The 68,544-nt window shown below is 48.0% G+C and overlaps 4 protein-coding genes across 14 annotated transcripts; 2 read left to right on the plus strand and 2 right to left on the minus strand.

Annotated features, from left to right (window-relative positions):
• Positions 1-1,811: 1,811 nt before the first annotated feature.
• On the plus strand, positions 1,812-7,710 carry ARL9 (ADP ribosylation factor like GTPase 9). Of its 3 annotated transcripts, none has more exons than XM_048303051.1 (4): positions 1,812-1,976; positions 2,377-2,545; positions 5,271-5,446; positions 6,526-7,710. In XM_048303051.1, exons 1-4 carry the CDS (start codon positions 1,827-1,829, stop codon positions 6,703-6,705), a joined length of 675 nt encoding a protein of 224 aa, XP_048159008.1. In that variant the 5' UTR covers positions 1,812-1,826; the 3' UTR covers positions 6,706-7,710. The 3 variants fall into 3 exon arrangements, with proteins under 3 accessions (XP_048159008.1, XP_048159009.1, XP_048159010.1); XM_048303052.1 differs by lacking the exon at positions 6,526-7,710 and adding an exon at positions 6,260-6,515; XM_048303053.1 differs by lacking the exon at positions 1,812-1,976 and adding an exon at positions 3,632-3,706 and having other exon boundaries at positions 2,444-2,545.
• Positions 7,711-7,906: 196 nt separating this feature from the next.
• THEGL (theg spermatid protein like) lies at positions 7,907-18,720 on the plus strand. Of its 6 annotated transcripts, XM_048303056.1 has the most exons (9): positions 7,907-7,943; positions 8,627-8,675; positions 10,784-10,834; positions 11,844-11,966; positions 13,548-13,661; positions 13,958-14,078; positions 15,154-15,285; positions 15,805-15,977; positions 16,559-18,720. In XM_048303056.1, exons 1-9 carry the CDS (start codon positions 7,919-7,921, stop codon positions 16,671-16,673), a joined length of 903 nt encoding a protein of 300 aa, XP_048159013.1. In that variant the 5' UTR covers positions 7,907-7,918; the 3' UTR covers positions 16,674-18,720. The 6 variants fall into 6 exon arrangements, with proteins under 6 accessions (XP_048159013.1, XP_048159017.1, XP_048159014.1 ...); XM_048303060.1 differs by lacking the exon at positions 11,844-11,966; XM_048303057.1 differs by lacking the exons at positions 7,907-7,943; positions 8,627-8,675 and adding an exon at positions 8,682-10,587.
• HOPX (HOP homeobox) lies at positions 18,478-26,025 on the minus strand. 3 transcript variants are annotated; one of them, XM_048303063.1, is made up of 3 exons: positions 25,822-26,025; positions 21,212-21,387; positions 18,478-18,905 (listed from the first exon to the last, which is right to left on the minus strand). In XM_048303063.1, exons 2-3 carry the CDS (start codon positions 21,353-21,355, stop codon positions 18,828-18,830), a joined length of 222 nt encoding a protein of 73 aa, XP_048159020.1. In that variant the 5' UTR covers positions 21,356-21,387; positions 25,822-26,025; the 3' UTR covers positions 18,478-18,827. The 3 variants fall into 3 exon arrangements, with proteins under 3 accessions (XP_048159020.1, XP_048159018.1, XP_048159019.1); XM_048303061.1 differs by lacking the exon at positions 25,822-26,025 and adding an exon at positions 21,653-21,753; XM_048303062.1 differs by lacking the exon at positions 25,822-26,025 and adding an exon at positions 21,551-21,649.
• An 11,101-nt stretch (positions 26,026-37,126) lies between these two features.
• Positions 37,127-42,331, minus strand: SPINK2 (serine peptidase inhibitor Kazal type 2). 2 transcript variants are annotated; one of them, XM_048305230.1, is made up of 4 exons: positions 42,224-42,331; positions 41,730-41,767; positions 41,108-41,217; positions 37,127-37,287 (listed from the first exon to the last, which is right to left on the minus strand). In XM_048305230.1, exons 1-4 carry the CDS (start codon positions 42,273-42,275, stop codon positions 37,242-37,244), a joined length of 246 nt encoding a protein of 81 aa, XP_048161187.1. In that variant the 5' UTR covers positions 42,276-42,331; the 3' UTR covers positions 37,127-37,241. The 2 variants fall into 2 exon arrangements, with proteins under 2 accessions (XP_048161187.1, XP_048161186.1); XM_048305229.1 differs by lacking the exon at positions 42,224-42,331 and adding an exon at positions 41,851-41,975.
• Positions 42,332-68,544: the final 26,213 nt, after the last annotated feature.

The raw sequence follows: 68,544 nt of genomic DNA on the forward strand, positions 1-68,544 counted from the left end.
GGTCTTTATGTCAGTCCTTGACCACCAAAGAGCCAAGGCACAAAGCATCTTAGAAAACAACATCAGGGCTTTATTATAACAGGATAAGATAATCTGAAGGGGGATAACAAAGACTGGTAGGAGAAAGCATGGTGAAATATATAGCAGCGGATTCAGTGTCCCATTTTCTGCAAGCCAGCTGCCATATTCTAAAGGGCTTGGCAAAACAAAGGTGAGTGGAATGTGTGTGGTTGTCTCAAGTGCCCTTCCTCCTCCTTTGGCCTTGACCCTGTGTTTCTTAAGTCGTAGGTGTTGGGCTTATAAAAATAAATTAAGAGTGGTACAGCAGGAGGTCGGCTTAAGCTCGGTGACTCTGGAGAGGGACTCGGAACAAAAGAAATCCCCAAGAAATGATACCTTTGGGACTGTAAGTGCCCACCCTACATGTGCCTTGCACGTGCCTCTTGGCCCAATGGTTATTTTGGTCTGGATCTTTAACACCTTATTGAGGTGTTTCGCTGTGTCTGTGCAGGAAGGCTGTTAATGGTTCTTGGGAAGTTGCCGCTTTGCTGATGGTTGCTTCCTTATCTTCTGGTGCACCTGCTCACTGGCAGAGCATGGGAAACGAAAAGAGCCCGAGTTAGGATAAACATACTTACCAATAATGAAAATAGCAGTATGTTATCAGTATTCTTCCTGTACTAAAGACAAAACACAGCAATGCACTAACTACTAGGAAAATCACGAAGCAAACTAATTTCAGATACGGAGGTGTAAGTTCATGGTTTGCAGCCTGCGGCTTCAGCAAATCCAGGTACTCATCCTGAGCAAGTAAAGCTAAGCAAACAGCATACTAAATCATACAGAATTGTAACTCATTCTGCCGAAAACTTACTCATGCTAAACAACTACTATTTCTCAACATGTCTTGAAACTTCTGGTTTGATCTGAATGTAGCCAAAACATTTGTCCAGACATGGACTGTCAGTGGGTAGAAATGGCACCTTGAAAAGAGGGTTGTCAGATGTCAGCCCAAAATGCAAAGGCTTCTGTCTCTGAAAGAATTTAAAGCAAAGGGCTGAAAAGGCAGGGAGCAAGGGACATGTCACTGTGGCTTAAGGAAAAAACAACTCCTGAGTCACCAGGGAGTAAAAATCTAAGCAGAATCAATTTTTTTTTACCTTGACTGTACAGCGGAAGTATCTGGGAAGGGGGCTGAAAGTGTGTTGTCTGAGAGAGAGAAAGGAACAGAGCATAGAGAAAGAAAACAGTTGTATGAATGGCTGGCAGGCACTTGCTGCCGAGTGCTGAACAAAGAGTGTTGTTTTAAATTACTTCCCTGGGTGCTGTGCCTCCGTTTAGGCAGCAGCTGGTGATTACAGGAGAGAGAGCACTGCCCTGCAGCAGTCCAGTGTTAGGACGAGAGATGCTGGAGGAGAACGCAGCTCTGTTCTTCAGGCGTCTTTTCTGGTCAAACCTATCATAATCTCTGGCCTGATGGAAACGCTGACTTGTGGCACTGCTGGAGCCCTGGGCCGGGTACCTGGACAGTGTCCTGACTGCTGCGCCGGAGCTGGGCGCGCAGGCAGAGGCAAGCTGGGAACAAATCCCGCGGGGCTGGGAGCAGGGGAGGGCAGTAGCTGGTGTGCGGAAACCGTGGCCTGCCTCCCTGCACCAGCGAAAAGCCGCCCGTGGCACGGCTTGCTCTCTCTTTCACTGCCACTCGCGTGTTCCCAGCCTGGCCCTGGGAGCCCGGCCGGCGGCGGGAGCCGCGTTCGGGGCTGCGGGGGGCGCTCTCCGTGCGCGGTGCGGGTGCGCGGTGTCCGGTGCCCGCGGCCGGAGCGGCGATGGGCTCCCGCCTGCGGGCCGCCGCGCTCTGGGGGGCGGCGCTGGTCCTGGCGGGCGGCACGGTCGTGGCGCTCCGGGCCTGGGCCCGCCTGCGGAGCCGCGTCGCGCTGCCCGCCCGCTCTGCAGCCGCCGCTGCCGCCGCCGATCAGGTACCGGGGCTTGGTCGGGGCGGCGGGCGAGGCCGCGGGGTCGGGGAACGCCCGGGGCGCCGCCCGGGGCCTCTCGGGCCGCCGTGACCTCGGCCCCGGCTCGCCGGCAGCCTCGGCGGTGCCCTGGGCCGCGGCGGGGCGGGTGGCCGGGCCGGGGCCGCTCTCCCCGCTTTCCTGCCCCGCAGTGCCCGGGGCCGGCTGATGTCCCGGGGATCCCCCATCGCTGCGGCCGTGCGCTTGTGCCGCGGGAGCCCAGCGGGCATCTTCGGCCTCTTCACCGCCAAGTGGCTTTTGCTGTGCCCTCCAGGCCCCTTGTTCAGCCTCCTTCTTTCCCCCAGCCCTGCTAAGCTTTGCTCTTGCCCCGGCTGCCCGGGTAAGTATGCTGCCCCTCGCTTTGCAGGGTAAAGGACACGGTAAGCAGATCCTGGTGCTGGGCCTGGATGGGGCTGGGAAGACTAGCATTCTCCACTCCCTGGCAACTAACCACGTCAAGCGCAGCGTGGCTCCCACCGAGGGCTTCAATGCCATCTGCATCAACACCGAAGAGTCCCAGATGGAGTTTCTGGAGAGTGAGTGAACCTATTTTAGTATTGAACATAAAATAAGTTCCTGTCTTGTGCCCTAGGGATCAGGCACATATTTTAAAAGCTCGGTATCCCCACATGCCAGCTCAATAACATGAAGTTGGGATTATTTTCCCCCTGGGGATTCTGCTTTCCTACCCAGCCTCTTTGAAGGAGAAGACACAATGATGTTCGAGATCAGTTTTCATTCAGCCCTGACATCCTGGGAATTCTGCTCCCAGAGAGAGAAGAGTAATAAGCCTGATTGGGTGAAACCAGCAGACGTTTCCCCAATAAGGCCTGTGTTGTGGTTCATAGCTTTTGTGCTGCTTCTCCTTGGTGCTCATGCCTGGCAAAGGGCAAGAGCTACAGAGGAATAAATAATAAGTGAAAGAAGAGAGGGGGAAGAGAAAACCCTTTCTATTTAAAAGCCTCATAAGTGGTGTTTTCTAGTCTTAAACAGCTTTTGAATGTCCATAGCATTTTGTTAAAACTTTTGTACTGTCCTTAGCTCTTATTTTTGGGTATCGTCCGTGCCTGCAGATGGCATCTCCTGTGATGCCTTTGGGCCATCACAGCTGTTTGAGGTGCAGCTAGCTGATGGGAAAGGTGGAGGCCCTGGGGTCAGGTCAGTCCCTGGTACAGAGAGGCTGACCTGCCTTCTGTGGAGGCAGAAGCTGCCCATTGCTTCCTGCTGTTTCTGCCCTCTGGTGTACCAGTGCTGACTGGCTCAGTTGGCAGCTAGCTAGTAGATGTCTCTGTACCTTTAGCAGGCCTAGAGGAGTTGTGCTGTTCCCAGGTAAGTTTTTGGGGTGTGAGGATGAGGTTGCTTAGGCAGAGTTTCATTCCCAGTCTTATTACCACAGGAGTCTCTGCAGTGCCTTGGGGAAATCATCTTTAGAGAGATGCTTGTAGTCTGTGCCCCTCGCCTGGTAGATAAGAGGGTATTTCCTACTGGGATGTGCTTTGCCTATCTGAGCCCAGAGAAACCCACAGTGTCTCTGCTCCTGCCTGGGGACAGTCTGGGCCCAGCACCACACACACCACAGCAGAACCTGTTGTTTCTGAGTCGTCCTTCCCTCTCTGGTCCAGGTTGGTAGTGACTGAGATGTGATGGCTGCGATCTGACTCATGGGAAATGCAATGTCTCAGGCCAGTTTCAGCCAGGTAAATCTGTGCATGGCTCTAATCTGGTTACTTATCCAGTCTGTACCATCGCCTAGTCCAGGGGTTAGCAGCCTGTGCTGTGATCACATGGCACAAGGTGATCAGCGAACAGCAGGGGTTTTGTTGTGCTGGCTTAGACATGTGGAAAACTGTTCTTTTCTTTGTACCAGCATACAGATAACTGGGTGGTACCTCACCCTCTGCAAAGAGTAGGAGCTCCTGGCTTCTGCTGAGTTCCTACAGGCTGGGAAAAAAGTGTTCTCTGTGAGGTTGCTGACCCCTGGGTTATGCTATGCATGAATACACTTAACAAAGGGAGCAGTACTGAGCCCCTGTGGTATCGCAGTACAGAATCGGGTTTCTGTCCCAAAAATTACATGTCAGTCACAGCCCTTTGTCTCCTTTCCACAGTAGCAGACTTGCAGTTCTGCCTCCAGGTACACTGGGCCACTTGAAGAGGCAGGCATGCTCTAGTGGGAAATGTTACTTCCCTTTCTGTGTTCTTGAAACTACTGAATCCTTTTGACTTAAGTGAAAGCAAAATTGCTTTGAAACAGAACAGTCAAAGAGGGCAATAAAAGATGGCTGTCTAGTAAGACAATTTTGAGAAGAGCTCCTCTGGAAGGCAGGGGAGTTATAGGGAACCCCAGATACATTGCTTTGAGAACATGCTACTTTTGAGAGACTCGCACATGCCTTTTGAGCACCTCAGTACTCTTTGAGCGAGTGTTCCTGCAATGTGCCTGGAGAAGACCTAGAGACCTGAAAACACATCTGAACTACTTAGTATACTGATAGTTACTCCTTCTGCTATTGAACTCAACAAACTACTGAATTCTTTGTCCCCAGATGGGAACAACAATCTCAAACAACTTGCTGTCTGTGGTTTCACCAGAGAATTGTTTTAAGACCTAGTTTTGAAGGTGGACAGCTTTCCTCTGTATCCAGCAGAGAAGAGCTCATGTAGAAATGTATGCTGTGAAAAGATGACTCCTAAGCATTGCCTGAAGAGTCTGCTGGGACTTGATTTTTCGGTCTTCCTTAAGCACCTCTGGTTATTGACAAAACTCTGTGAGTTTTGAGCTAGTTCTTAGTGTCATACAAATATGATGAGAGCCCTCCACACCTCAGAGCTAAATTTCTCCCCTGGAAATTGTAGACCTGCTTTGTCTTACAATGAGGTGGGCACGTGGAGATAGGTTATAAGGGGACATTTGGTGTTTATGGACACTGAACCATTTTCTACTCTCTTTACTTGCTTGAGAGCAAGAACCAACAAGGCAGAAAGCAACCACAAAGATACTGAACCCAAAATCCTCTCAAAATAAGAGCTTAAAATGGACAGATTCTTTGTTTCCTCCCAGAGCATACAGATATGCCTTCATGGGCCTTGACTGGGGAAAATAAAGCTGTTTTCAGTCTCACGTGCAGTAGCTCAAATACTCTGAGTCTCTGGTAACCCAAATACCTTGGGTTTTCAGTTCAGGGAAATGCTGTCTGCACCTCTGGGAGCAGTGCTGCTTGAACTACTTGGTGAATCCTGTGCTGCTGTCTTCTCTTCCAGTCGGGGGCAGTGAATCTCTGCGTTCATACTGGAAGATGTACTTGCCCAAAGTGCTGTTGCTGGTCTATGTCGTGGACTCGGCTGATCATGCCCGACTGCCTATGGCGAAACAGCTGCTTCATCAGCTAATCCAGAACAACTCCACCCTGCCTGTGGTGGTTCTGGCCAACAAGCAGGTAAGAGTTCCCTGCTGCTAGCACAGCTAGGTTTGGCAGCAGCTTTGGAAACAGCAACAAAGCCTTTCAAAAGAGGCTTCATGCCTTTAAGGAAGGCACATGGCTGGGAGTCTTTCTGACACACCTGTTGACCACAAAACAAAATAATCTGAGGTTGTTTTGGATCTGCAAGATGCAGGTCCTGTGCCTGGTGAAGATGCAATCAGAGCTGTGGGTGAAAACTGCTGTACAGTTGCAAGGTTTGGGAGCTTCAAGGGAGACCACAGTTAGATATGAAGTTAGGTTTCTGTTGTGAGTATCTGCCTAGAAGTACCACTTTACCTAGCAGCGGCTAAAAAGTGAAGCACTGTTGTTTGCCTTCAGACTGTCCAGTTGGTTGTTCCAAAGGCTGCTGCTGAAACCTGAGAGAAAGAGCAGTTTTCCTCACAAGGCAGTGCTTCCTCCTAAGATCTTTGTGAAAGTCTCAATGATTGGTGCTGTATCTGAAATAGAATTGGGCCTCTGGTACAATCAGATGACAGAAGAGCCCAAGGGTTTTAATAACAGATTCTCTTTTATCAAGGTTGTGTGCTCAGTTTGCTCTAAGTTGTTACCTCCTAAATTTCTAGTAACTGAGGCCTGTTATTAGTAGTCATTTATGTAACTCTTGAACTCAAGTGCAGGCTTGGGCTTCATCAGACTCAAATGCATCAGAAACACTGGTGGCTAAGAAGGTAGGCAGGGCATGACTGTTGTATTTTTGCCCTATTTTTATAACCCTTTGCTGAGTGCGTAGGGTCTTGGTCCAGCAGTGCTTTTGTCTGCCTTGTACAGGTGGTCTTCCATAGTTATCAGAAACACTGGAAGTGGTGTAGAAATAGGAACAGAACTGTACCCATATTTCTTTGGGAAGAAATCAGGTTAGATTTTTCCCCAACGCATTTTAGGACATGGGAAGTTGACCTCATAGAAGGTACGTAAGAATGGCACCCCAGAGCTTTTGAGACTCTTTCCCTCCCTGGACAAAAGCCGTGGCTCAAAGTAGGAATGGTGCCACCACCTCTTGCAACTAACAGGGTTGTTTTATTTTTGTGTAACAGGACCTCGAAGGTGCATATTGCATCACTGATATTCACGATGCTCTGGCTCTGTCTGATATTGGGGATGAGAGGAAGATGTTCTTGATTGGTACCCATGTGGCAGAAGATGGCTCTGAGATCTCCTCCAGCATGAAGGATGCCAAGGAGCTGATAGGGACGCTGGTTTTGGAAACACAGTGACAGCTCTTTTCTTACAACATGGTGTTTGCAGCTGAGGGAGACCAGGTGTTAGTATATGGTCAGTTTACTGTGTGGCAGCTGAAATGTACAGATATGCTTTCCTGGTGGGCGTGGAATTCCTCTGAAAGTGGTATCTAGTTGGTAAGAAAATCTAATTTATAGTAGTTTGAAAATACATTTGAGAAGTAGTCTATTTTTAGCGTATTTGTAGGAGAAAAATAGTCTGTCTCTCAGGCAGCAGATTTAAGGGGAAATATAGCTCAGATGGGCAAGATAGCTTCATGTCAGGTGGGAATCAAGCACTGATTTCCGTGGAAGAAAGTTGCATCCAGTGAATTCAACATGGCTTGATGTCTCAGGTTAAAGAGAAATATGTTTACTTCACAGATTTTACAGAACCCTTTTAACAGTGGTGTTCTGTTAAAAATGAGACCTCACTTCTTGACGGTGTCAGAAATTTAAAGTGCTGCAACTAGTATTTTTGACAGTGACAATTCTTGTTGCTGTGTTGGACCCAGTTGTTAAGGGAGTGGCAAACCAGTAATCTCTGGAAATTGGGTTGGTTACTGTTTCTTTAGTGGGTAAGGACAAGAAAATGAAAGCAGTAATATATTAAGTGTTTCTTTGCCTACAGGCAAAAAGCCAAAATGGTGTAATTTGAGGTAGCAACTGGATGCATTTAAGTTAAATTGGCAGCAAAGGCGGGAGACTCGTCCATCGGGTTGAGCAGCTTATTTAAGCTTAGTCCAAGATGTCCTTGAGCAATCGGTCTTCCTTGTGAAAACCCTGTTGTTTCTTGCCAGTGGTTTCTGTTAGCACAGCAGGTGAGGAAGGTGACAACCTGCTGAGGAGTGTCACTCTCCCAGTGTCCTCCTAATCATACTCGAAGGACATGACCCCGGAGCAGTCCTGTAAAGGACCTGTTTTGCACCCGCATCTATTGTACGAGGCTTTTATAGTTTTGTCCTTTGTAAGAGATGCATAAAGCAGAAAATTCCACCCTAACCACTGGTCCGGGCTGCTCTCTTCCAGTTGGGGAACAAGATGTTGGGATGCGGGAGGCTCCCGAGGCCTCTCTGGGACAACCACCATGACGGGGGCCGCGTCACCCGTGGGCTGCGGCCGGGGCCCGGCTCGGGCTGCCGCCGGCAGCGCCGTGTGTGTGCCGGGCCGGCGGGGCGGGCGGAGCCGTTGGGCGGGGCCGGGCCGGGCCATGGCGGCGGCCGGGGACATCTACGGTGCGTGGGGCCGGGGCGGCCGGGGCCCAGCGGCGCCGGGGCCCACGGGGGGGAGTGGCTCCTCCGCCGAGCCCCGGCCCCGCACCCGGCCGCGGTGGGCTCTGGCAGGGAGGGCTCCCGGGCACGGTGGGCTGGCTGGCGCCGGCAGGCCTCGGGCACCGCGGCGGGGAGTGCGGGATGCCGGCCCCGTTTTCGTGGCCATCGCTGCCATGGCACCTGGCTGCACGTGTCGCTGGTTTTCCTGTCATCCCGTGTCTCCCACCCCCGCCTTAAAACACGGCAGGTTGTTTTGTGCTGGCGCCGAGTCCCAGTTTAACACGGTTGCTATTCCCCGAGGCTCTGAAAACCTCCCCTGGAAGCTGCTGAAGGCGGTCGTATGGGGTGGCTACACTGAGTCGGGTGGGAGCCCGCAGGCTGGTGACCACTGGTGTTTGTGCCAGGAGGAGGCTGTAGTGCTGGGGCTGCTCTATCCTGAAGCCTTGGGGGCTGCCAGCATCCCCCCGTGAGGAGCAACCACTGGAGAGGAAGGTAGCAGGGAAAAAGAATGCAGACATCTGCTGAGCAACTATCCTAAGGAGATGCACAAACTTCATCTGCCATATGATTATTGCACACTAAAGAGCAGGCAGCCCAGGCTCTGGGTGCTACCAAGCTTTTAAATTCACCTGTTCTTGTTTTTGCAGTTTCATCTTATACATCTTCTTACACATGTGTACACCGCCCACGCAGCAGGTAAGAAGCCCTCTCAGCCTCCTGGCTGGGTGTTCAGGCCATGCTCCATGTCTCTTGAGAGGGCTCAGTCAGGGATTTACACCAAGCAGTGAGTCCGTATATTGGATGATACTGTGATAAATACTTGAGAGGAAATGATGCCCAGTTTTGCCCTTACCTCAGCTTCTAACAAACATCCTGCCTCTTCAAAACGGAAGCTGTGACTGCTTTACAAGGAACTGATCTCAAAAGGAGTTGATCCCCCTTAAGCAATGAGTCTGTGAATGCTCAGACAGTGGAGGGGAGGTGTTTCTATGTCTGGCTGAAGCAAGGCCTCATTTTCCTTGCTGGGAAGCACGAGCAGGTCCAAACAATAAAGGCTCCACCAGGGCTGTCTTGTCAGTGAGGTGGTTTAACTCCTTCAAGTTGCAGAGCTGCTGTGGGTGCATCCTGTGTGAGGATATCTGTCTATCTATCATCTATCTATCTATCTATCTTTTTGCTGTGATAAAACTAATTTTTTGTAATTGGCAAAAAAACCCAAAGATTGTCAAGTGAGTTGAGAGACGTGATCTGAGTGTACGTGGGACTCTTTCCTTGGCCGGATCATGGTGCAAGCTTTGCACAGCAGTGTGGGGCACTAGGGCCATGTGCACGTTGTGCTAGATTTGGCTGTGGCTGTGCGCTGGGCCTGTGCCAGCGGTTGAGGAAAAGCAATGGGCCTGCTTGCAGAGATAGAGCCAGCTCTGCAATAAAGCTAGGCTGGGGGGGACCTCTGTGTGCTAATCCTTCACCCCCTTGCACCTTTGCAAGGAAAACCCTCTGGGGAGCCGCTTGGGAATAAAGAACTGAAACTGGGTTTTGGCTCCTGAAATGACATCTGCCTTCCTGACCGTGTCCTGTCTTGAACTAGTGGCAGGGGGCCAAAGTCCTACAGGCAGTTGCCTCTCTGGGATCTCAGCAGGAGCCGTGTTTGCAGCACTGTGGCCCAAGTGAGGCAGGACAGGCATCTCACAGGGAGCGTGCAGTGAAGGTGCTGTAACAGCAGCCTGCCATTTCAGGGATCTCTGTGGTGCTGGGTGCTCTGACAAGCATTTGCCAGGGCTTGGCATCTTACTAGCAGTATTAGCCCCATCAGAGAAACCACAGGTGTGTCCCCAAAGCACAGATTGTTTTCTGTTGGCAAGTATCACTCTCTGCTGGTGTCCTTGCTCTTCTCTAGGGCTATGCTAGGCATCTTTGCCAGATGATACAGAGCAGGGAAGCAATGCCCCAGGCTTCCACCTTCTCTGCTTTTTCCATGGTGGGGCACTTCCATAGGTGCCTGCACAGTGTGGTTGTTCACCAGCTGGCTGTGGGTAGTCACCTGTTGCCGCAGTGGGTGGGTATGGGCTTGGTCTGTGACATTGAGGAGTTGTGTAATACACTTGTGGCACTGGATCATCTTGTTCTTCTTTCTGTACCGAGGCTCTTAAATTTCAAGCACTTCCCAGTCACTAGGATTTCAGGCCTCAGCAGTGATAGCTGATCTTCCTGAAAGGTTTTGGTCTGTTGTATATTCAGGAAAAACATTTCCAGAGCTGCTCCTAGGGCACAGACCGTGTATGTTCCTGTGTCTCTGTAGCATCTAGGACCTCTGTGCTAAATGGAGTAAAATAAAATGTGCTCCTAAAGCCATGTGGGAACACAGTGCTGTCTCCATGGTGCCTTTTAGTAAACCACAAAGGTGGTGCTAACAGGTGTTTCTTCATCTGGGCTCCCATAGGCTGGGAGAGCATCCCTCTCATACCTGCAGAGATTTCATGGTATGTTATTGACCAGAAAAGTTCCTTCCCGCTCCCCTAGCCATTTCCCAGAGGGACCTTTCAGTGGAGGCAGAATTGCAAATTTGTGTCTCTGCAGTCCAAGAGAAAACACAAAAAATCATGGGCTGGTGAGTTTGCCAGATGAAATGGATGGAAAGTACTTGAAGAGAGAGGTCCTTAAACACACTCTCTCAAGGGAATGGAGGCAAAAGCACAGGGGCTTGAGAGTGTTTATATGGCTTTGAGTACAGCAGTAGCTTCTTCACGCTTTGTTGGTTTAAGTTATGATGATGGCATGTTTGTCCTTTTCTGCAATTTTGACAGGATACATGTACTTGCAGAACCCAAGCAACGATTTTGTGACAGCAGTCCCAGGTAAGTAGGTGCTCAAACAGTGCTTGCTCGAGGGCTGGGGACTGACAGGGCTCAACCAGAGCAGACCCTTGGCCATTGTCTTGCTACTGCTTTCCCCGCTGTCTCCAGAAAAGCAGACTGAGATGTTCCAGACTTTAAGGGCTCCCTCCAATTTTCTCTTTCAAGTTTTCAATCAAAAAACTGGGCTTGACTCAAGCCTTGCCTTTGTTGCCCCATCTGATCTGAGCTGCCCAACTGAGATATTGTGGGGTAGGATGGTGTGTGTGGTGCAAGGTGACCAGACTCACGGGAGCCACAGGCTGCTCTGTCCTGGAGGATACAGTCCAGCTTTAGGAACAGAGCTGCTGTCTGCATGATGTGATCAAACTACAGCTTGACAAGCCAGGGCAACAGTATCTTGATAACATCTCTTCTCCGTTACCTGTGTGGGTCTCGAAAAAGGCTCCACAAACCCATTGCCCTGCTGTTCCCTGTCCTGACTACCCTGGTACCCTCTCCCACCATGGCCTCTCACTGAGGGATGAGCAACTCCAAATTTGCCCTGGGCACAGGAGAGTAACCACTAACCTGCTGTAAAACCTCACCCACTTTCCACGGCACACCCTGACTGTAACATTATTACTATTTTTACTGTCATACCTGTGGTATAGTTAGGTGGTAATAGTGAGGCAAAAGAAATGCAATGATGAAACTCCCCCAGGGGTTTCAGAGAAGTAATGAAATGACCCTTTCTGCACATCCACTGGTAACTAAAACCAGACCTATCACTTTAAAACTCTTTTGTTTTTTAGTTGACAACAACCAGCAGGAGAGTGTTGGGAAATTCAGTGCCACAGAAGGTGAATGCGCAGGGGGTGGTAGTGGCATTTTGCAGGTGTGGGGAGCCATAGGGCGTGTGTATGTGTGTGTGTTCCATCCTAGGCAGGGAAGGATAGCCCCAGCAAACACATTTCATGTTTCATAACTTGTGCATGTTACTAAAATTTCACAATCTTGCTGTTCTTGCTAGGCTTGTGTGGGGAACCCAGCAGATGATATGGACCCCCTCGTGGGGTGCTATGACAGCTCGACCATCTGCAAGAATATTGTCACTGTCCAAGCCCAAGAAAGATTATAGCGAGTACCAGTGCAGGTCAGTGACGTGGTAGCACATCCTGGGGAAGGAGGCAGCTCAGAGCATGTTCTCTAGGGGGGGCATACTGGCTCCCAGGGAAAGGGGAGATGCGATGTCCTCTCCTGAAAAGGCTGCCCCACAGGTAGCTCCATGGCACTGAAACTCACCAGGCTGTTTTGTGCTTGGAACAGGGGCTGGCTGAAGCAGGGAAGAAAGTGCTATGGGAGCATAGTCACCCTGAGTACTTGACTTCCAAAATGGGGAGGAACTGGCGAGTGCTAAATTTTGGTGCCCTTTTATTTCCTCATACCCACTTCTCAGCTGTGAGAAGGACTTCTGCAACACATAGTTGCTGGTCTGATTAGAGCTCTGGGTTCCCATCAGCTGCCATAGGAGCTTGTCTTGATCTCAGTCTCCAAGCACAAGGGAGCATGTTCCTCTGCTGTAACAAAAATACCCATCCAACAGCTCTGCTTTGGTTTGAAGTAGACATCATGTGCATGCATGCATTCCTCGATGGAATGTGTGTGTTGCACCTGCGAGTAGAGAGGAACTGTCCCTAGAATGTTCCCTGTCCTATTGGGGCTGATGCAGCCCAGACAGGCATCTGGACACAGTTAATGATCCCCTGCATCCTCTTGGAGTCTGACCTAAATCTTTAAGATAAGGTTAAGAACAGAGAAGTCTTGCAGTGTTCTGCTGCTGGAAGGAATCCAGGTCTCTTGCCTTGAGTTAAACCTCTGCTGTCACTGCATGGTGAAAAACTAGACCATGCTTTGTAATTGGAATGAAAAATTATGTAAAAAGTATAAATCACAGTGGTGCTAGATGATGCTGCATTACTTGAAGCAAGTCATCTGTAGCTCTGTTGGAGGAGATGAAGCTCTTGTGGAGTCAGGATGGTGGTTGCTCGTCTGTAAGAAGTCCTAGCAATGAGGATGGAGATGGAACTGTGTTGCACTCCTGGCTTTCCTCTGCCTGGAAGGATGTCAAGACATGCATGTCTGTAGTTTTATCCCCTCTGCCAATGTCATCAGTGATGGGCTCTCATCCCTCTGAGAGCTTCTTCCTCTTGCTAAAGGTGTCTATATGACAGCCCTTCCTGCCTTTCTGCTTACCTCTGCTTGCTTCTTCCCTGGTGATGACAGGCATAGTCCAGCAGTTAAGCTTGATTGAAAGCTGGATGAACAAGGCACTAGGGGAGATACCATGATGAAAGGAGCTACAAGGGCACAAGGTGCTGTCAAGCCATTGTAACAAAGAGGTTTCTGAATTGGCAGAGCTGACCAACATAAATGCTGCTGGCTGTTGTGGGGCAGCTTCTTTAAATGGTCCAGGAAAAGCCTAGACTTTAAATGCACTGAGGGTGCTTAAAAGAGGACTCTTCAGATGCAAACAGCATTTAAAGTGAGGAAATCTCAGGTATAAATGCCTATTTGTTCATGGCTTTTCCATGTGCACCAGGGCCAGCTTTTGTACATGCAGCAGGCATAGATGTTTAACCAGACTTAGGTTACCATCTGCTAGGATCATGTTCTCTGTCAGTTGCCTTTTGCTGACTCTTTCGTTCTGTTCCTCAAAATCCTTCCTTCTGTACAGATGCAGACCAGTGATCGGTGGGCGTCCCCCGCTAGCGAAGTTTGGCTACCCTTCTGAACGGCTGCTGAGGTTGGCTGAACCTAAAAAATACCTCCCTGCTTACCTGGAACAAAGGTGAGAGGCTAGAAAGCCTATAGGGTGCTATAGGTAGGGCCTCGGGCCTTGTAGCATCAGTGCGTCTTCAAAGTAATAAATGCAGGAACAGAGGATGGGTAAACAGAGGGCAAAATGCAGAGCAGAGTCTCTGCTGGGATTAGAACTTCTGGATTCTCTCATGGGATGAGTTCTGCACTGAAATGGCCACAAGACAAAACTGCCTTCTACTGCAGCAAATGTGAGGCTTAGACACACCAGCTGCAGGCGGAGTGGGGAATATCTGTGAGTGGCATGCCGTGACTCTCTGCTTCCAGAGCCCGTGAGTCCCCCGAGTGGCCCGTGTCCCCGGCTGCACGGAACTATAATGCCTCCCAGCGGATCCTGGAGCTTGCCCGGCCAAAGCCGCTGCACCCAGACTTCCTGCCGGCCAGAGAGGTGAGGAGGAGGTTGAGTGAGATTTGGAGGGTGCAGGGATGCAGCAAACTGTCCTGAGATTTTAGATGCAGTATGCCACCCCTGGATATGCCACCTCTGGATGTGCCCAGTGTGTGCTCTGGAGGGGAGAAGCTGTCTGGTTCTGCTGGGGTTTATGACACTGAGAGAAAGTGCGTTTTCAGAGAAGAATGTTGTCTTTGCAAATCTCCTGCTGGGAGACAAAAAACAGGCAGGTTGGAGCAGCCTAGTATAGCAGGAGAGCCAAGGGAGGCATCTGGGCTGCATCCTCTGATAAAGCAGCCTGGGAAAGTGGAGAGACCTGTTGGAAATGGCGTGTTTAGCTCTTAGGGAGTAGTCATGTTTGTAGCTGGGCAGCTGTGCTCCTGTCTGAGTACACAGGGGGCATGAGATTGCAATCCCTGTGTATATTTTAACTACAATTTACTAGAAGCCTAATTTAGAGACATATTTCTGAGCTTGTTCCTTTTAGGTGGGTCATTGCTTTGGCAGGGGTGAAAGGGATTGGAGCAATCTCAGATTACACTCATTTCCATGGCAAAGGCTAGGTTTTCTGCATGCAACCTCTGGGGCTGGGAAATGGGAGGCTGGGCTGGAGCAGGACTGGGCAACAGTAACCCTGTGAAAAATAGGGGAAGAAGTCCCCTGCTGGAGAAGTAATCATTTTTTTCTGTAGGAATGCAGTTAACTGTACCAGCAAATTTACCCTGAAATCTGAGTGTCTCTCCTTAGCAGGGAAGTCACTTGATTCAGACAGGAAGATGAATATTAAAAACATGGAAGAAATTCCTCTGCACTTTTACCTGGCTACACAGGGTCTCATTACAGGCACTCCCCTCCTGGCTCTGAGTGGGCAACAGCTGGGGAATCCCTGTAGCACCAAAATTACCGAATAGTTCAGGTGAAAGAAAAATAATAGCTTCTGAAAAAGTAAGTGACCATGTCTGCAGATGAAGGGTGCTGGGCTGCTCATCCTTGTGGAGAGGGAGCGTGTCCCTATGGGCTGCTGTATAAGCTCTGTGTCTGCACATCCCTCCCCCATTCTGGACCCATGCAGGTGCCAACAGAGGTTTCCAAGTTTGCGACCTCGGCCAGTGCATCAGCGCGGATCCAGCAACTGGCAGAGCCCTTGATTAGGGAGATGACGTGCTGCTCTAGGCACACCCATCCTGGTCCTGCCATCTCTGCGGTAAGGCAGCATCACCCAGGACCCTACATGGATGGGACTCTTGGCAGAGGAGAGGGCATGGGAGCTCAGTCACTTGTGGCTCTCTTCATCCAGCCCTCATGCTTCTCTCCATGAGGCTGGCACAGCTGCTTCCTGAGCTGGAAAGCAGGGCTTGTGCTCCATTCAGTGCATGAACTGACTCCCAGCACAAATCCCCAGAGAATGGTGGAGCTGTGCCTAGCCTGCATTTGTGGGGATGGGGAGAGGTGGACAAGTGCCTAACTGGGATCTCTGGTGCTGGGCGTGGGTTGGGCAAAGGGCTGTGGGTAATAGGAGGCTGGAGGGCAGGTTGTGGGACTGGCCAGGCAGTGATTTCTCCTTCTACGGTTTGTCTGGTGCCAAACACAGCTGAGGACAGGATCGTGTCCCATCTGCATGTGGTCAGTGGCTGTGAACCTGGTTACACTGAGTTAGTTGCAGGCTGAGCACCCCTAAATGCCAGAAGCACCTCTAAGGACCTTCTTCCCCATTCTTTCACAGGTTTCCAGGTCTCAGAAGGTAATTGTGAGCCCTCGGACCATTGAGCTGTCGAGGCCAAAACAACTCCACGCAGACTATGCACACCCGCGGGATCCTGAGTGGCCCGTGACAGAGGCTGCCAAGCGCGCAGTGGCTACACCAAGGGTTCTGGAGCTGGCCCAGCCTAGCGCAAGGTAGGTACTGCTTCCCTGTCACGGGGAAATGATCAGCTGCCAGCCCATTTTGTGTGGCTCGTGGCAGCTAGTTCATTTGTGTTTGGCCAGAGAGATTAGGCCAAGATTAGGAAGTGCTCTGCCAACATGCATGGATTTTACATGTCTGGATGTGTTAATGCTACATGGATTGCAGTTTAAAAAGCCCTTTTGAGGTGGAAGGAGAGTCAAAAGAGAAGAAGCAGGAACTTTCTAATTCCAGCAGGAATTACTATTTGGGACTTCTTATTAATTGCAGTTATAAAAATCAACCAGCTGACAAAGGGCAGAGTGTACGATATTCATGTTGCCCAGCACGTTGCAGCTGACCTCAGCCCAGTCTGCAGGATGTGCTGGGGAGGATTCACAGAGGGTGAGGGAATGCCTGGCTGTAGCAGCTGTGAGAGATGTCCCTCTCCTGACAACAACAGTGGAGGTGTGATGCCTTTTGTCCTCCCTTGTCAGGGAAGGGCAGGCATAGGTGAAGGTGTGGGAGCTGGCAGGCAGCTGACAGCTGGCCTTGCTCCAGTCAGGATTGACCATCCCTACCCTCTCTCCTCCAGACCTCGTGTGGGCTTGACTGCATACAACCCAGATGCATTCAGAGTGAAGGAGGCTGCTTTGAAGGCAGCTTGTTCTCAGCGGCTCCAAGAACTAGCTCAACCAATTCTGCGCTAAGCTCCCTCAGAAATGCTCCTGCCAGCTGCCCACATCACCCCTTGAACATCACTCTCTCTGTGCAATGGCTGGAAAATCTACTTGAACAGAGCACAGAGGCAGCACTCAGCAGTAACACTTTCTGGGAATTCAAATAAAATCATCATTCCTTAAGATTAGTCTTCAGGGAAAATTAACAGAATTTGACCAAATGTGGGAAGATTCTCTCCCTAGGATGGGTTATGTCTGAAGTTTCTCTCTTGATTGTTTTGCTGTAATAGTTTAAGATGTAACAAAACAACTGCTGGGGGAAGGAACTGTCCTTTCATGCAGGGAAGTGTGGCAAACCAAACCCAAGAGCATGCAGTAAGCTGATGCAACACAACTCCTGAATTTGGGTTCAAAAATTTTTGCTGAAGTTTAAACATCTCCTGACACCCAGACGTTTTGTGCTTGTGACAGAAGTAGATATACAAAAGGCTACAATGTATGTTGAATTGGCTTGGATTTGGGGCCTGTTTTCTCAAATGCCTGGAGAACAGGCAGACCCAGTTACACAGCTGGGTTAAATCTGTGTGGTTCAGATACTCAGTTGTGTGACCCCAGACAAAATAAGAGAGTTCTGCATTGGGATTTTTGGAGCCTAACTCAAAAAAGCAGATTTCCCCTCAGAGTAAGAGAGAAGGCACATTGCAAGGGCTAAGCAGAAAACAGGTATTGATGCCAGAGTCTGCAGAACAAATTCTGAGCTCCAGCTGGGTCTGTGGGTGAGTCACTTTGGCAGCTGGATTGCAAGGGAACAACACAGCCTGTGTGGGGCATGGCATAAGGGAGAATGCTTTTATCTGTTTCCTACAAGGTCGGTGTGTTTTGCACTGGCTGCCCAACCACTGGCGACAGGCTGGAGATACTGAGGCAAGAGAGATGCTCACCAGGAAGAGAAAAAAGCCACAAATGAAAGCATATGGCAGTTTCAGAGCCAATGTATTTTAATCTTCCCTGTGTTAAGATGGTTCTCCTTCCAAAGGAGTAGAGGGCAGGTGACCACAAACCAGAAGGGGATTAATCAGAGGATCCATTAATTGATTCAATAATCCACTAAGCAGAGGACTTTTGAAGGCTTTTGAACAAGGTAAGGTCACTGGGCAATGGTGCTGGTTATTTTTAGAGCAGGCATTGCCCTATGCCAGGATGGATGAGAGTTTGGACTTTGTGCAAGAGGCCCAGTGCAACTGCATTCCTCAGGCTTGAGAATGGCCAGGAGGAGACTGGGGTCTTCCCCTAAAGCCCCTACCCTGTGGGGGAACCCCAGCACCACCAGCCTCTGCCACCCTGGCAGTTAGGGTATGTGTGGGGCTGTGTGGGCTGCCATGCATGGACCCACAGGTGCCTTAGGAGATGAGGCTGCCCATGGCTGTCCCTGTGGCAAGAGGGGAAACCCACAGTGCCCACTGAGGCTGCCTGGGAGAAATGCTGCCCTTCCAGAGGAAGGAGTCCGCCTCCTGTCGTGGGGGCAGGGAGCACGAGCAGGGACAACACAGCTCCTCTCATCAAAAAACTTATTATTGCACTGGGAAAAATCCCAAAACAAGCCACGAGTTCTTTCCTCTTTAGTGACCTTTAACAGAAAGGTAAAAAAAGGCATTCAAGGGGTGCTTCGCTTGGTCTGATTATGGTCTAGGCACTTGGTTTGCCAGTATCCAGAGCTGATTCAGGCATGTTGAGCCAAACCAGGTCACCTGAACAACATACCTGGTTTTCCAGATGTCCTACTCTCTGGATGATCTGTACCTTAAAGCTAGCACACATACTTTGCTTCTGAGGATTGTAAGGAAAAGGAATCTTTATTTCTTCCTTCTATATTTGAACATACATCATGGCAAATTTCCTGCAAGCCTGGGACAAGGGCATGAAATTGCATTTTCCTGTGCAGCTGCTGTTAATGGGTTGGAATCACTAGACAGGTTATCAGCCATCAAAAGTTGTATACACACATGTATATACATATATATAAAATGGGATTTTTTCTGGTTATGTACATGTTAAATAAAACTTATGTTAAATAGCAGAGTATTTGTATCGCAAAACCTATTGCAACAGAAGAACCCCAAGGAAACCCACTCTGAAGAGCTTCACCATCATTTGTAAGAGGCAAGGGGATTGGAGCAGCATCCTCTAGTCCCTGACAGACCCGCTTTCTGAGGGCAGCCCTTCAGACTTCCTCCACTCTGCCAGGCGCTGCTTGAACCATTTCTGGAGAGAAAGAACAAAACAGAGGTTGAGTGCACTGGGCTGAGTGAAGCCTCCGAATAACTTTGCTCAAGGTGCAGATGTGGTCAGCACGTGGGACCACGTGAGGGGAACTCCTGGTGCTGCTGCCTTGTAGCAAGGTGCTGTTCCCGGCCAGTACAGGCAGCAGGACAGCCGCTCCTGACCGAACGGTCTTTTAACCTATGTCTGCACCTCTTTCCAATTCATTTCTCTTGCTCACTTCAGACCTTGACAAGCATGGGTAAGTCCTTATTGCTGTGAGTCCAGGTTTTTCTTGCAAACAGAGTAACAGACTGGCTAAGGAGCTGGATGGTGTCTGTTTAAATGACTGGAGCAGTGAAACAATCACTTGCCGGTCCAAAACTGACAGGAATCAAAAGCTCACCTGTTTCAGAAAGCATGAGAGGTGGCACTCAACAAATTTAAGAACAAATATATTTTTTAAATTGTTTAAAAATTGTCTTGGTCTTCAGGCAATATGCATGTCTATGTTAGGAGTAACTTAGCACTATGTCTGTAGTAACTTAGCATCTGCAAGCCCATTCCAAGAGCTGCTGATTCCACTTCAACACAGACAAAATTAAAAATAGATAAAATGTATCTGGTTAAAGCTACACTACCTAAGAAGAAAAGTAAGAAAAGAGATATAAGTCATGTGCCGGAAGCACAGCTTAGCCTTTTGTTTGGCAATGTGCCTGTGATTCCTTTTGTTGCAGCTCATTTTGTTGCTATATTTGTTCATGGCTATTTTTGAAGCTATTATGGTCCGTAATGATACAACCTCGGTGCTCTCTACAAGTGTCTCTCGCACTCACACTGCCTTTGACCACATCCAGTCAGAAGACTGACAGCCTAGCCTCCTCCCAAAAATTTCACTTTCTGTCCTAAACCACCATCTCCTCTTTGCATCTCATTGTTACTTAATTTTTTATTAAAATGGCTACTATTTCTAGACGATAAAGCTCTCCAGATGTCAGGAGCAATGACTCCCTGTGTTCTATGCAATGCAGGCACTTTGCAGCTCACCACCCCAGTCTTGATCCTGTCCCTAACATGACCTTCATCTTCAGATCTCTCGGAGCACTCTAGACTAGTGGAAAAAGATGGCTATCAGGGAAGATTTTAAGACATCTAAAGAGGTGCCTTGGGTGTATATGGCCTGTGTTTACAACTTGCTGTAGGAAAAAAAAAAGGAACAGTGCCATTTCTATGGAGAAGAAGGTATTTTAGGGGTACTGCCTCCTTGCTGCCTCAAACAAGCAGTGATTGATACCTGCCTGTCACTAAAGCACAATCCACGCCAGCCGAGGACTATCAGTGCAATGGATGCTGTCCCAGCATCTTTCCCTGGGACAGGCTAAATGCTGACATTGCCTGCTCGGCTTTTATATCCCTTTGGCTTTGCTGAGGGAGAGCCAGGCTTGGCAGCTCTCTGCAAACTGCTGTTAACTTTTCCAGTGGGTTGGATTTCTTTTCTATACCCATAAATGCTATGGGTCTAGTAGACACCTGCGTCACAGTGAGCTGCACTGCCACCTGAAGGAACTGGGAAGAAGCCGTTTGCTTCTGAAGCCCATGGTAGCCTGCAGGTAGCCAGGTGGAGCACAGGGCTTGGTGGAATTCCCAGACAGGGGCAGCCTGTCCCTGTGGAGGGGTATTTGGAGGCTTCTATGTCTCCTGGAGAGGCTGACAGACTTGCCTGACATCTGGGCTTAGGGACGCTGAGGCGGAGGGTGCAGAGCCTGAGCATGTCCCACATCACATCCTGCAGGAGTTGCATCTATCCTCTGTCTGTTTTAAAATGACAGTATTTTCTTCAGACCTTAAAGCCAGCAGTAGTTTGTGCATCCAGGACTATCAGAAATGGTTTGGAAGAGCAGCATGCACGGGCTGTACATTCAGGAGCAGAAACACGTGGGTTGCAGGAAGGATGTGGGGTACAGGGAGGTGCTGTGTTGCATTAGAGCTCTGTGGGTGCAGTGTGGAGTTAGGGGTGTGCTGGGGTTTGCAGAGGTGCAGAAGAGACTTGTAGGCGCAGTGAGGAGTACGCAGGATGCACAGTGATCCAGGGAGTGCAGGCAGGGAGCACATGGGGCACAGAGGAGTGCAGGCAGTGTGGGGGCATCATGAGAGGGGCAGGGACTGCTGTAGGAAGCCTGTGCAGGGGACAGACGGGTGCAGGTGTATGATAGAGAGACCAGGACAGGAGAGGCAGGAGATGTGGGGCACAGAGGCATGCAGGGGGAGTGGGGCTGGTGCCAGGGGAGGGATGAGGGACATACACTCACCAGAGTCTGCTCCTCAGAGAGCCCGGTCTCCGCCGCGATGAGGCACAGCGTGGTGGGGTCAGGATGCTTGTTCACCTTGCAGAAGTGGTACTCCAGGATCTCCAGCTGCTCCTCAGTGGGAATCACTGGCTTTTCCATGGCCATCTCCTCCTGGGGCAGGGCTATGGGGCCAGGCACTGCAGAGAGGGGCCGGTGTCATTGCTCAAGCTGGGAGTGGCCACCAGTGGGGCCACAGTTGCTGAGCCCCAGATTTGCAATCCATGTCCCCACCAGCCTCCCTCCCCCCCCTGCCGTGGCCTCTGGCTGCAGCAGGGCTCAACTCCCTTCCCAAAGACATGCCAGGGAACTCAGCTGGGAGCGCCAGCCCCCCAGCAACTCCTGTCTCAGTTTCCTCAGTGCAGAGACCACACGCCAGCAGTGCCCAGCGCTGAGCTGCCTCACCATCCTCAGCTGGCAGGAAGCTGCAGGCTGCTCAGCGCTCCCCTGTTGCTGTATTTATAGCCAGTGTGACTCCCATGGGAACGATTCCTGTTTACAGCCGTATTTAGGCCTGGGCGTCACTTAGGAGTGATGTCACAGAAATGGGCATGTTCAGGGGGTTAATTTAAAGATATTAGTTTAAAAAATTATTTGTCCTCTCGGTGAAGGGACAATATCTGGCATCTAGCCTAGTGGGTTGTTGGTTTTTTTGTCCCTATTTCCCAGTGATCAGGCAAGTTTGTGCAAAGGAATCACAAAACAGAGGATACAAGATCTTCTGGGAGCATGGTCTTTGACCCAGCAACCACTCTATTTCCCCTCCTGGTCAGTGTCCTGGTCCTTCTCTTAGCAGTGTGGCTGGCCATGAGACGGTAAGCTGCATTGTTTTAAGTAATATTTAATGTTACCACACATGGGCATAAACAGTTAGTCCTGTTGTTCCTGAGCATCACTGATTGGTTGGGTTTTGGTGTATAAGTGAGGGGTCAGTCCTCGACGACTGTACCCAGTGTATGTTAGTTGCTCAGGCACTTGCTGCCTCTGCCTGTGGTCAGTGCTAGGTGCTCCCAGCAATGGCAGCAGCAAGAAGCCCATGTTTTGCTTCAGAGTAACATTTGTCCCACTTGTGCTTTGCACAATCTCTGGAAGATTTGGCCCAAAAGCATAAGCAAAACAGGTGCATCTTGGGTATGTCCCACACCTCTCCTCTGCTGGGCTCCAAGTTTGTTTCCACGTGGCAGAGGGTCAAGCTTGCCAATTCAGTCAACTAAAACACGAGGCACTGTCCCCACACAGCATGCACACGTCCCTTGATGCTGAATCACTGTGGTGTTTCCGAAATCAGGCTGTGGGGTATTGGCAGGGGAGGAGCTGGTTGCAAAAATGTGGCCTTTCTTGATCTGCTCTCCTGCTGTCCCAGTTGCCCGGCCCATCTCTGTCAGGTTGGCTGGTTGGTGTTGCTGGCTCTCCAGTGCTGCCAGGAGCCCTTTGCCCACCTCGGGACTTCTGTGGGCCATCTGCTGCAGACCTGGCCTGCCTCCACATTGCAGTCCAGCTTCTCCTTCCCTTTGGCTCTGGGATATAACCCCGGAACATCCATCATGCTGCACTCCTACTGCATAGGTTTAAACCCAACTGCTTTCTTGGTTGACTGATAACCCACCTTAAGGTACGCTGGGGTATTGAGTGCCCCAGGGCTTTCACTTGCTGACAGAATTGCCAGGATGGAGGTAAGCTTCAAAACTGTCTTGCAGCTTGCAAAGAGCCAGGCTTAGCGAGAGGCTGGAGAGATCCTCCTCTTTGAACTTCACCTCATAAAGCAAAGATCCCCCTGAGTCTCCTCTGCAGAAAGTGCTTTGACTAATAAAAGAGTCCTCTGGCATTTGAGTAGGGGCTTATAAATAGACCAGGGCTGGTTGTGAAACAGCCCACTCTGCTTGAGTCACTTGGTAAATACTCACTGTAACTCAGTGGTTGTGTAACTCTGGAGCACCTCTGAGCGTGATGAAGTGCTGGTAGACACTATCATCCACCAACCCGGGATGGACTGGGGAAAGACCATCTTTAACCCCAGGTACTGCAAGCCAAGCTGGCCTTGTCTGCAGAGCGTTGCAGCTGCCTGGTTTTCCTGGGGTCAGCTCAGTTCAGAAGCATCCATATAGGAACGGGGCAGACATAATTCAGTTCCTCGTGCACGTGAGGTAGTAGAAGTCTGCTGAATGCTGCTCACCTACCTTAGGTGTTTGGAGACCTCTGGAAAAGATGCAGGGGTACAAGGAGGACCCCTGCAACTGAGGTGCTGCTCTCCAGCACTGTGGCTGCCAGGCTCTCCACGAGGTCACAATGCAAATGAGGCCAAGCTCAGGCCACAAGTCATGCCTCTCCTCCTCTATCAGCACACCACTGAGCCACCTGCCCTTCTCATAGAAAGCCCAGCCAAAAAAGGGCTCCTCATCACCTCCAGATCATGCATCTAGCCCAGGCCACCAGCAGGAACGTGACTTGGCAGTTCATAAATCATAGTTTGCAGCCTGCCGCATTAATGTACCTTGATGTGTGTGCATGGATTTGCATAGGGAACACAGGCTTCAGCTTTCATGTTTCACCTGCACAGCTATTTCTGCTTCTGATTATCTCTAGGTTCCTGAGGCATTTCCCCGCAGGACACAGTATCTTCTACCTGCTGGCAGCTCAGGGTGCCCCAACATGTGGGATGTGATGCCCGATGGCTTTTCTTTGTGTCCCCTCTACCCCTGCTCTGGAAGGAGAACAGTTTTTACCTCTCAAGGTTGCAAGATGGGTTTCAGGAAAAGGCAAAAACCCTGGGGCGCCTGGAGGGCTTTGCAGGTCTCCCCACATCACTCCACTAGGTCCTAGAGGCTTTCAGGAGCCATGTGGCCCCTGTGCAGCATATGGCCTCTAGCACTTGGCACATCCTAGGTGCTAAAAATTGGGGGAATATGACATGACTTGAGGGCACCAGGAATGCCTAAATGCCCTGACTGGCCCTACGGAGACCACTAGTCACCCGCCCACTACTTAAATGGAGCCTCATTTCAGCCTAGGCCTGCAGCCTGGCCTTCAGACTGTCCAGGATCTCTCCCCTGTACAGGAAAGGTGACTGTCTCACATTTCTTTAAGCCTGGTAGAAATATGGAGACTCACAGCTATTTGGCTTAGCTGCTGAAAATCACCACTTCTCACTGCTTTTTTCCTCTTAAATTTTTGACAGTGTTGAAAAAAAATTGCTTTTGCCGTGCAAGGAATGCTAGCCATTCAGAAAGGCTGTGGGGCTGCAGTTGTCATTCAGCTGGGGTTTACTCAGCTAGGCAGAAATGACAATGCCAGATGCACTGTCACAGTGAAACTACCACACCTGCTCTGTCCTATGTGTCAAGCTAAAGACCCCTGGGGAACTCACGCTTGGCTCTGACTATTTGCTTGGCTCTAACTATTTTGGTTTTAGGTGGAGCAATGTGAGAGCAGAAGCTTGCAAGTGGTTCAGCGGTTGCCTGGGCTGTGGGCAGCTCCAACCAGCATTGCTGTCTATGTGACAGCACCTGGTGCTCTTAGTGTGCCTGATAGGGCATTAAAATGCACCTCAGGGCCATTTTGGTGGGAGCAGACAAAAGGTAACGGCTGATGGACACAAGTTGCAGCAAGAGAAAGTCTTATTATAAATATATAGTACTGTGCCCATGTCCTGTGGTTGCACTCAGCCCCCCAGAGACATCCTGGGGGTTACTAGCAGGACACCTAGCTCCGGCCTGAAATGGGAGAGGACATCACTCTGTCTCCCAGCATGCTTGCCCAGCACTGCTAGTGCAGTCAGCATTTACTATCCTGGCAGAAGTCTGCCACTTTTCCAGAAAAGACATGATCTCTGTTTGCTCAGCTCTGCTTTTCTGAACAGTAGTCACAATAGCTGGCTGGCTGCGCAGCTTTCTAACGATTTACTGCACCCGAAGCCCCTAGAAATCTCTCTGAGCGGTAGCTCCTGCCAAGCTGATAGGGCCCCATAGCCTCTGCTGGGCTTCTTGACCCCTTTCCCAGTGTTCCCACTGTCAGGGCTGGGATGTGACTGGAGGCATCTGCATCTGGTTTTAGCTTGCAGCTATTTCCTGCCACTGCAGGGATCAAAATAGCAGTTCTCAATGCAAACGAGCCCTCTTACCCTCCCTTGCTCTGCTGCAGAGCCATGTCCTGTCCTGAGCTTTGCTCGGCCGCCTGCTGTGTAGTGCTGTGGATAACATCAGCCAGCATGGTGCACAGGATAAGGTGGGACAGAAGCTTTAAAAATAAACTGGGCCCTGCCATAAATAAGGAAAAAACACCTGTCACGCATCCTGTAAACTACCCGTCCAGTCTTTTAGAAGATAATATCGGATGGGAACAAAGCAAACAGGAGCGCAGCAGCTGCTGTAGCAGAGGCAGGACCCCGTGGTGGCCCCCGCCTGGGGTCTCTCCTGCCTGCGTGCCCTTCTGTCTGCCCCGGGCATGAGCCTTCCTGCCCTGCTGGGTGCAGCTCCGACCTCCTCAGCATCAGCATTAACAGGGCAGCTCCTCCCTCCATCCCCTCATGCCCAACTGCAAACCCACCCCAGCACCCCCAGCTCAAAGCCTGTCCTTACCTGGAGCTGGCAGGGCCCAGAAGTGTGTAAAACAAGAACCCCGCAGGTCCTTGGGTGACTGCTTAAATATCTGCGTGTGTGTGTGACAGGCGGGGACCTGAAAAACCTGCCGCAAATCACAGGAGCTGCCGGGATCCACAGCCACTCTCGGGGCTGGTAATTCAGGTTTGGCACCCGCTCCCCTTGGCAGGGCTCCGCGCGTGGCTGTGCGTGGCGGGCTCCCGGTGGCCCGGCAGCCGTCGGGGCGCGCCCCGCCGCGCTCGGGGCCCGGGGCCGCTTCCTGCGGGGCTACGGAAGGGTGCAGCGGGGTGCGGCGGAAAGCGCGCTTCTGCCAGCGGAGCTCCAGCCGAGCCCGCCTGTCCCTCCCGGCCGCGCTGCATCCCGCGCCCCCGCCGTAAGGAGCCCCGCTGCCGCCTTCGCTGATGGAGCCCGGCAGCGCTCGCTGCTGCGCACGGCTGGCTTCTCATCGCGCTGTAGTATCCTGCAAATGATGTGTCCAGGTTTAACATTCCTGAGCCTGCTGTCACTTTAGTCAGCCATGTGGTCCCGCCAGGCCGCGTGTAAGGGCAGGACTAGGTCCTGGATCTGTCCTGCTGCTGCAGTCTAAGTGCCCTCAGAGGCACAGCCTGGCTGGGGATGGGGAGGCAAGAAGGGCATCCTTTCTGCCAAAGACCTCTCCTCGATTAAAGTGCCCAGGAGCCTGCAGTTCCCAGTGGGGTGCTCTGGAAGCATTAGGTAGCAGCTTAAAAAGAGGCATCTTGTGGGGTGGGGTGCAGTGGGAGGGGCTGATTTTTCTCTCAGTTCATAGACAGCTGGAAGGGGATGCTGGAAAATCAGAGAGGCTGAAGAAAGGGCTCATGAAAAATTGACTATGGCTTGCAGTGGCTGAGATTATCTGCCAGAGCAAAACTCAAATTGGCACAGAATGCAAAAAGCTGTGGAGCTGACTGGAGCCAGAGGCAGGGAGCCCTGACCCTGGAGAGAAGTGGCTGCACAAACCCAGGCAGAGAACCTGCCATATGTTTAGCAGTGAGCCAAAACTGCCCTGAAGAGGTTTTGTAATGTTGGGGAAAACATGGGCCAAGGCAACGGGATTGCAAAGAGATCTGTGCCGAAGGACAGGCAGACCTGTGTCAATCTTCCTGGCAGGATGACATTGATCAAGCAAGATCCGGGAATGGCTTTACTGCCTGATAAACCAAATGGTGCTGTTCAGTGGCTGCCAGAGGAGGTTTTTGGGGGAAGACTTGATCCTGCATGCCTTGGGCAGGCACCTGGCCAAAGGAATATGCCCTGTTTATCACTGGTGCTAAGCAACAGGAGCATGGGTGGCAATTGGTGCAGATTGGACAATGTGTCCAGTGGGATGGCTCCAGTAGCTGTGGCTGGGGGCATCAGGGTGTATTCAAGGAGGCTGGAGCAGACCCCTACAGCAGGACTCAGCCGTGGATTTCAACCCCATTTTGGGAAAGTCCAGACAGAGGTCCTGAACTGCATACTGACATTTTCTTAGGGGAGCTCTCAGGGGTATTGCTGCTTATCTGCCGCTTGCTCTATGCTCTGCTCTGGCATCTGCTCTTGGCCAGCCTTGGTGACAGGACAGATGGGAAAATATTCTGGCCCAGAAAGATTTTCCTATGTTTGTATGCTGTCTTTTTTTTTTTTTTTTCTTCCATGCATGTGCCCCAAGCATTGCAAAATGTGAGTAACCTGGCCCTCAGGAACAGGATGGGCTCCTCTCTTCCCTTGTTTGTTACCGTCAACAGAGAGAAAGCCTTTAATGTGGAAAAACCCTTTTCTCTTAGCCTGTGAACCCAGCCCAGACTTGCACTGGGAGCACTGGCAGTGACGTGATTCAGGCTGAGACACCCCACTGAAATGGTTTCAGAGGTGCTAGGAGTCGTGCAGTGACAGTGTGAAAGTCATGTCACAAATCTGTTTACATCTGGCTGGCATGTGTTAATGCTTTTCTGACCTTTTTAAAAATCTTTTAGGCCCCATTTCTCCTCCTGGGAGAGGGTCGAAGTACTGCTGATCACCTGTATCACCTGATATGATGAGATCCTGTTCCCAGAGGATGTCCGTTGTCAGCAGAATTAGATTAAATAGAAACAAAATGCAGGGTGCATCCAGGCCCATCACAGAGACTTTTTTCCTGTTGAGAAGAAGTACAGATGTTGTGATGTGAATTTGACAATTTTGCGTAATACTGAAGCATTGCAGGGAGGAGTTGGCAGCTGCAGCCTGCATTCAGCACCCCACTCCTCTGGACCCCTCCTGCAGAGGCTTGAATATCATCCATATTGCTCCATGGCAAGATATTGGCTGAAGTGACTCTTGGGGGGGAGGTGGGGTGGGCATTGGACACACAGCTCATGCTCATCCTGGCCCAAATGTTGTCCCTTTAACGCTGCATGGAGAGAGCATGGAAGAAAAACATGGAAAGGAGAGGGGGGAAGCAACTTGTCAAGCCATCAGGATAGAATGGGATATAATTTAACTTTTCTGACTTGTTCATATTTCCTCCTTTTCATGTATGTGTCTCTTAAATTTTGCCATGTTTTCTTTCCTGAAAATAAGGCTTAGCACCAGCACCCCTTGTCTGGGGATTAAGCAGAGTTTTTTTTTTTTTTTCCTGAGTATGTGAATTAAAAAATATGTGCTTTCCAGACTCCACCCCAACCCAAGTGTCAGAGAGAGAGCAAAAGCTTCCTTTCTCCCTCTGAACACCCCAATGCAAAGGAAAACCTCAAAAGCCATCTTCTGTTTAGTTTTCCAGTTTGTTGGGTTATTTTTCCTAGTGTGCTGGGGTTTTCTGGCTGCTAATGCAAAAAAACGTGTGGCTGGAAAGAAGGCTTTACAGAATATTTTGGCTCCGATTCAGTTAGAGAAGAGTTTTCTAACCAGCCAGTACTGACTCACAGGAAAACTCTTGCAGCTAACCAGATGAGATTCTACCTCCATATCCCACTTGCCCCATAACAGCATAAGAGATTGGTTGTTCTTCAGGGTACAGCTAACAATTGCCTTTGTTGGACATCCCAACACACAGGAACTTGACTGAGTCATTGTTCTTTTGATCAGTTTTTTCCCTAGGAGAGCAGCAACACTGGTTGCAGCCCAAGAGCCAGCAGCACACAGTGCTTACCCAGACCATGCCCTGGGCAGGGGCAAGAGGAGGTGGGTCCTTGCTGCTGGAGCAGGGGTGTGCGCCTGGGCTCAGCAGTTGCCTTTTCTGCACTCTGCTTCATGCATTTTCCTCTGTTTTAAGTGGGCAGGGTTCAGCCTGTCTCTCCTCAGCAGTAGAACAGATCCAGGCCAGACAGATACTAATCAGATGTGACTTCCAATAAGATCCCTGCCTTTACTTTGTCCGTGGGATACAGTTCTGTGGATGGAAACTGCAGTGTTTTATTATTCCTCCAGTTGTTCCAATACTTCTCAGAGAGCAGTGTCATCTCATTGGTATTTCCATGTGCAATCTCTGCCTGGGGTACAGTCTTCCTCCCTACTCTCACTCTTACTAACCGGATTGTTTTGAAGTGACTAAACTGGGAGTTGATACGTGCAGTTCTTTGCCGGGAGGATTTCCAGCAGCGCTGCCGTAGCTTGTAGGCAGAACGTGCAGCAGCATGCAGAGACAGCCGGCAGGGCACACACGTGGGATGGGAGCTGCTGCCGTGCCCAGCCCAGGAAAACACGGGCTCCGGCACTGGTGAGAGGCAGGCAGGGAGGAGGACAGAGTAGACTTGCAGATCCATCTCTGCCCTGGCAGTGCCAGGGCTATGTGCAGGGGAGCGAGTGCCCTTCCACAGACTCGGATGGCTGTGCATTTTCTAGGGAGGCGGGAGGCTGGAGAATGTCTGTTGAAATCTGTTCTGTTTTGAATCTCTAGCCTGAAGCTGCCTGGTTTTGGAGGTTCTGACTGAGACACTTCAGTGATCAAATACTTCAAGCTCAGTGAAGGGACCTTATCCGTCTCCAGAGCAGGGATGAGCTCTGTCCAAACACTTGCCTGCCACCAACATGGCCCTCTCAGTTGCAGCAGGAATGCTATCCTGAAGACCTACTTGGAGGGTCTTAGCAGGGTGAGCACAGGTGCTGACCATCCTGTGACTTTACGCAGCCTTCACCACGAAGGACAAGAACCACATTTTCCCCTGTGCTGTCCCATGCCAGGGAGCCCACGCATGCCTGGCCCTTGTGCCCACCTCATGGCAGTGGTGTCATGCAGCCAGCAGCCTGTGGTTTCTGTCAGACCAGTTTGGGTGGGCACCTGCAGAGAGGTGATTCTGGTGCTGCCAGCTGCTGGGGCATTGCCACAGGCAATGGGCAGGATGGGTCATCTCTGTGTGACACACACCACGGTCCCTGTGGCACCTGTGGTGTCCTGTGGCACTGGCAGACAACTAGAAACACTTGCAGAGTGACAATGAACAGGGAAATACTGTGATGGAGACTGGCCCTCTGCTCCACCTGCTGGGTGTCAGGGAGTGGCTTCAAGCACCCTAAGCAATTAACTTTAAAAATGTTGTTCCCTTTAGCAACCTGGTTGATAAAGAGGGCTTCTGGAAAGCTGGCAGTGACAAAGGATGCTAGCTGCCCACAGCCGTCTCTATGAGGACAGTCGAGTGAGCATAACAGAGGCACTCACAGATACCTTCCTCATTGCTCTGACAGCCTCATCACCCCAGGGAGCGAGTCACCCTCAGTGGGACACCCCCTGCTCCTGGGAGCAACCCCCTGCTCCAACTCTGGGGGCTCAGGCAGTGCACTGTCAGAGGGTTGGCTGTGTCTAGTGTGTCTGGCAGAGAGGCTCCAGGATGGAGGAGGGTGCTCCTTGCCATCTGTCTCAGGGTATGGTGACTGGGTTGGTGGATGGGGGTGCTTTCCAGGGAGGAGTATGGGAGCAGGGAGCAGTGCTGCAGGCAAGCAGCTGGAGAGTGCTCAACACACAGAAGAGCCCAGCAGGCTCAAACAAGCACAAACAGCCTAAGGAACCTGAGCTAACCAAGCCGTACCACTGCTTAGGGAAGTCACACTCTTGTCACAGCACGTCTTTTAGCACCTTGTCCTGCTGAAAGGAAGTGGTTTGGGGGACACCCAAGGCTGGGGGACCAGTTCCCATCAGCGGTGAGGGAAGGCTCTGGAGGCTCACTGCCAATCTGAGGCTGTTTGAAGCAGAAGGAAGGCTTCTGGCACCGGTGTGGGATTGCTCTCATGTTGCTCCAAGTGTCTCTTGGCTGGCTGGTGCTACATACAGCCAGTCTGTCTGGCTTCTCTGGGTGGGTTTTTCTCCCTTCTTCAAAGGCTGTTTCTCATCCTAGGCCTAGTCCTGGCTAGTAAGATCTTCTCCAGGGTCCATGTATGTAGGGCCATGCCTCCTGTTTCTTAGGTCTCTGGTCTGGCCGCAGAAAGCCCTGCTCAGTGGGGTGGGCACAGCAGGGCTGAGCCGAGGGAGCCCACTGCAGAGCTGTGACCCCTGTGCTACTCCTGCTGTCCAGCACAGGCCTATCTGCATGGCAAGGGAGCACTGGAACAGACTGTCAGGGGTTTCCAGAGCCTGCTTCCTTTGAAATACACTTCACTTAGCAGATACTATTTTAGCAAGATACTGATTCTAGCCTCTGCTGCCCATTCACCTGTTCTGTGCATAGAAATGGGTTTGCTGACTTGTGGGGCTGAGCTGGCTTGAAAGTATCTGGCTGTAAAGGTAGCCTTGAGTTCTTGTGACTTGATTGTTCCCAACTTGATTTCTCTTCCCCCTCACCCTCCATTGTTGTGTTGTGCCACTGGGAAACTTCTGCCAGCAGCAAAGAAGGAACAAACTTGCACCATCCAGGGTGAAAGGATTTCTCCAGGGCATATTCATTCTGTGCTGCAGCATCTTCTCTGTGCTAGATCTCTGCACAGCTTCAAAAGAAACAGTTCATGGCAGTGCTGTAGAGCACTTTCATCTGCTCTGGACCTTCTCTGGCCTAGGAGAAAGCATGGCCAAAGGAGTTCTCTCTGGCTAAAAATGCCACTTTGCTGACCCTCGGTTAGCAGGGTGGGAGGACCATGAAGTCTGGAAGAGAAGAAGCAGGTGGCAAGAAGAGGCTAACATGTCCGCATATCAGCCATCCTGGATTGCTTTCTGCTTGTCCTTAACTTGAAATTCATTCTCCCTCCCTTGGTTCCAGCAAAGGTCACTGCAGCTTGTACATCTCACCCTGGTGCAGGGCTCTGGAGCTTGGCCACATTCATCCTGTTGTTCACAGCAACACCCTTCTCAACCCTCTTCAGACTCAGAGATTAATTGCACAGCTACAGAGCAAGCCTGTGTGCCTCAGGAAGAGCTGTGATACATCATTATTCCCTGTGATGACCAGGGTCCTCCCAAGGGAACTTCTTCAGTTGAGTACTACTGATCTTTTTCTGTGCCATGGTTTAACCCCAGTCTGCAACTAAGTACCATCAGCTGCTTGCTCACTCCCTCCACTCCTGCTGGGATGGGGAGGAGAATTGGGAAAAAGTACAACACTTGTGGATTGAGATAAGAACAGACAACTTTGGATGAAGAAGCACAGTCCCAGAGTGACTCCACTTGTACAGACACAACTACTTTATAGGGACTGGGAGTTACAATAATTCAGTAAGTTAAAGAAACAGGATGGGTACAAGGAGGTCGTGTGTGTCTGCTCATTACTGAGCTGAGAGTGTTATCCTTTCTCTGTGTGATGTGTAATTGCTCAGTTACATCACTGGCTCTGCAGTGGGGTGTCAGCTTGGGTGGGTGACCTACTCTTCGCAGCCTATTTTGTATGAACATGATGCTTGCAGCCTGGCCACCCAACCCCCTGACCATGTCCTGCTTTCCTGACTGCCAGAATGGATCAGGGTTCCCAGTACATTTAAAGGCTGTCATGGGCTCAGTGGCATTCCCACAGCTCAGCTGGGTCAGTAGAAATGCCAGTGTGCCCAATCATGGCAAACATGAGCCATGGGAAAAATAAAATACACAAGGGGCCAGCTCTGCTCTCTGTGCCCAGCCTGCTGTTGCATTGGAAATGCTGGTGACCTGGAAGTAGGGACACGCGGGAGAGACCTTCTCTGTAACTGCTCACAGCCTGCTGGTCTCTGCCAGATGTTTTTCAGTACTGCCATTTCTGAAGACCTGGAGGCTTTCTTGAGTCTCTGAGAGTGTTTTATCTGTTCTGAATAAAGTAATCTTATCACTCCCTAATGGCAGGCTGTTGACCCTAGACACTCATTTCATGATGTTTTCACCCAAGGAGATTGAATGCAAGAGATGGGGAGTTAAGCAGAAGGCTCAGAGGCATTTTTCTGCTGTGCACCTACACACAGAACTCCAGATGACTGACGTGCTTTCTCATAAGTAGTCAGACCTGTCAGGGTGGTTCTGGTGGTTCTGGTAACACCCGACTTTGGACAGCAGAGGTGCTGGTTGCAAATGCACTGGCAGCCTGTTGCTATTGCAAACTACAGAATAAGTGAGGTGGAAATGACCTCTCCAGGTCTCTAGTCCAACCTCCTGCTCCAAGCAGGGCCCTCTAGATCAGGTAGCTTAGGATTGTGAGCAGCAGAATTGTGAACATCTTGAAGAATGTTGTTCCTAAAGCCTCCATGTGCTCCTGTTCTAGTATTACTCATGGGAAATAAATTTTTGCTGGTATTTAATAAAATTTTTGCAGGTATACAAGATCCCTATCCTAGCCCATTATTACTTATATGTGGTTTTTTGCCTTACTGGTGCATGACAGAGTCTAAAGGCACTTTTTGTCAAGGCACAACAAATGGTTTTTTCCCTCCTCATGAGCCCAAACAGTTTTCTTTTCAGAGTTAAAGATCTCCTTTTCCTCTTCTGATGACTTTTTAAAAGGATCTTCTTTCTCTGTGGGAGTGGAAGAACTCCTTAAAATATGCAGGTTTTTCCTCTTTTTGGACTCAGTTACATAGCAACAGGTGGTACTAGGAGTTTACAGACCCTTATGCCCAGAGTTTAGAAAATCTTTACTTTGGCTGATCCATGGAGATGACTTGCATATTGCTTTGTCCTATTTGGTTCTGACATGAATACTATCTATCTCTCAAATGACAACAACACATATGCTCAAGTTTTAAACTTAGATTATGGTTGCAGATCCCTAAACTCTCCTGGAGAATTTGGCTGGTCATGGCATGGATAGGTGCACTGTTTGCCATGTGAAAAACTGGCTGTGTGGCAGGACCCGGGAAGTGTTGGTGAATGGCATTACATCCAGTATGTGGACGGTCACCAGTGGGATTCCCCAGGGCTTGGTGTTGGGGCCAGCCCCGTTTAATGTCTTTATCAATGATCTGGCCAAGGGAACTGAGTGCATCCTCTGGGCAGAGGGCAAGCTGATAGGTGGAGACAGCACCAGGGATAAAATTTGCATTTTGCTTGATTGTCAGGATTTACATTTAATAACACAGCTTAGTGGAAATGGCCATGTTAGGTTTACGGTTGATGACCTTAAAGGTCTTTTCCAACCTAAATGATTCTATGAATCTTAGTAGATGAACTTAACCATTGATGCGACCTCCCATTCACAACCATTTCACTACAGCTTTGTGCATCCAGCTGTATTTATGTCTCCTACCACAGGCCTAGGGAAGGCAGAAACATTGTGGGGCAAGCTATGAATCCCATGCAAATGCAAAGCTGATTTGTAGAAATTCAGAGAGAAGCAAGCTACTTGGAGTTTTCCAAAGCTTACCAGAAGGTAAGAGTGTGCCTGCTGATAGCTACTGTATAACAGCCCCAAAGCCTCCTACAGAAACCACTCCTCTCTTTGACAGATGCTCTTCAAATGAAGAGAGAGGGTTCACTTCAAGTGCCCATTTACAGACATCTGCATATTGCTGGATAGCCAAAATATTTGAAGGGGACTGGCAAGTAAGAAAGGACTTCCAGGAAACCCAGGCCCTTTCAGGGCAGCAGGTTGGGGCTTGCTACAATATCCCACAGAACCTTCAGTGACACCAGGTATTACTAGACAAGTTAAAGACCCCAGTCCCAGCCCTATTTGCTGCTCCAGAGTGCTTCACAGTCGGATTTTTCACTGGGGAAGCTGGAGCAGACTAGCTTAGGTAGGAACAGTTTTAGGTCAAATTTAAACACTTTTGTACCTAATATCAGGAAGGAGTATTCAGAACTGCTTAAAATATAAAACAAAACACATGTACCATAGTCTTGCACAATTTCTTACCAGTTGACAGAAAAAGCACTTAAAAGGGTTAATTTTTCCTCAATGTAAAGATAAGACTCTGTCACAGAGAAAAGTTGGGGTTTTTTTCTGAGGTTATCTAGCTAAGAATTCCCAGCCCAGAAACCTACGCTACTTCTATAGATGTTTAGAGTTTAGAAAATGAAGCAGTTGCTACGTGACCACCTCGAGAATCACAAAGCTAAGATAGAAGCCAGTGCAATCCTACACATGGCAATGAATGCCACAGCTTCATCTGTGAGTCATCTGCCCACAGAATAACATTTCTACCAAATTGTGTGCCATGGAGTCTCCTTCATCAAATATACCTAGATTCAATGATCAGGAAAAAGCAAGTGAACTTTGCCAAGTAAATGAGATTGACCATGTATCAATGGCACTAATAATGCAGTTGAAAACAAACAGCTCCTAACAGAACGTTTATGCATTCAAACTATGAGGATGAATGAAAAGCCTTTCCTAAACGCCCTTCTGAGAACACAAAATGAGATTTAAAAGAAAAGAAATGCTGCCGCCTAGAGAGCAAGGTGGAAATCCACAAATCCAAACTCTTCGTTCTGACTCTCTCCCACAGGAATCAGGCATGGCTTTCCCTTCTGCTCTTGCTCATGGTCCTGTGTCACCCAGGAGAGACTTCTCTCTTCCTCTAGATACCAGTGTTAGCCAGTATTAACCAGTTACACCTCTGGCTGAGACCCTTCAAAGGGTGCCTGAAGCAAGGGGCTGAGCACTTCCAAACTACCCACAGCTAAGCTGGGAGCTGGAGCCCAGTTGTCCCAGAAAGCACACACGCTGCCTGCTGAGCAACAGTACGTGGAGTTCAGGGAACTTTTTAAAACATGTTTCCTGGGCAAATTTAAAAAAAATTAAAATTCCACAGGAGGGAGAATTTAATTCTGGAATTTAATCAGCTAAATAAAGCTCTTCTTGTAACTCAGCCAGGGAAAAAAGCCATTCATCTCCACATTTCATTAGCAAAAGCCAGTAAGACATCTTCTGACCTTCCTTTCATCTATGGGGATGGCTGCACATTCTCTGCCCAGTGACATCAGGAAGTGCAAGGCAAAACCATTGTTTTTCAAACCTGAAGTCACTGACCTGAGAACGTTCCTGAGGCATGAAGTATGCTGTACATACCTGCCTGCACTGCTGCTGCCCAGCAAAGCCTGACAAAGCCGTTGTCTGGGACCAGGGGGAGAGCAGGTGCTGCTTGGCTTAGATCAAAGCCACCTGTGTATTACCAAGCACTGTAGGGCAACCCAAACACAGTTACTTTCAAGCAACATGCAAAAAACAGGTGCTCAGTGGAACAGAAAGGAACAAACCTAAGATATGTGCCCATATCCATGCCAAGTACAAGGAGAGGACCAAACCCCGATGCTTGCACACCCTCCCTGTGGCAAGGCCCCCCAGAGCTACTCTGGAGTTCACCCCTTCACATGAGTCTTGAGCTTTCCAATTCTGCTGGGTGTTTGCCACAGGAAGTGGCTCTTGGGTGCCAGCCAGGCCAGTGACATCATTGCCCCAGGGAGCAGAGCCCAGAGGGATGGGGACCTGGAGGGCAGTGCATACCCCTTGCCCATGCCTCCAGCATTCCACACCAGTCCTTCCTTCCTCAGCAAGAGCAGATGGTGCCCAGGTCACTGCCCTCCACCAGCAGGACCTGCAGGTTGGGAGCCAGGGGCAGAGGCTTGGCACGTGTCAGGTTGCCATCACCAGTTTGGTAGCCACCACAGGAAACCCCTCCAGTGGCTCTCCAGGGGTCGCTGGCACCTGTGGGCTCAGAATATCCCAGAAACAAAGAGTACTGCCTTTGACAGAGATGCTGGAGCCTCCTTGATCCCAGCCAGGGCTGTGGGAATGGCACTTGGTACCCATTCACTTCCTTCTTTGGTACACTCAATCCCTTCTCTGGACAACTGACCTACTGGTATAGAGTCAGGACATCTCTTTCTTATGATCCATCTTTTGTAAGAAAATAAATCAGGGTTCAGGTTATAACTGTACTATGGATATGTTTATGAACACTGGTTTTAATACAGTAAACATACTTCAAATATGCAAGCTTGTTTATTAAGACAGGCTACTTAAAAGGTACATCTAAGGCATTGTTTCCATTTGGACTGGCTGTGACCCTCTTATTTTCCTGAAAAGTGGTCATCTGTCATATCAGCAAGTTCCCCGTCGAACAATTTTTACATGCTTGTGCTCTTCCCTACAAACAGAAGAGAAATATATTAGAAGAGGAGCACTACTTGAATTTTACAGACATGTTTTATAAAGCGGACTCTCTCATGTCTTTCTGTGTGTTCAATTAAATGCAGTGATGCATTAATTGCATCACTTACTGTAAGCATTACCACAAAGTAACCATGATGCAAAAATTTATGAATCACATATACAAAGTAACTTACCGCAGGCTTTGTTACCTATAAAAACCTGATAAAACCAATGCAAATCTGAGAACTGTCAAACCACAGGACAAATCTCACCAGGAGGACTAACATGTCCATTACAAAGCACTAACACAAGTTAAACTTCGCAGTCTCTGAGGTGCGAACCAGTTCTAAGGCTTACAATATTTCCACCTTTCACATGGGAACTCAGTGGGAAGGGTGTGCATCCTGACGCACCTCTGCATCTGAGGATTCACTAAATTTTGAATGTGTGGTTCTCTGAATGCTGGAATCTTATTTAAGGAAATTTTAGCCAAGTACCCCTCAGTTTGGGAACACTGGTTTGGTTTTTTTGCAAGTCCTATAAATAGTATTTTGGGGAGCTCCATTTACAAATCTGAATTTACCAGGCAAGTGCAGATAGAAAAAGAAAGTAATACAATGCAAATTGTCCTAGATGGTCAGTTTGTTTCCTTAATAGAATCAAGCTGGTTTACTCCTCATGAAATTCAAGAGACTTACGTTTACCCAAAAGCAGGGTTAATCTGTACTAATAGTTTTATCAGGGATCTTTTTAACCAGAAGGTAGTGGAGCAGATTAGGAATATGAAAGGCAAAATCAAGGCCAGGGGATGTAAAACACCAGTAAAGATGTAAGGAGAAGTTCTGGCTGAAGGACAGTCCTTACAGTAAACCCTGCAAAGACAGCTGAAGCTGCTGCATCTATTTCCAAAGAGCACGTGTTGCTGTCGGACTAGGTTTAAACTAAGATCAGATGTTGTCATTGCTACTGGACACTGAGTGTGGAAGAGACCTGGGATTTGAGCACTAACTTGAGAATGGATTAAATCTAAGCTTTAAAAGAAAAAAAAAAGTAGGGAGGAAAACCAACTTTGATCTTACAGTTAAGGGGCTTTACTGCAGAGCCAGGATGGGCAGGGTCTGTGCTTCACCTTTGCTCCAGGTGTCTCATGTTATCATGGATCAACCACAGCAACCTCTTCTGCAGCACTCCATTCACACAGGGCTCAGCAGGTGCCCACACAGTCCTGCATGGCTAAAACAGCTCATGGACAGTACTGTCTTGGCCATCAGGGAAGTACAACTCCCTTTAAAAAGTCCCTTCATGGGCTTAAATATGGGCTAGAACACATCTGCAAGTTGGCCATTGAGAATCACTCCAAGTTAATTGAGAAGTGCCTGTTTTGTAATTTAGTACTGGATGTGTCCATGTATCTGTTTCTATATCACCACATTACACTATTTCAGCAGCTGGTCATGCAGCTTGCTAAATAGGGCAGAAAAATCTCTGTTCTGTCCTCCTAAGAAGTGTGACAGACTGTACCTTAGATTACTTGGAGCGGAATGACCATTGCTTATGACTATGGACAGTTCTTCAAAGCTGAAATTCCTCCAATAAAGCAATGTGTTTTATCCGTGTTGTGTTCATGCCAAGTCAAACACTTTAGAACAACAACTCCAGACTGAACTAGAAGGCCCCCAAATGTGCCAACTACTGAACTATAGAAGAAAAACCATCAGGAGAGTATCTGACCATCCTGTGTCCCTTCAGACCAAAATACATGTTTCTGAGCATGTAAGAAGACAGCAAAAAAAAGATAGTTACGACAAAATTCTATCTTGTATGTACAATTGGATTTAATTTCATGTATCACACAAAACGTGTCCTTTACATCTTAAACTAAAAAGACATAAGCCCCATCACTAATTACACTTAAGGAATTACTTAAGGAGTTGAAATAAGCAACAGATTTGACTGGAGAACCCTTTGTTCTGTGTGTAATGCTGTATTCAGGAATCTGCCATGCATCCATCTGGAACTGAGGGATCATGCCTAAAAAAATAAAGCATCTAGAAAAGTAAGGATGGATCTCAAAGCCCATCCTTCTGCTCTGAAAGGATCAAAGATACTGTTTAGGTCATGAGATGCTCTCTGGTCTGTATCTCCACAATATGGATTTGCACTCTCTATGGGCGATACTCAGCACTTCTCTTTGTCTTTTATTGTACTGATTTCACTCAATTTCTCCAGATCCCTGAGCATTTTTATGATATCCTGCACAGATCATCATATCCATGCCATCTTGCAATTTTTATTACATAAAATATAATAACACTTTCCAATGTAAAATGCTGATCACTGCTTTTGAACCACAGCATGTCAAACTTCTGTGATTTCATCCTTTAACAATTTCAGCTGAGTAATTGTTTGTCTGCTTCTGTGAATGTCAAATGGAGATAATGTAAAATGCCTTATAAATGTCATGCACCAATGCTTCTACTTCCTCCTACTCTGTTTGGCCAAGTTATCGTGCCAAAAAACTAAATCTCATGGATTTGACCGGATTATTTCTGACAAATCTGTATCTGCTTTGCTTACTTTCCTCTTTACCTTTGGCTATGTACAAAGCCAATCACTTAATAACTTACTCCAACAGCACTCTAGGCAGGAAAGATGGGTAGGCTCCTAATACATAACATTCCAGAACCTCTTTTCTTCACTTTTAAGAGATTCTACTGTGTGTGAATTTTGATTTCTTTTTTTCTATGCTATAGGTTTACCAATTTTCTTTGCAATCTGTCATTTGCTTGTGTAGTTTGTGTTGTGTTCTGGTGAAAGTGTTAGCAAATTATGCAGATCTGCATGACACACTTCAGCACTTTCTTTACAATATTACCTTGAGTGTCCTTTGACACCTTTGCCTCCTTCCTTATTCTGGCCTATGTTTCCTCTGTCTTGGTCATTTGAATTTTGTAAATCATCTGGTCAGAATTAATCTTTCCTCTGCCCCAAAGTCAGAAACACATTTCAGCCTTCCGTTTCTTGAGATCTATCTGTTCGTAGTTTTGTAAGTCCCCCTCACTGCTATTCTGCTACTCTCACTTCTACCCTCTGCTGGAAACAAATGATCTTTTATTTCATTTGTATAAATTGCCTTTTACCATCAAAATTCTATTCACAGCAGTTCCTCTCAGTTTGTACGGAGAGACTGCTCTATAAAGGTTTCCAGTCAATTGTAATGGGAAGTAATAATGCTCACTAGATACTGATTCTGTGTTTTCAATTTGTTTTTAAAAATTATTACCTTATTAAAGAATAAAATACTCTCTCTCAAATATCAGGCAGTCTTTTTCTTGATTTTTAGACAACCTGAAGGCAAAATAGTATTTTCCCCTAACATTCAGCATTCTTACTCTTCTTTGTGAAAGAAGTACAGGCGATTGGATCTTGAACATAAATATTTTATATTTAAAGCTGCATTTTGGGTGGGATCTTTCATGTTTTCTGATGGAGAGTGTGGAAGGGTCTGGCATTATATTCATTGGTAGTATGGCATTGTATGAACATGACAGGCAACCTCTTCTAAGATGCTCCTTCTCAGGAATTACGAATACAAATACTCAGTACATCCAGCTGACTGAATCCAAATTAAGCCATTTACAGGTATCGCAATAAAATCTGTTGCAAGGGATTCATGGCTGAGAGGACACTGCTGAAACTGTAGTGCAACAGTGTGAATGATCCAAAGCTAGTAAATGATCTGTCAGTTACCTGGGATGTCAGGGTGAATGTTCTGCTTGCATATAGGGAAGGGAAGGACAGAATTAAGTGACTACCTGTTAGCAAGGCAGAGCACACACTCGTTTCCATAGGTCTCTCCATCCGTGCCACAAACTGGATGGTAGTCCCTTGGACATGTATGTGAACCATAGCTGTCACAGTCAGGCTAGGGAAGACAGGTACAAAAAAAGCTTAAGTTACACCATTTGAAACAGGTTTCTGCCCATGTTCTGAAGAATCCTGACATGCACAGAAAAAACGTGTCCAACAGGAGCTGGCATAGCATTTTAAAGTGCCACATTATTTTTCATGCTCTTACGGGAATTTATCACTTGAGGCTTGGCTCCTACTGCCTGGCACGGCTCAGCTGTGGTGTCAGGACATATGTGTGCCCCACTGCGCAGCCCTTCTGACCTCTGAGCGTCAGCGGGACACACGGACAGCGAGTCCCCATGAAGGGCAATGCATCGAAGATGGTAAGAGATGGGAATCACCAGGGCTTGTGTGCTGCGGAGCCAGCAGCCTCCCGGGCCCCTCAGCTGTGGGGAGAGCCCCCTGCTCAGCGCCGGAGCTCCGGAGCCAGGGCAGGCACAGACCCCCAGCGTGAGGCCCGCGGCCCTGGGGAAGGGGCAGCCGGCAGCGGGAGGCAGGGGGGACGGCGGGGCGGGCGGCACTCACCGAGTAGCTAGCCATGGCGCCGGGACACGAGAGGAGCCCTGTGGAGAGCAAGCGGCGTTAACGGCGCCTGGTCCCGCACGGGCCCCCGACCTCCGCGGGACCGGCCCTGCCCGTTACCGACCGGGCGCTGCCCCGTGCCCGCAGCCCCTGACTGTCCGCTCCCGGGACACCCTGACTGTCCGCCGTCCCATCCCGGCATCCCCGACCAGCCGCTGTCCCGTCCCGGTCCCGGCTCCCCCACGACCAGCCGCTGCCCCGGTACCGGCCCCGACCAGCTGTCGTCCGGCACCATCCTGTGCCGGTTCCCCGCCCTGCCTCCGGATGGCTGTGGTGCCCACGCCCGGCTTTAGATTCCGCCGCCGCGCCGCTGAACGAGCCGGGGCACGGTACCGGCTCAGGTTTGCCCTTCCCTGAGACGGGACTGCGCGGGGCGCGCTACCAGCCCGTTTCCCACTACCCCGGCACCGCCTCTCCTCCTCTCCCCAGCGCGGTACCGGCGAGGAGGACGGGCAGCAGCAGCAGCAGGAGCGCCGGCAGCCGCGCCATGTCGCGAACTGAGCGGGAGGGGACGGCGGCACGGGCGGCTCGGGGCGCAACGGCCGCGCCGCGCGGGGGAGCAACGGGGGAGGGGGCGCGGGGCGGGGCGGGGCGGGAGCGGGGACACGCGCGACTGGGATGCCAGGGCGGGAACGCGGGGTTGAGCACGGCAGGAACCTCCCCAGAACACCCTCGCGGGATGGAAAACTTTCCCGTCGCAGCTGGGCAGGTGGGCAGCACAGTTAATGGCGGGGCGCCGGCTGTAATCTCAGCGTTTCCCGGGCTTCCCTGCTTGCCTTCAGCTCCTTAGGGTTGTGCTTTGATTGCAGTGTCTTGGGCAATGCAGCGAGGTTGGAAATACTCACGCAGTGCCATGCGGCTTTTAAGGTCATATCCCCCATCTCGTCATAAAGTGACATGAGATGGCTTCTGCTGACCTGTGAGTGCATTCCTGCCAAGAGGAACGGAAAAACTAGTACAGTCCCAGCAATAAAGCAACCTGCCTGCCTCCAAAGACATGAGAATACAGGGGGCTGGAAAGCCTTGGCACGCTGTCCTGCCAGCATGGCTGGGTGTGTCGGCAGCACTGCTTTCCAAAGAGTATCTTATCTGTCGGTCACTGATAAGAGTGGTTAGCTTTGCAGAGCCCAGATGTTGGCTTTGCACAGAGACTGGCTGTGCAAATGTTTTTATGCAGTTTCTTAAGATCTAGGGTATGAACTTGTTGTGAAATGGCCTGTGCTTCTGTGTATGAGCTGGTGTTAGACCTGTCAAGTGTTTTGATATGCCCCACACAGGTACATACACAGGCATCACACACACCTTTCTTGTCTGTGTGTCCGCCTCTGAGTCCTTTCAAGTATGGCTTTTCTTTCTGACAGTGTGCCCTGCCTATGTGACATCATAGGGAGGTTATTTTATTATCTGCTTAATATGTTCTTATTCCTCCAGGTAACCTCTGAAAATTGATAGCAGTTTCAGATTTTCATTCAGTGCCCACCTTTGTGATGATTACCCAACACAATGAGTCTCTGGCTTGGCTATTTTAAGCAAGATGCCTAATCAGAACGTTTTGTGGCTGGTGAAGCATGTAGAGGGTTATTTCTCTCTGCTTGATCTCCTTCCCTAGCTTTCCCAACTTTCTGCCTCAGCTTTGCCTACTAAGCCATTTGAGATGAGGGTGTCTTTCTGTTATCTTGTTATTAGTGGGATGGTTACTGCATTTGCCATCCTTGGAGGAAGGATCGGAAGGGGGTTAAATACTGGAGAGTTATGCTGGTGTGGGTTTCCTTGTTTCTTGAAGGTGTGATTTTTCAAAGGGAAAGGTGCCAGCTGAAGGTGAAGAAAGCACAACCACAGGGAAGGTGAAGAAAGCAAAACCAAGGCTAGAAGTTCTCTCTTAGATTGTGAAGTTTGTAAGTTCCTCTGAACAGTTAAATGCAAAGCTCTTGCACAGAAAAAAAGCCTGAGCAACATGAACCAAGTAAGAGCTCAGTGTTCCAGCTGTTGGTAGCCCAGACGAGCTTTGTCCTGAACAACTCCTGCACAACAGGCACTAAATGGGTGTGTACTGTCATAATGTCACCTAAGAGAATAGCTGCCCCCTAAAAAATGTTCTCACACTGATGTATTTTCCAGCATATTTAATGTTAATTCCATGGTCATCAATGTGTTGCACTTGATCCCAGATAAATGGCGTGAATGGGACCATTTGGTTAAACATCACTTCAGTGGCCTTTCTGTGACAGCAGTATGAACTCAGTCACAGCCGTGTGTTCTGCCCTGGATGTTTCCTCTTGATGTTGCAGAGAAAATAGGGAAAAGTAAAATGAAGGTGCTCTATTAATTCTTAATGTGACAATCATATTTGAAACTGGTGCCAGTCTTTTCAGTTCGGAAAGCATTTTGTTTCACTACTTGTATTTTTCTACTGGGAGTATTTAATTTTGCCTTATTTGAGTAAAATTTTAGAGACAAGTCTTTAGAGAAGGGAAAATTATAGAAATGAGATTTTAAACAGAAGAAAAGATAACTTACAAAATTTTTCTTCTGACAAGATTGAGTGTCTATTACAAGATACTAATTTTCTTTTGTAAATTATTAAGAACTGGAGGCAAGGAAGAGTATAATTATGCAGAGGGCTTCTTAATAGCTTTTGTATTCTGTTAGCACATTTCTGATATGAATGCTGAGTCACTGGAAAGGAAAATTGCAGAATTATTTGCATATCTCCTAGAAGTTATCTTCTTGTTAACGTCAGGTAGCTGATTAATAAACATGGAAAATAATAATGATCCGAACATCTAGGCTGCAGGGAACAATGCATAATTAGAAGTTACATCCCTACAGAGAAGGTCTGTTTCTGCCTTATGCTTAGTGGAATAACCCTCTGTGCTTGGAAGCTAGAATTTATTTGAACTTCACTCAAACTCTTCTGGTGCTCCACAGCCTTGCTGCTACTCCAGTGAGTGATGGACAGGTGTTTCTGAGATGTACCTCAGTCCAGGTACCAGGAGGATTGGGACTAAGGGACTGGATTGCCTGCTACCTTAAACTCTAGGATTCATCATTGTGGCATGAAATACCCTCTTTGCCACAGGCTGTGGTGGTTTCTAAAGGTTTAGAATTGAAAAACAGAGTTGCAAGGTAAGAAACCAAGAGGTGGCCTTAAGAGCATGAAAATTCCCACTTGAACAGGTTCCTGCAGGCTGCTGCAGGCAGGAGGGTGACACATGGGAAGTCTGAGTATGCATTTGCTCCTGTTTTCTCTAGACTGTTGTTGCTGGCCTCTTGGAGAGCAGAGGCTGGTGAGAGGGATGCTACAGTGACACATCCTTGCATCCTTGCATTAACCTGCAGTTAATGTCCTCTTGCAGCTCCCGGTCACTTGGGGGAGAGTTAATCCACTGTAGCAGCAGGACAGTGCAGCTGGCGGTGGGCCTGTGCTGCTGCAGGTGGTCTGGAAGGGCACAGTGCTTGGGCATGTCCCAGCTGCACTTGTGCCATGTACATGTGAGTCTCTTGCCATAAGTACAGGAGTTGGTCTTTCCACCTGAGTAACTGCAGGGGTAAAACCAAGCAACGTAGCACAGGACAATCAAAAGTGCTTCTGAGCTGCTTTTTGGCACGCTGTCCTGGGGTGGCACTGCTGAAAGCCTCTTTCCTAAGGCACTGGGGGGCTCCTGCCTCTGATCAGACTGGAATGCCCTAGAAATGATTTGGCACTTGCTAACTGGCTGATTCTGCCAACCTGAACCTGCACAGCAGCAGGGCAGAGATGGACAGAGGGGGAGGATTTTTCTAACGTTTTAGTCTCCCTGACAAAGATTCCTGCAGGAAAAAAGTCAGCAGCACTGAGAAGAATGATAGGCTTTTGGTGTAAGTGTGGGTTTGTTGTGAGTGGGGAATCAGTTCCAGCTGACAAGCTTCCTCCCTGACCAGGTCCTGAGTGCTGAGCTGTGGCATCATCTCTAATTTTGGTAGACTCCTCCAGGCTGTTTCCATAGAGGCTGGGTTCAAAGGTTCATAGAAAGATGTGGAGGAAGCTCCTCATCTCATACACTCCCTCACCATCCTGTCAGTGGCATTCCCACCTCCACACCACTAAGATATTGCTCTGGGGGTCCTATCTGTCACACACAGCCCGTGAATCATTCCCTTCAGTTGTGCTCCTACGTTTGCAATCCCACGTAGTCCCAAAGACAGGATCCAGGCCTCAGGGATTCAATTATGTACACTCCACTTAGTCTTTCCATCCTTGATCCCTCTGTGCCCATTCGTTTTGCTTCATCATGTGCTGTTCTCTGCTGTATCAGTCACAGATGGGCAATTCATCCTCTCCTGTTTCCCACATGAATCCCATCTATCACCTGCCTGTCTTTGAAATTAATTTACTGGCTGGCCAGCTGCCCACTTTGTGTCCCTGGTTCCTTCCCACCCGTACATAACACGGGGGGGGTGCTCCCTGAAAGGGGGTGGCCACAGGTGCTGCAGTGTTCTGTGCCCTAAGGAGCATTGCTGACCTGTAGGCAGTGCTCTGGGACAGGACTGCTGCATGTGCTGTGGGACAGGGGGAAAGGGCTGCCGGGAGGTACCCACACCCTCCTGGATCTGCTCATGCTGTCATTCACCGTCACAGCACAAAGCAGCAGCCTTCTGCCTGGCAGAGAGATATGTGCGTATTGCTGCGGTGCTCAGGCTTGAATGAGGGCTTTAGTAATCCCTGGAGCCTGCAGAAAGCTCCTGAAGGGTGTCCTGATGGGCAGAAATCAACACAGTTTTCTTTTTTCTCAAGCCTCCAGAAGGCCTTTCCTGCTGTTGTTTTCAACTCAATTAAGCACATCTGTCAACTTGATCTGTCATGGACAGGTTTACAGGTGCTGGCTTTGACTTCTGCTGTGTGCTAGTTCAAATGACTCATGGCAGAGCTGGGCCACCATCCTGCTGGAGGGGACACACACTTTGTCTTAGTGATTTGCCCAGGATCATAACTCCTTTGGAGGGAGGTGGTTGGTCCCAGTGGCATTTCTTGTGTCAAAAGTTTTCTCAAAAAGCAGAGAGTTTCAGGACAGGCTTTAAAGCTTCTTCTAACTGCTTAAAGGAGACAAGGTTAGGGGAACCTACCCAGAAGGCTGCTCACCTTTTTCTGGGTGCTAAGGCTGAACCCAAACCCCATAGCTGACCTGCAGCTATAGAGGAACAGCTTGGCTGGAGGGTCAGCAGAAACTTTTTTCAGCTGTGAAAGGGCAGAGGGTGTCCATGGGAGCAAAGCTGCTACTGCATCAGTGCAGTGCTTGAAAGTGAATGGATCCAGCAATACTTGTCTTACTTCCATATGAGAAGACACTTTGAAAGGTCAAAGGCATCTTCTTTAATGCCCACCTGTTGCTCATAAAGTGAGTGGTTTCAGCCAGGGCAGTACCTATGCAGATCTGCTTTCAGAGACAGACTCACACCCTCTTCGCCCTCCAGGAAAAAGCTTTGTGAAGGGTGTGATCATTTAAGAAATGTGGTCCCCACCTCTATTCCAGCAGAGCTCCTGTCCAACTTCTAGTACCCTTGGGCTGGGTTTGTAGGATGTGGACATTTTACTTGCTGGGGGAAAGGGATAGATAGCTATGAACAGAGAGGGCAGGTGGAGTGGAGGAGAGGGAGTATGTTCAGCATCTCCATTTTCCCAGTGCCCTGTTTATGCAGCACTGTGCCCTGAGCATATTTCATGACACTGTGTGCTCTCTCTGACCCTATAAAGAAAGGTATTCTTATCTTGAAGAACCCACTCAATGTACTTTATGCTCTCCAGGAGTGAGGATGAACTGCGGATAAGGATTTCACAGTTGGCTAGTTTATCTCAGTCAAGCTTTGATGCCTGTCCACCTGATGGATTGCCTGGTAAAATGGAGGATAAAAAGACCTTTATTCACCAGGGAAGACGATGACGGCTTGGAGATGGAGATGAGTTTGCTGCAAAGATGGCAGGCACCATGCCCATGAAGGCTCAGTGCTGCTGAACTGTCTCTTCTCTGTGAAGGCCAGTGACAGAGGCACCACTTTGCAATGTCTGGCTGTGTCTCACTGCCTGAACCACTGACAGCCACCACTTTGGGGTCTGGATTTTCATTAGGAACCTGCCATAGATCAAGGGAGGAGAACAGCAAATGGAGGAGGGGGTGGTAAAGCCTGGGCCTTGTTGGAGACACCATTTCTGTGTGGTTCTGCTGGATGGAAGACCTTCAAAAGTCAGGAATCCCCAAAACACGGCCTGGGCTTGAGGATGATGGAGGCAGGTAAATGTCAGCTTTGTTCCTCTGTCATCCTTCTATGGCCTGACCTGGCCTGTACTCTTCCAACACAAAGCTGTGATTTCTCTTGCCCTTCTTGCTTCTACTGTGTTTTGGTTCTGTTACTGGAGAGCAGAACCACAGAACCACAGTTACCTGAACTGCTCTGTAGTTCAACACGAGAGGCCAAGGTTGCCCAGCCATTACTGGAAGTATTGTGCTTTTGGATTTAGTTCCATGCCACAAGCAATATGAATTTAGGAACTGCAAAAGCTTGGTAGATTTTTGTCTACCAGTGCTCTCAGGCTCTGCTGAGCCCAGACTTTTCTGATCAGTGGGGCACTTGTTAAACTGATTTACTCAATTCTAATTTTCCATAGTGAGAGCAGCTAGATCTCATCTGTGTCTTAGGAATCTCTATTTTACTAGATTCAGGTGGTTTCTTTCAAGAGATTTTAGTGAGTTGGAGTGGGTGGAAGGGTGCCAGAGAAACAGTTCCTGATCAAAGTAATTGATCCAGCTGAGACATCAGGATTTGGCCATAGCTTGTTAGTGAGCCAAGGGGTTGTTGGAGGTGTGAGGATAGTTTTCCCCTCTCCTGCTCTGGCTCAAGGAGTCTACAGGCTTGTCTTTGCACCATATGGTGGCAGCCTTGCACACGGTAAGTGCTCTGTCTTGCCGGCTTGCGTGACTGGTTTTGTTTGCAGCATTTTTTTAGGGTGAAGAGCTCAATGGTCCATTTATGCTGTCAGCTGGATAATATTGTACTGTAATATAGTGGTCTCATCCTCACAGCATCAGCAGTGCACGACTGCTTCCTTTCCTTGCTGTGCTGGGGACACCTGTAATTCCATGTAAAACTGCCTGTTCTGGTGGGCTCAGTGCTTCAACATCCATTGTCAGCACTGCAGGAGTGACAGGGCTGTGCAGGAATGAGGGCATGAGGATGTCTGGGGCATGTGAGATCTCACCCAGCTGTTCAGATCCCTGCCTGGCAATCCTAGAGGCTTCCAGGAGCTGTGGGCAAGGACTGGTAGCAGGTAGCAAGGGCCATTCCTAGCTGACTCTCTTCCTTTTTCCCCTGCTAATTCACACAGGATTTTTCTTGTCTTTACTGTGTCTCACTCTGAGCCCCATTTGGGAGGGCTGGGATCTCTTCTGCTCACAAGTGTGCCTGTGCTGGTGCTCAAGGGGAGGAAGGGGACAGGTGGTATTTATCTTGATTGAGCTGCAGGGTTGTGTTTGGCAGGGCTTTCCAGCAGCAATGGCTGAGCAGGTTGTGGGCATACTCAGGAGTGAGTCACCAAGTAATAATGACAGTAGGAAGCGGAGAAGAGAAATGCTTCAGGAGTTGTTCAGCTTTTCCTGCTGGGAGCCAAACACAGGGGCAAGGTTTACTTGGAGCGGCAGAAAGCATCTAAACTGAAAGGTCAGCTGAGGTAATCTGGGGACGTGGCTCAGCTGTGGTCTCTGTCTTGAATCCTATTGTGTCCCTGTCACCAGATGATGTGGAGACTTCCTGGCAGATGCATATGATGTTTGCAGGAGAATTTCCTACCTGTCAGCTCCTCTAGCCACCAAGAATCTCATCAGACTGATGTGGCTGTCCTAAGGGACATTTGCTTCAGTGTAAGCTGGCTGTACTAGAAATGATCCAAACACATCATATTTAAACAGCACGTACTGCTGTAATAAAAGCACCTGCATGGAGATGACAGTTTCCTGAAACTGGGTTACACTTCACTGAGCTCCAGCAGAAAGGAGGTGTGCGATTTGCAATACTGTTTTTTTCTCATTAATTTTGGCTTTCACTGCTGTTTCTGATCAGAGATGAATGTATGGGATAGTAATTGGGAAAAATTTTCTAGGCTGCGTTCTGAGGAATACAAGACTACTGCTGTGTTTTTCCCTCTGCAATATTTGCTGGCCAGGTTGCCTAAATGAGGGAGCTCTGCTCCCTCTACATTGTGGTTCTGATGTATATGCCACATTGAGGCCCAGTACCCTGTAGGCACATTGGCATTGCTATGGGATCCTGCAAATTCCACCCTTTTGCTTGCAGGTGCTGACCCCATGATAATGACCATAGTAGAAAAACCTACTGGTGAGTTACCCTTTTGGTTTATCACACAGAGGGGACCCTTTGCAGCAGATCTGATTTTGCTCTGGGCTTCAAGTGGAGGTCTTGGAGCTATGAGATGAGTTTGTTGTAGAAACCAAGTGTAGTGCAGTAACTAATGACAGGATAATACCACTGGGGAGCTTGGGAATGAGCTACAATTGCTAATGGCAGAGTTTTCTAGTGCAAAGGACAAGGAAGCTGTGGCCTCTTACTCATGTATTTGCTATTACTTTAGCATGGAGCTTTTCCTGCTGCTAAGTGGCAACTGTGCAAGCTGCTTGCCCTGTGGTGTTGGTCTATGATGGGATGCTTCCTGTTTTAACTGTGATTCCCATTAGTTCCTTGCACATTACCAGGTTTATCTACCAGACTCTGGAAGTAAACTGGTGATTAATGCTGAGGTTGCTGCTGAGGACTGTGGTTACACTGCCAGCAGGAGAGGCAGGGAGCAACCTGGCCTGTGGAGCAGCCTACCTGGGTGCATCCAGCATGTGGGAAGCCTTTTCTTCTTTGAGTAGGTGTGTGGAGAAGTGCAGAGCTGAAGCCAAGGCTAGATTACACCATTCCTTAGCTATAATGCTCTGACCTCTTAAAAAGCCATTTTACTTTGGGTCAGGCCTGCCGTGTTGGGATGCTCAGGGTTGTGGGCATTCTCCCAGAGCCCTGTGCTAGAGAGGTTTTGGGAATGGTGGTGTTAGTGGAACATGGTTTAGGGGTACATTTGAAAGTGGCTTTGGAAAAGGGCCATGGATATATCCTAACAACCCAACTCTGACTTTTGTTGGTTTGCTCCCAATTCTGAGTCTGAGCAGGTGGTGACCAGAGGCTGCAAAGCCACATGGAACAAACTAAGAAGGGCTGGAGAGAAGTCCCACATTCTGCTATACTTCCCGAATGGTTTGGGGAAGAAAGGCCTCTTGTCTGTGCCTCTCAGAGCAATCTTTGTGGGGGATTCCAGTCACTCCCATCAGGGCAGAGAAGACAGGCTGAGCTTGCAAACCCCCTGTGGGCATCCCTCAAAACCTATCACAACCAGGAGCCAAAGAAATTGCCTTGTAAACTGTGATGAAGCTGAATTTGCAGGGAGCTCCTGCCAGGTTAACTGGAATTGCAATGTAAATACCGGTTGCACTGCTGGCATCAGGCAGAACTCAACAATCCTGGGGATGCTCATCCCAAGCTGCATCCTGGCATAGCGCAATCCTAGGCAGCTTTTCAGTTGCAGGTCTGCACACCTTCGGGAACTTGACAAGAGGCAAAGTTCATATCAAAGTACTTTCTCCCCAGGCTAAGAGTGAGGTCAGTCAGCTGTGCCTGTTCCTTGGCTGTGTTATCCTCTGAGAAAGATGAATGAGCTGAGCAGGTACATTTGCACTTGCAGCAGTGAAGGAAAGGGGTTCTGTGTGGAGTGGGAAAGGAGATGGACTGGAAGACCAAGCAGCTGATAAATTGCCTAAGGGACAAAGAGAAGTTACTCAATTATTTTTTTTTTCACATTCGCCGTGGGCTAATTAAGGAATCTATGTAATGCTGGAAACCTTTGAATGTTTAATGGAAAAGCAGCTAATTAATTAACATTACAAATCATAACCATTAAGGAATTAATCTTTCATGAACTTAATTAGGAATGGTGAGTGAATGGGTACATGGGAGGATGACTTTTGGAATATGAATTATGGTTGTTTCTTTCCTAATCACTGCTAGTTAATGAAGACACACAGCAATATTACTGAGCAAACAATGCAGAAGGGAACAAGGCTGTGTAATGATCCCAGCTAGGAGTGATAACTGCTTCATTTGTGGGGAATGCTCACAAATTGGAAGTGCTATTTGCCATGATCATTCTGTTGCTAGAGATGACCATTTGCTTATGGCAATAAACAGTTAAATTGTCATTGCATAATTTTGCCCGGAAGGCAAAACTCCTGACTGGCTGAGCCTTTGTGTCCAGTTCCCAGGGCCGGTTGTGGTCACTGCCCAGGGACCTTGGAAGTTCTCTCATCACAAGGTAATATGATGTAGATGAGAACTACAGTTTTTGAAAGAAGGAAAATGGCCACAGTGCTTTGTGAGGGCAGTACAGAAAGAGATTGGAAGGTCTGAGAGGACTGCAGTGGTCTGGATCATGAGACTTCCCTCTGTGGCATTTTCCTAAGGGGTGTGTGCTGCTCCATGTGATGGTTCCCAGGGTGTTCAGGTCCACCTGGGAATTTCAGACTACTAAAAATGTGTCTCTCATTTTGTGCTGTATTGGGGATCAGCTTCCCATTGTCTGACTCCCTTCTGCTAAACAGAGATCCTGCCTACACCAGGGTGGTGTGACTGTCTTGGGGATGGTCCCAGTGCCAGGCAGAGCTCTAAGAGAGCAAAAAGACTCCAAATGATGTTTGGAGAGTTCTCCCTTAGTTAATCAGCCCTGTTTCCTGTTCAGTGCTCATTTCGGGATCATTCTGCTAATAATTGTTCTTCAGCTTGGCAGTCAGACAGACAGAGTGAGGCTAAGGACTCATTTTGGATGGAGGAAGAGACAGATCTTACAGGGATTTACCTAGGGAGCACATGCCAGTGGAGTTACACTAACAGCAAAAGCAGGGAAGGAACATTGGCCCTCTGTTTTTGTCTCTGGAAGGGGCGTCTGACATAAGGTTCCTTCGGGCACTAGAGAACAAAATATTGGAACAAAAGCTAATAAACACCCTCCTTCCTTAAACTACAACTTAAATACAGCTCTTCTGGCAGTGCTTGATAGATTTCTCTTTCATTAAAGAAGCTCCTTAAGAACCTTGTTCTCCCCTCTTTTTTTTTTTTTTTTTTTTAATGTATTTAGGTTGGTTGTTCTGGACACAGAAAACAACCTATATCAGAGGTGGCTAACACAGTCAAAGAATAAAGGATGGTTATGAACCCCACTCTTCACTGAACATTCCTTTCTGATGCTGTGCACTGGGAGCTGGCTTGCATGTCTGCACAGACATGTTTGCACTCTCTCCTTCCCGCAGAGTAGGAGGTGTGTTTTTCAGGTGGAAGTGGAAGGGGGCACAGGACGTTTTCCGGGTCTTGGTGTTCCAAGCTCCCTTTGAATGTCCACAGTCTTTGGAATTCAGGGATGTGGCGTGTAGTACTTGTGCAGCGCAGTAAGGTATCTGGAAAGAGGTAGTGAAACCAAAGAAATTCTTTCCAGATATCTGGGAAGAGGTAGTGGAACCTTTGGGTGATGAGTGTTGAAGTGGAAAGAAGACAAGCTAGTCATGGACCCTGCTTAGCGGAATTCGCTCTGATTTGCTGCAGAAAGTCCAGCATAGACAAAAAAGGGTGGGCTCTTATATATTCGAATTAGAGACCTTGCAGACTGACCATTTGGTTTGTTCTGATAGTGAGCCTATCTATAAAATTCAGACATAGTTCTGGCATGAGTGCTGGGACTGTTTCCCCGCCGAACTCGCACTCACTGCCAGAGCAGCCCGTGACCGTGGCGATCACGCAGTAGCCCTTGGTGTTACTTTGTGTGTGATGGCCTGTAGGATGGCTGGGGACCAGCCAATGCCAACACAACTAACATACAAGCAGAGGTTCTCTGTGCAATGAGGCAGCACTAATTTCTTCATTCCAGGTTCGCTGGCTCTACAGTGAGGGAAGGCTTTGCACTTCCGCACTGCAATAGCCTTCGATGCATTCAGATAAATAATGAAATAAATGAATGAGAGTGAGTTCTATTAACGTGGGGTTTAGCTCCTACAATTCTTTTGTTAATTTGGGCTTTAAATATTAGGCAGAATTGGATGTTCATATGACTTGAAGGGATAGACCAGCCCCAGATACTCTTTATGGATTATGCTAAAAGAAAAAAAGTGAGCAAATATATGCTTGTCAAGCACATTATTAGGCTAATTTACTGCAGTTTCATGAAACTAATTAAAGAAGAACAAGACAAGGATGAAAATAAGCTCACAATTAAGACTGAATCGATAAATCACTGTATTCAGCAATTTAATGCAGCAAGTAATTTAACTGAATTATGAGTTTGGCATAAGAAAGAATTAATTTTTGTGTAAATCCTGTTCAGGGGTAGGTAAAGGAGACTCAGCTCTATTTGAACCAAAGCATACAATTCATTTTCTCTCATGGATTAATGCACTGACTTTGCTTGGGACACCTTGAGAGCTTGATCCATCGTGGGCAGAAGCCTGTAGGAGCTGGGCACCAGATCTGCTCTTAGCCCCTCACCTGGGGGTGCTGCTCAGTGCAGGCTGCACTCTGCCCAAAAAAACTCCCATAAGGAAGGAACCAACATGACTGTCCAGAGCTGTTCCATCCGTGACAGTTCCATTCCACACACTATCCTTGAATATCTCTGTGCTTATATGGTTTTGTTTTGCTCCTTATTTCTCTCTTCTAAGTCTATGCAAATACAAAAGGTCACACCTTCCTACAAAGGCAATGACAAAATCAATTTGAGCAGCGGTTTTAAGCAGTGGTCTTTTTTGATCACCTATATTTCCTGACAAACTGGGAGATGCACATACTCAATATGAAGAAATTGGACCTGCCAGAGACCTTTTCTTTCAAAGGAAGGGTAAGGTATATTGAGTGATTCCTTGATAGCTTCAAGTGTTGAGAGACCAAGAGATCATTCTGAGGTATGAAGTTTTTTCTGGAAACTTAGGAAGTGTTGCTTGCTGCACAGTTAGAAGCAGGATTTTAAAAACTCTTGTGTATTCTGTGATGAAATTAAGTGTATTGAATGCATATAGATGTAATAGTCCTTTAAATACTCAACAGCATATTCCAAAATTGCCAAACTGACAGGAAAAAAAGGGCAGACTAATGCAAACAATTCCACCATAAATAAATTAACAACTGCTAAAAAGCCCCAAGACTTTATGTTGAACATCCTTCTACTTCGAATTCCAGAAGTTTAGCAATGGAAAACACCCTAAGGTGAAATGAACATATCTTCCAGGGTTGATATATAATGTCTCAATATCTTCTTCACTGTCTTTCTACTGGGCTGTTTTTAAATATAAACTCTCAAAGTAAGGAACATTGCTTGTGAGATTTCAACTGTTTTAGAAACAGGTTAAATTTATCTTAAGGTATTTGACTGTCTCATGGCATTACCTTCTATCAGCAGTCCCAGTCCAGGACAAATCTGGGATGACTAGTGGGGCTTACTTCCCTTTTGAGATTTCTGGATTTGCTTCTGCTTGTGCCACTCTTTCTTCTCTTATTGCATTAATTAAACTTTATGTGGGAAAGATAATATGTTAACAGTAATAAAACCCTGATGAACTGGCCAATTCCTCTAGTAGCCAAGTACTAATTTTAAGTGTTTCTCTTCATTAAGAAGTCTTCAAGAATTGCAGTATTGTAGATTATTGTTTCAGAACACTTGAGATTTTGCCCTTATGGCAAATTTCACACCAAAATGAGTGAAAATTTTATGAACCGGCAACTTTCAATAGTTATGCCCTATTCCTAGTGACTACCTACTGCTCTGGCTTCATCATTCCCAGACTGACACTGCAGTGGAAGATTCTCTTTGACTTGTATGTTGGCAATAGAACTGAGAGGACAGGAGTGTGTGTGGTGCTGACAGCTGAGAAGCACAGGCAGAATGTAAAAACAAACCAATTTTGAACAGTAGCCGGTGCTGTATGGAAAGAACTGGAAACCCAGTTTTGTTTCTCAGCCAGTGTTGTTCAGCAACAGGGCCTGTTTGCAGCTGATCCACCTTAAAATGTGATTTTTGTCCCAGTAGAAAACCAGCTATTTATTGAACTTTTCTTCTGAGATACATAAATGCTATCACAGAAGAAGCCCTGACCTCCCCTAGAGTTATTTCTGCCTGCATCATGCAGTTCCTCCCCTTATGCTTGTGGCATCAAGGGAGGCTTGCACTGCCATCCCTATTTGGGAGCGTCCCTACAGCTCACTGGGGTGCTGGGTTTGCCTTCTCCCGTTTCATTCTTCTCGTTCTACCTTCTACTTATCATTCGCTTGGTGGTGGTGATCACCCACATTACTACAATTCCCCTAATAGGCAGGCAGCAACTTACTGTTCAGGGCAGCTCTTGCCATCCCAGACATCCCTTGCCATCTTGTGGGTCAGGAGCCCTTTACTTTTAGCCTCCAGAGTATCTTACTGGGCATGAAAGAGGGGTATATGGGCAATGGGTTTCTGACAGCACATGGGTGCAGCAAGGTGTTTTGAAGGTAATGCTGCTACAGCAGGAAAGACACAAATATGTGAGTGAAACAAACCACAAGGAAATAATGAATTTTAACCCCACATATCCACTTTTGTCAGCGTAGTAAGGTTACCAAAACTAATGCTTCAAATCAGTGCCAGTGCGTGATTTTTAATGGAACCCTGACCTCTCTCAGATAAAAGGAATTTAAAATCTGTTGATTTTCAAGGCAGGATCTGGTGATAGACAAAGAATGGCTTTGAGGTTTTTTTGGGCCCAGTGTACTGAGAAAAGAATTTTGAAGCATGATCATCAGCTTTGTTAAATTACTGGGCCATCCAAGGTGCCTGATATTGATGCCCCTGCTTCTGACACTCTTACTCTCAAGAGGTCGGCAGTGGTGATTTATTGACTTGCAGCAACTCAGAGGTTTAGTCTGACTAAATTCCGAACTCAAATACACCTTCAGAGAGGCGGAATCACCTGGGAAATGGGAAATTAGCTAAAATAATTTGTTGTTAATTGTCTCTTACCCTTGGAATGTCTCAAACTTTTTTCTAACTTAATGGGATTGAAATGGGAAAAAAAAAAAAGGAAAACAAAAGGACAGATTAAGGCTCTATGATCTGATGCTTTACTAAAAATTAATTTAATAAAAATTACACTCCTGGGTGAATTTGCAGCTGACAAGGAGCAGTGGACTCTGTAACTGCTATTGCATTAGGTGCATTCTGACCCTAGCACCAGCCCTTAAATTGTAGGCAGCTCCCTTGATTTCAGCAGTTACTGAAGATTATTCCAATTATAAATAGGATCATAGATACGGAGAAGCTTTAATGTTTGTCACTTACGTATCTTATTAGTACAAGGCAGATCTCTGAATTAACGTGGCCCAGAAGAGGAAATACTGAGTTGTTTGTTCCCGTGGCCACTCATCTAGCGTAGGCCAGGGCACAGCTTGCTCTGTTTTGTGCTCTGCCAGCTCCCTCGGCTTTGTATCCGGCTGTTGTCCCCAGGGCCTTTCCACCCAGGACTGCCTGTGCTCTGAGGGCTCACAGCTTCTGCGTGGAGCCAAATCTCGTTCCCTCCTCTCACCTCTCTGCTGGGCACAGCTGCCCCTTGCCTCGCAGCCATGCCAGGAGCCCTCTGCCTGAGCTGGCGTGGTCTCAGCTCAGCAGCTCTCAGCAGCAAGTACCACCCGTGGTCAAGCCCTGCCCTGTGGGAATCCCTGCCAGAGTCAGAGGGATGAGGGAGAGTGCGCCAACAAAGATTGCTGTGAGGAAACAAAGCTCGCGCTTGACGTGCGGGCAAGGTGCTGGGCCTGAGCTGATATATATGTGTGCTGACAGATGGTCTGACTTGAAATACTCTCTCCAAATTCCATTAAGCCCTGGGAAGGCAGCGGGCAGCTAGCAGCCGTGAGGAAGTAAGTGGTTTCTAATTAACCAGCCCCCACGCTTCCCAACCCCTGCTAACAGCAGCTGGTGGAGTGTCTTTTCCGGATGTCAGTTCTCTCTGTCCATCTGGCAGGTACTTTCAAGCTTGCCAAGATGGGTATAAATAGAAGGGCTTTTAGGGAAGAAAATGGCAGACCTCCATTGCAGACCCCGTATATTTTGAGGGGTCCTGGTGGCTTTTGCTTCAAAACAGTGCTTTACCATGGGTGTTTTAGTATTGGCATGGATGAGAGAATTTTCTTTAAAAAGAAAAGAATTACTTTCTTCAAGAGAAATTTTTGAGGCTGTTGTCCCCAGCCCTCCACATTGCCTCATTTTCAAATGTCATAAAGAATGAGCCTGGAAGCTAGATGAAAGGTTTCTTCTGATTTTCTTTTTTTCACCAGAGAAATAAAGACTGAGTCAGTGGTGCCGGATTAAGATCAGAGGGACTGAGATTTTTTCATTTAGAGCCCCAAAATTAAGTTTTAAAGAAACTGAATTTATGTTTTATGGGATTTGAGCAATGTTGCAACCAGACTCTTGTATAAGCACCATCAATGTGCAGTATTAACAGGAGAGAGGCACCATGCTAGAGACACTTTTAGTGCTCTTCTCTGCCCACACCTTTCAGGACATCATCTAGAAGAACACCTTGTTTTCAGGTGTAGATCTGGTCTTGAACAGACCATGCTCAGATTTGGCAGGAGTGGTCCAGTGAGGCTGAGTGTTGGCAGGTAAGTTAAATGTCAGTGGGATGAGAAGGATGCTGGCTAGAGATCTTGTGTGCTAAGTGTGGATTTAGGCACTTCATTTCCACCTAAGCATTTCAATGCCTGCCTACATGAATTGTTATGATTAATTTGTTCAGATCGAGGTATCTCCAATACTGTGCTCTATCCCTGAGCTAGTGGTCTGAATTCCCTCCTAGAGACTGTGGAGAGATGAGCACTTTGGTTCTGACATGGGCTGCTAAAGCCCTCTCATATCCAGTCCTCAGACTCAGAACAGAGACGTGAGTTACAGATGTTACAGCAATGGAAGCTTGGGTTCTTATGGTGGAAAGACAATATGAACTACCTTGTGAGCACTGGTGTTTCTAGGTGGCTTTTAAAATGGATATTCTCTATAATAATGCAAACTGGGGACTCACTGGTACCAATTTCCATGGCTGCCAAAGCACAGGGAAACAGCAGAGTTTTGCTCTTTGGGCAAAAAACTATGTTGGCTTTTCCTGGTTCAGATGGGCGTATACTGATGTGAAGAGTTGGGAAAACCATGAGAAAAAGCAGCAGGCAGTTAGAAGATGCATCTTAACAAGACAAAGACTTATCCCACACCAAGGAGTGGCAAAAACTAACCCTTCTTCATCTGGCTGAGTTGACTGTCCAGGCAGTCAGCACAGTCATCACTCTTCATTGGAGAGCACACTGTCCCAACCATTTTGTATCAGCCAACAGATAATTGCTGTGTACTCATGAATTGTATATTTCTTTACTATGTATGGTTATTCTTAATGTAGTGGCAGTTCCAGGGTGCAAAGCTAATCCTGAAGGCTGAAATCTAGGTGACTGGGATGCATATCCTTGTGATTTCTCTCAGTTGCCGTGAAAATATTTGACAGAATAATTTGTGTTTTCTAAAGTAGACAAAGTGGGCTTGTTGATAGCAAGTGCTAAAATAGGGTATGTCCTGCAGCACAAGTTACACTTCCTCATCTTTCAGTCAAATATGACTGTAAGATGTCCTCTCTTTATGATCAGTGTCAACCATATCCATGTCCCACAAAGCTTGAGTATCTTTGTCGAGCAGGTAACACCACAGGGTAGTGGTGAGATGTGTTTCAGCACTTGCAGCATCATGGAGCATCTTCTTGTCTCATGAGAACAGGTGAATTAGCTGACCTCATGCTCACATTTAGTAGTATCTTTTGCTTTAAGTATCTCACCTGTGGTATTTTATTAATCCTCCCTCTGTATGAAATATTCCTCATCTTCTTAAGAGTCCCTGGTACATATATGCCTGTCAAAACCCCACTGTGTTTATCAGGAGCTCTTTTTTTCACTTGGGATACCCATGCAGCTGTTACGCTGCTGTCTGCTGGGTGAAAACAGAAATCCTCCAGCCAGAGAAAGCAAATCACCAGCTTATTTGTTTATTTTCGGTATCATCTTCTGGAGGCTGAAGGCATAGTAGGGGGAGTAGCTGTGCAGACTGCTTGCTCTGCAGACTGCTTGTGAATGCCGCCTGTGTCGGCGGCACGAGGCCAGCCGGGCTGCCCTTTGGCAGTGAGGGACTGTAAGATGGATTGGATGGCATGTGGTCTCCGTGCTCGAGTGCCCGGGGAGCTGGCTCGGAGCAGCCCTGGAGCACGCTCCCAGGCACGCGCTCGCCTTCCATTGATTCAGCGGGCTGCTTGCTCCTGTCTGTCAGAGCTCGTAGGCTTCTCCGGGCTGCCTGCGCAGCTCCTGCCAGGCCAGCATGAATGAAACTCTGGTAATTACTACAGCATGACTTCACTAGAACCATATTGCTAGGGTTCATCACCAGCTCATTAATTAAATAGTTGCCATGGTGACAGTTGCCTTGGAAGCATGAAATCCTTTCTCCTCCTTTCCCCCTCCTCCTCTCTGCTTCACAGGGTTTCTCATTCATATCCTTGCGTTTTACATGAATGAAACCAGAGGGAATCACGGAGCTAGGCAAAGAGGTACTTGAGGAAAGATGATGCCTTGTTTTCCACCATGCCTGTCACCTTGTGGGCATGAATGATCACTGAGCCCTGTGCTCATGTTTTGCTTTTCTTGTGTACATGTAGGATGGCTACCTCATAGCCATCCTATTCTTTTCATTTGTTGGTTTTAGGTCAAATCCTGGTAATCCTGAGCACCTGTGTTATTCTGGAGTCCTGGGACTGGCTTGCCTGATTTTCAGTGGTGCAAGGGAAGGACTGGGCACTTTATTTGCAGCCAACTGCAGAGTCTTGGCAGTGTTCCAGAACTGAGCTTTTGCCCATGTGGGTTTTCTGTGCTTGATTAAATCACAGTATTTCCTCTGGCTCTGAAGCCAGAAAGGACTGTTAACTCTTCAAGACTGGCCACCTGCATAGTACAGATCAGGGATTCCCTCCCAATGGCTTCTGCTTTGTGCCTGAAAGCTTCTGGTGGAGCTGTGATTTCCTTGTCAGAAGATGTCTCATCTTTGTATAAATGTTGCTAGTGATGGTGAACACTTGTGCTGCGGTAGTCTGTCCAGGTGTTTAAGCACCCCTTGCTGTTAAGAATTTGCCTCCCCAGCATGCTTGGTGAGTCTTGTTTGGCATTACTTCTCTCTTTCGTGGTCTTTGATTGCCTGTGGGCGCTTTCTTATGGCATCTAGCAGCTCTCTTCTTCACACAGAGTTTGGATCCTTCCCAGTCCCCATGGATGCAGATGGATGGTTGATGATTTGCCCTGAGCTCGTCATTCTGCCCACATCTCACTGTAGATATTTAGAAAAGAGAATAATCCTCAGTGGATAGCAAGACATGCCTGTATTCATTTTCTGAGAATGTTTTTCTAGTTCAAAGTGTTTGAAGTAATTAAAAGGATGTGATTCAATGTCCAAAAGAAATGTTTTCATGGCACAAAATTGAGAGCATGTGGTTTGTAGAACTGTGAGGAAGTACAGCCTGTTGGAACAGTGTCAGAGGAGCATAGAGGGTCCCAGAGCCTGAAGTGACCTTGCCCATGTGGGTGCTGGGAGTGGTCACTGTCCTTTGAGCCATGTCATTGGGAAAGATGCAGTTGGTATGGGCTAAAATCCCACCTGTAGTGTAAGAATGGTTGGGTTGTTTGGTGACTGGGACTCTGGAGTTCATCTTTCTCCCTGACTCTGTTTTATATAAAATTGTAGACATGGCATTAGAAGTGGGGTTAAACTTTAGCCCCTGTGATGGATTATCCCTTGTCTCTTTACTACCAGGCTTCACCCAACTTTGGCTGAAGCTCTTGGCAATGGCAGTGCTCTGGAGGAGGTTTCTCAAGCAGATGGAGCTAGGGGCTGGGCAAAATTGAAAATCCGCATGTTCCTGACTTGCCCCTACCCAGAAATGTGAAAAATTGCCAGGGCTGTCCATCAGCTGTGTTTTTTCCAGCCACAGTGTGTTCTGTCTGACTGTGTGTCCTTTCAGAGATGCATAAAACTTTCCTGAAGGTGCCGTAACAACTGGGACACCAGGCAAAGGACAGGACCTGCCTCTTTGGTATCTCACAGCTGTCCTGCATGGCTGTGTTGGTGTTGCTGTAAGGCTTATTGAGTACAGATATAAGGACAAGCAGAGCCTTGTATCTCTATTGCATTGGCTTTCAGCCCATCTGAGGGTAAAAGAAGGACCCCAGTTGTCTCACTGCCTGTAAGTTACTGTGTGAGCGACTAGGAAATGCTTGGCTCTGTCTGGAAAAACTTCCCGTACTAGAGAGGGGAAAACTGACATGGTTCTGGCCTGCCCCTTTGTGGGTTGTTACTCAGTTTCTCACTGAGGTTTTCCTTCCCCTTCAGTTTTTCTGCACTAATTTTGTAATAACAGTTAGCTCTGGATTTCATAACACAGACATACAACATGCAATTAGAAATTGCTTTGTGTGAAATAAAGTAGCTGTGAGTCATATCCAGACAAGTGAATTATCTGTGATTATTCAGCCAAGAAGGGAGACGGTGGTAAGCAGAGGAATGTGCACACCAAGGGCTACATATTATTATTGGCATTTCCATACTATTTGGAAGCATAAGGAGGAATGCAATACCATATACTATGGCAGGGCTTATTGGGATGTCTGTGTGTAAACAGCCATGTGATCAAGTCCACATGGGGAGGAACAGGTGATTTTCTTCTGATCCTAAGACTTGTGCATCCAAAGGATGGGCCAGTGACATTGTTAGGTCTTTGTTTCTAAAAAAAAAAAAAAAAAAAAGGTAGGGAAACATACATATATATCTTTTAGAATTCTAAATTTATGTGGAGCAAATCTTGTATATGAAGACTTAGCCTAATGGGAAACTAAGATATGTAGGCAGCTTAGGAGCTGGACTGCAGTCGGGGGCACAGGCTGAGGGCAATTTGCGTTTCCTGAGTGTCAGAGAATCAGCCAGTGAGAGAGACAACGACAGCAGGGGATAATGGGGGCAGGGAGTGTGCTGGCTGCCGGCTCCACACAGTTGCACACTCGTCGTGGGAAAGGTAATTCTTTTTGAAGGTGTACATTGAAACTGGAGGTCTTTCTGCAAGGCGAGAGGTACCAGGAAGGGACTGACGGCACTTGCTAAAGAGCATCTTCACAGTCCTTGGTGCGTTGCTTCAACTGCCCAAAGAAGTTTGTTTTCCATCCATTGCAGAGAATCAGTTGACCCTTCCCCAGCCAGTCACAAATGCCTCCATCTGTAAAATGACAGTGAGAAATGCTTAATCTTCCAAGATGAATCTAACAGATGCTTCTCCCAGGAAATGAACTAAAGGTTGCAGCTTTGCTTGAGCGATTGTGAGTCAGGTATGAGTCATTTCTCCCTTGAAGGGCATCTGGATGTGCTTTGCTGATAAACACTCAAAGAGCACAAAGCCTGGGGTGAAAGGTTATCCCAGGAAGGAGAAACTAGAAAAAAACAAAAACGGCAAAAAACCCTCAGAGATATACCAGTGTACCCTGAGCCTTCCTCTGTGGCCCGCAGGATGCATTAGCTGTGGGTTTTAATGATGTTGTTTCTCAACTTCCGTTGCATACTAACTTGGAAAAAGCAGAGAGGAGGCTTCTGTTATAATGGAATTTGGATATTAGTATTATATCTCTTGTTTCTGTGGCTTCTGATTGCTGCAGGTGCATTGAGCCCAGGGAAGTGGGAATTGTGGAGAAAGTACACCTTCAGCTGTTTTTCCATACCAAAGCAAGGCAGTCTGAGTACAGATTAGAGTCAGAGTGTGATACTGCAGAGTATCTGACACCTCAGTAACTGATCTGTATGAAAAAATAGTCATTTGCAGGAAATAATGTGGTACTGGCTGGCTTTCCAAAGCAATCATAAAATTAATAAAGTCAGTGCAGAAATTGATGGCCAAAATTACCTGGCCTTGTGCTATGCAGATCAGAATAAGGGATCACAGTATTTCTGCTTAGTTTTAAAAAGATCACAGAAAGAGGCACTGGACTATAAAGAACTGGGTGTAAAACTTGTTTCCGGGAGCAAGCCACAACTGGCTTTAGATGGTCCTGTTAGCTCAATGGTAATCCCTGCTCCCACAGAACATCAGAGGTAGGAAAGCTGGCTGCAGTGGCAACTAATTAGCATTAATTGTGCTTCATCTGATGGAGCTGATCCTATCCAAGTGCAGCCAGACACCAATTTTCGTACACTGCTGTTCTGACCATTTTACTATCAAGCTGTTTCTTAGTGACGTACATTTATTTATGGCACAGGGCCTACAAAAAGCAGCCGAACATCCTGCCTTAGGAAGTCACTGGAGCATGGTCTGTAGGAAGAGCTCCTATCTTTTACCACACTGACAGATACATCAGGGAGGGGCCAGACATGCTTGCCAGCACACAAGTCCATTCCCAGGTCAGGCATGGAAGATGCTTCTTCCAAGTAGAGGCAGGTCAGGAGCAATTACTGTGAGTTCAACTTAATTATGCTAATCAGTCAAGCAATTAGAGGGATAAGGATGCTGACTTGCAGGGACAAAGAAGTAGCTAGCCTTTTTGGGGAAAGAGAGAGGCTAGTAATTAGCTGAGTTTGGTCTGGGAGTAGAGGTTGTAGGGAAGATTGATACAAAAGTCTCTGATTGTGTCTGTGGTTTCAGATGTTGCAGGGATTATGATTTTTAGATTTTAGGCTTATCCAGAGCTCACAGTTTGCCATGTGGTAGAGTAGGTATAGTGATGGAGATGCAGTTTGTCCTGGTTGCTGCCCACTTCAAGCCGGTGCTGGCAGATGCATGGAGTATCAGTGTTCCTTGTTTATTTGTGTTACAGGAGATCCCTGCCCTCTCCCCACACTGACAGAGAAAATTGTAGCTCATCCCGAGGACCATTTCACATCTGTCATCATGACAGCCAGGGGATTGGATCAGGTTTGGATCATCTGTTGTGCATATCCCTGACCTGAGCAAGCACATTGTCTTCTGCACCAGCAAACTGACTTTCACCCATGGATTTGTGCCTGGCACAGCCACGGGTTTAAAACCATCAGGAGACTGACAGGCCAAAATGTAACCAAGATTGAGAGGTTTGCCCTTGTAGCCCTGTGCCACGGCAGAGATGAGAAATGCCAACCTTTTGAGGGGCATAAATCTGCATAGCCAGGGTGAAGGAATAGCACAGAGGAGAGTCTGTTTTGGCTCAAGCATCTCTTCCGAAAGTGTTCTTAACTTGAAGAGCTGAAGCATTTACTGTGTCCCTTGAAAGTCATTTTATCTACGTCAGTTACCTTGACTGGAAAAAACACAAGCAAAGAAAGAGCACACCCTTCTTAAAGCAATAGGTATCACTCGATAAAGGACACGTTTTTGGTCCTTCTTCAGGTCTGAAATAGAAGCAGCAGGCTTGAAGGTTAAATTCAAGCTGCTCAGTATTGCATTAGGTGTATACTAGTGAGGTCACCTCTGCAAGAAAAGGTGTCTGATACCTGTGAAATAGAGGAGGGAAGAGAGAAAGTGGAAGGGGATGTCTCTGAAAGGAGAGAGATTTCAGTGTGTCCTGATGAAGAGGGTTGTAGTGGCTGCAGCTTTCCCTACCTGGAAGGGAAAAGCACCTTTAGGCCAGGCCTGCAGGGATAATGTGTTAGCCTGCTCTGTTTTCTCCTCCAGACCTTGCTGTCACATACAGGCTTTGACAAAACAGAAGCAAGGCAAGCTGGCAAATTTCCTGAGAAATAGAAAAGTCAAGAAGTATTCTACTCAGAAAAAGGCTTCCCAAGGCTGGTGACGTACTTCAAGATAGTTTTGTTGTTTTTTTCCCTTCTGCTGTTGAGGTCGATCATTCACTATCTGTTCTTCCCTCTGGCAGGCTCCAGTGCCTTGGGAGACGGCTCTGCTGACTCATTCAGAAAGCAGTTTTCAAAACATGATTCCTTCTCTTGTATCTAGACAACTCTTTTCCCTGGGAATAGCAGCCCACCTGCCCCAATCAGCAAAGGCAGGGTGGGAAACCTGCCCTCCTCCTGCTCTTGACTGGCCTCTAGCTCAGGTCCCTTGGCACAGGCACTCTGCATTCCTTGGTCTGCACTTAATTCTCAAAAGCCCAATTGCATAAAAAGCTGGGATCTGAGTTTGGAAGTTGCTCCACTGTGATGTTCATCTCCTGTGCTCTACGGTAGCAAGCCATGAAAAATAGTAAATAAATAGACATAAAAAATACAACATGAAACAAAAGAGATTGCTGGTTCCATTTTTTTTCCTGTTAAACATTTGGTTTCTTCTATATAAGAAGACAGGAGCCTGGTGCAAGGTAAATATAACTGCCTGCTTTAAATGTATAAATTCTGTCCCGGGCTAGCTCTAAGGTATCTGGCAAGGCATGCCAGGGAAAAGGTGGGTCTGTGCTTGTCCCACTGCAGGCTCTGTATACGCAGATGTACTCCTGCTGCTGTGGGAGGCAGGGTGCTGACAGCATGGCATGTTGGATGACCCCTTTTTGTGTGAACAAATCAGGAATCCTTTATCTAGCTCCTAGCCAGAGGACATCACTATGTCTGTTTTGTAGGTGCTAAGGAGTTTTTTTTTTTTTTTGCTTGTGGGCAGATCAGGGAAAGCTACTGGGTCAATCAGAGTAGCAAGATGGCTGCGTAGGAGGACAGCCCAAACAGGGCCGTGTTTCCTCAGAGATCTCTCTTTGGTACCAGAACTCTTTCAACAAGGAACTTTTAGTGCTGGCACCATTGCAGCCCTCCCCCAAGCTGTGGTTGTAGTGGCTGTGTGGGGAGAAAGTAGAATTTTATTCACGTAGCTCTTGGCAGGGCTCACTCAATCCTGAAGAAGAGCTCTGTGCTGGAGACATGAGTGAACTCCTCAAGGTTTTCCCCACAAATTGCCAGGACTTTGACTCAGCTGGAGTCAAGCTAGCATCAGTAGCATTCTTCTCTGGGCAACCTCACAGTGGTGAAACTGAGAGGAAATAGGAGAGCTTCCTGTGGGACCTGCTTGGTGGCAGCTTGGGTGAAAGGGAGGATACAGTGGTTGTCTAATCTGAGTGGCACAAGCAGGCTCTTGGACCTCAATCCTCAGTGGGAGCGGATGTGCGAAGCATTTTATGCCTAGTCTGCTTCGCAGGAAGTCAATTATTCTTGCCCACTTTGCAGGGGGCAGGCAGCAAGTGCACTTTCTGTGGATAAACAAGGGGCTGGTGAGCAAAGAGGACCTGGGGCCTGGGCATCTGTTTCACAGGAGATTGGATCAGATCTGAGGGCTGTGACTGGCTCATCTGCCTTCCTGGCTGGTGACAGCTGACAGCTGTGGAAGACAGAGGGAGAGAGGGAGGCTTGATGTGAAAAGAAAGGGAGCTGGAATTGCAAAAACACACTGATGATGGTTTATCTAGTAGAATTCCAATTCCAAATCTACATGTGATGAATTAAAACCTGAAATGGTGTTTAGCAAACGCTGCTTGCCAGGCCAAATTAGCAGCCTCATTTGTTGCCAGTGGCAGCTCTTTAAAACTCTTAAAGATGGGCTCCTTTTAAAATGTGGCATAAATAGGATGTTTTCTCAACAGTAGCATTTCCTCGCTTGAGCATCGCAGTAATTTTTATACCCTTTGGTCTCCCACAGCTGGTATACCAAAAGAAAACGCCAGCACAAAACCCAGCCAAGCTCCTTGGAAATGTAAATAGACCGGAACCACTGGTGTCCTCTTAACACAGCATCAATCACTGCTGGGTGCTGGAAGTGGCAGCACATTCGTTGCAGTCCAGGCAGCCATTGTGGGCAGCAGATGGAGAGGGTTTAAGACCTTGTAGCACTGTTTTGAAGCTTCTCTGCAGAAGATGGAGCACAGATGGAGTGTGCTTTGACCTGCTCACTCAGGTACTGCAAAAGCCTTGTATTTTCAGACCAGCTCTGTATTTATCTCTAGGCATCTCTATTTGTCTCTGTAGCATGGCTTGGAAACCCTCTGCATACTCCCTACTCATGCTAGTCTTTGCTGGCTGTTAATTGGGCTTCCTATGGATTTGAGGTGAATTAGCAGACAGTAAACTATGACAGGCCCTTATCTTCTAGTGGGCTGTTCTCAAGAAAAATTAACCCCTTACTTTCTCCCAGCACACCATGCTTCCAAAATTAGTAGTTTTTGGAGACAGTTGCTGCAGGGGAACTGGTGATCAGCACCACATCCATCAGCCAAAAGAAGAGAAGTATATCGATCCATTACAGAGGATTCCCATGCCATAGAGACTTCTCACAAAAGACAGAGGAACCTTAGAAAGCAGTGAATGATGGGCTCTCCATTGGAATGCTTTTCCCTGGTGATGAAGTATAGGGTGGCTTTTAGCAAGAGCATGTTCTGAGCAGTAAATACTGGCTTTACCAAGCAAAGAATAAGAGGAAGACTGCTGATGATTTTAGGGCAAAGGGAGAAATTATTTTAAGGAGAAGGGAATACAGTAAATACTCTATTGTGCTCTGGTTTGCTTGCAGGATGGCTCTCATTAGGAAATAAGTGCAAATGTGATTTCTTGGGTGTGCCACATTTGTGGAGAACAAGCAGCAGGCACAACAGTGGATGGAGC

The sequence above is a fragment of the Corvus hawaiiensis genome, chromosome 5, assembly GCF_020740725.1.
Source record: "Corvus hawaiiensis isolate bCorHaw1 chromosome 5, bCorHaw1.pri.cur, whole genome shotgun sequence".
NCBI lineage: Eukaryota > Metazoa > Chordata > Aves > Passeriformes > Corvidae > Corvus > Corvus hawaiiensis.

Excerpts from the sequence above, each read along its gene's own strand:
- SPINK2 (XM_048305229.1), bottom strand. The coding sequence starts at position 41,920 with ATGGGACGGCGGACAGTCAGGGTGTCCCGGGAGCGGACAGTCAGGGGC. Across the intron at positions 41,218-41,729 it reads GCGCCATGGCTAGCTACTCG|CCTGACTGTGACAGCTATGG; the intron begins GTGAGTGCCGCC and ends TGTCTTCCCTAG. Across the intron at positions 37,288-41,107 it reads GTGCTCTGCCTTGCTAACAG|GGAAGAGCACAAGCATGTAA; the intron begins GTAGTCACTTAA and ends TTCTGTTTGTAG.
- THEGL (XM_048303055.1), top strand. The coding sequence starts at position 10,659 with ATGGAGGCAAAAGCACAGGGGCTTGAGAGTGTTTATATGGCTTTGAGT. Across the intron at positions 11,967-13,547 it reads TATAGCGAGTACCAGTGCAG|ATGCAGACCAGTGATCGGTG; the intron begins GTCAGTGACGTG and ends CCTTCTGTACAG. Across the intron at positions 13,662-13,957 it reads CCTGCTTACCTGGAACAAAG|AGCCCGTGAGTCCCCCGAGT; the intron begins GTGAGAGGCTAG and ends CTCTGCTTCCAG.
- ARL9 (XM_048303051.1), top strand. The coding sequence starts at position 1,827 with ATGGGCTCCCGCCTGCGGGCCGCCGCGCTCTGGGGGGCGGCGCTGGTC. Across the intron at positions 1,977-2,376 it reads CCGCTGCCGCCGCCGATCAG|GGTAAAGGACACGGTAAGCA; the intron begins GTACCGGGGCTT and ends CTCGCTTTGCAG. Across the intron at positions 5,447-6,525 it reads TGGTTCTGGCCAACAAGCAG|GACCTCGAAGGTGCATATTG; the intron begins GTAAGAGTTCCC and ends TTTGTGTAACAG.
- HOPX (XM_048303063.1), bottom strand. The coding sequence starts at position 21,355 with ATGGCCATGGAAAAGCCAGTGATTCCCACTGAGGAGCAGCTGGAGATC. Across the intron at positions 18,906-21,211 it reads TCTCTGAGGAGCAGACTCTG|AAATGGTTCAAGCAGCGCCT; the intron begins GTGAGTGTATGT and ends CTTTCTCTCCAG.